At 45.7% G+C, this 56,159-nt stretch overlaps 2 pseudogenes across 2 annotated transcripts in view; both read right to left on the bottom strand.

Annotated features, from left to right (window-relative positions):
• Positions 1–2,407, bottom strand: part of LOC309799267 (dipeptidase 2-like) — a 2,858-nt pseudogene extending 451 nt beyond the window's left edge. Inside the window, exons 1-7 of the transcript in view lie at positions 2,283–2,407; positions 1,995–2,178; positions 1,542–1,668; positions 1,109–1,238; positions 744–885; positions 373–442; positions 76–252 (exon numbers count right to left, since the gene is read on the bottom strand). The product of the transcript in view is annotated as a dipeptidase 2-like (transcript). The remainder of the gene's footprint in view (positions 1–75; positions 253–372; positions 443–743; positions 886–1,108; positions 1,239–1,541; positions 1,669–1,994; positions 2,179–2,282) is intronic.
• A 21,901-nt stretch (positions 2,408–24,308) lies between these two features.
• Positions 24,309–53,902, bottom strand: LOC309801573 (U3 small nucleolar RNA-associated protein 25 homolog; annotated as a pseudogene). Its single transcript has 12 exons — positions 53,667–53,902; positions 52,505–52,544; positions 51,569–51,800; positions 49,204–49,374; positions 46,749–46,837; positions 44,687–45,097; positions 42,501–42,720; positions 34,579–34,781; positions 33,235–33,417; positions 32,986–33,098; positions 32,017–32,262; positions 24,309–25,809 (listed from the first exon to the last, which is right to left on the bottom strand). The product of its transcript is annotated as a U3 small nucleolar RNA-associated protein 25 homolog (transcript).
• Positions 53,903–56,159: the final 2,257 nt, after the last annotated feature.

Raw genomic sequence — 56,159 nt, 5'->3', positions numbered from 1 at the left:
GAGAAGAGGCTCAGGTTCAAGGGCTCCTGGTTTGAATCTCTTGCTTTAGGTTTGAGGGCCAGGGCAGTCTCTCACCAGAAGCTGCAGGATATCATCAGGAACATTGCGAGTGTTCTTGCACATACCCCGGGCAGCTGAGTGGGAGAAGATGACAGGTGCCTGTGACACTTGGAGGGCTCGCCGTGCCGCAGCATCCGAGACATGGGCCAAGTCCACCATCATGCCCAGGCGGTTCATTTCTGCCACCACCTTCTGCAGGGACAGGATGGGGAGAGGGCATGAGGGCTGCATTTATCTTGTGTGTATTTATCTGTAGGGAACAGGCAGGGCTGTACATTCATGTGGGGCAGGGTATGGAAGCCGGGTCCTTACCTCGCCAAAGCTGGTGAGCCGACTGACATTGCTGTAGAAGGGGTGGATACCCTTTGCTGAGCTCTGTGCTCTGCAGGATGGCCAGGAGGCAGTCTGACTGGTGGCCATGACTTGGCTACAAGAGCGTAGAAAGAGGTTGTGTCGAACCGTCTACACCTGCAACTCCCTGATGCAAGAGGAGGGACCCAAACTGGGCTGTGCCTGGCAGTAGGAGGGCCCTTCTGGGGATTCAGTCTTGTTCTGCAAACCTCCATTCCCCTCCCAACCCCAGGTTCAGGGCTGGATCCCAGGGATAAACTTGCTTTGGGCCCCAGCGTGATCTTGGGCAGATCCCTGCCTCACTGGGCCCTTACCATCTGCACTGTGCTCACCAGGGCGTGTTGCAGGTGTGGGTGAGTGTCACGTAGCGCACACCCAGCGCATAGAAGGTACGCAAGATGGAGAGGCTCCTGTCCAGTGAGTGGCCGCCCTCCACACCAATGAGGCTAGCCAACTTCCGGGTATTGTTGAGAGCTGGGGGCAGGTAGGTCAGATGATCATTTTCAGAGGCAGGGGTAGCTAACTGAAGTCCCTAACACCTACCACGACCAGTCTCTTTACCATTTTGTTTTGTTTTTTTGGCCGTGCCACGCAGCATGAGGGCTCTTAGTTCCCCCACCGGGGATCCAACCCGAGGCCCCTGCAGTGGAAGCGTGGAGTCTTCACCTCTGGACTACCAGGGAAGTCCCCCGGCTACCTTTAACTGAGGTCACAAGCTCCAGCTCAGAATAGGAGGCACACATGGGGCAGATGAGGTGAACTTGCTCCAGGGTGAGGCGCACAGCATCGCGTTCGTGGGTCCGGCATGGGACGCAGGCTCACCAGAACTGAGGGAAGGCAAGGGCTTAGTTTGGGCTTTGGAGCTCCTTGGGCTTCTCATAGCCTCCTCAGCTGGCACAACACTCAGTGTGCCCAGAAGTCCCATGTAATGCGTTGCTTTTTCTGTGGTACTTGGATGCCCGTCAGGTTGGCTCACTGTGACCCCTGTTCCCCCAGCATCCATGGCATGGCACTTTCTAGGTCACTATGGTAACTTAGTTCCAATGTGACTAACCTGTGGTCTCTGAGGCCCCCAAACTGCCCCACATTCCCCAGCAGCCATGGTGGCACCTTGTGTGTCCCTTTGGTACCTGGGCACCCACGAGATCATTTTTCAGCCTGTCCACGCTGGTCTGGCCATGGCTGAAATTGCGCAGATTAACATCCTGTAGCCTGTGGTGGTAAAACAGCCTCAGGACCAGGGGCATGTCGTTGTGGCTGGAGGGAGGTCAAGGCAAATAGGTGGGCTCCTTAGGTCTTGGGATGAGGCAGGACACATTGCCTGGCCTGGGCCAGCCTGTGGGTCCTCCACATCCCACTGTCACACAGACTATACTAGGAGCAGCTGAGGCCTGGGCTGAGGGGTTCCCACCAGGGAGGGGATGACAGAGAAGGGGAAGGGCATCCATAGATGATGGAGAGGACATCCAGGGGTGGTGTGAGGGAGCCTCCGCACTAGCTCTGCATGCTCCGGACCTCTTGCCCTGCCCGGGGCCAGGCTAGGCCCCCAGCGGCCCCCAGCAGCCGGCACACACTGCAGCCACCCGTCCACGAGCGGGAAGTCCCGCATCAGGGCCCGCGTGCGCTCCCGCGGACTTGGGGTTCTGGAGGTGCCCGGCGTGGTCTTCACGGGTAACCGGCCGCAGCAGCAGACCCAGCGGGAGCAGCAGACACAGCAGAGGCCGCTGGCTGAGTGCGCGGGGACCATCGAGGCGGGCAGAGGCGGGTCTGCGAGGGGCGGGCAGTGGGGTTCTGCCTGTCGACACAGGGCACCCAGCGGCGCGGCCTCGCGAGGGGGGCGGTTTGAGGGAGGGGATACAGAGTCACAGGACCCTCGCAGAGAGCCGCGATCCGGAAAGCCCAGCAGCCACAGGGCAGCAGTGCCCTCCCGCCCCCTGCTCACAGGCAGCTCCTGCGGGCTAAGCTGGCCTCTGCGGAGAGCGCACTCGCCTCCCATCGCGGGTTCCCTCCACCCCTGCCCCTCTTCCCACTCCCACTGCTCCGAGGGGGCGCCCTAGGTTGCTCTCCCCGGCCTGTAACCTTCCTGTCCAAGCTGGGGTGCTTCTCTCAGAGGGCCACCTTCAGCCCGAGGCCTCCCAGGAGCACACCTCATCCCCATCTGCCTGCAGCCCGCCCCGCCCACCCTGAGGGCTGCGTGCCAGTGCCTCTGTGGCCACAAGTGCTCTGGGCTCCCGGTTTCCCGGGACTGGGCCATGAGGGCTTGTGTGGGGGAAGAGATAGTTTCTGGAAATGGGGGGGGGGTAACCATGTGAGCTCTGGTTTCAGGAAGGGGTCCTCTGCCCCCGACCTTCTCTCTCCACCTACTTGACTCCCCAACCTGCATGACCATTCTCTGGGGACTTCAACTAGCGCCTGGGAACTATCAGGAACCTCCTCCACTTCTGTCAGCCAGCCTCAGGAAAGAGCGCCCTCAGGAGTCGCTACACCTCCCCAGGGCCTGAATAGAGGGACTTTGGGGATGTGAACTGAACGACCTTCTGGGGAGAGTCAGCGACCCTTTTACTCAACAGAGCAGGAAGCCAGTCAGCAGGCTATTTGAGTGGAAGGAAATGAAGTGATTTCCATGGCAGCAGAGTCCCCACCGCAGCAATCTTCCTCCCAGAGCTGCTGGCTGACCTTCTGGCCAGGATCCCTCCTACCTCAGCGTGGAAGGCCCGGCCTCGTGGAGAAGTATAGGTTCTGAGGAAAGACCTGGCACCTGGGTTCTGCTGCTACACTTGCCTTATCTCGTGGCCCTTGTGGCTCTAGCTTTCCCAGAAACCTCAAGGGCTTAAGTGCCTGTGCTTACTCAGAGGCTGCACGCCATTCCCCATTGCCAGCCTCAGGCCCTCCCCCTAGCTGCCTCCTCTAGAGACCCCCTCTCCTCAACACACACACACACACACACACAACACTCTCTCTCTCTCTCTCTCTCTCTCTCTCTCTCTCTCTCTGGGGATGTGCCTTCTCACAGAAGCTCAACCACAGAGATGCTTTAGGGACTGTGCCCAAACTCCTTCATCCCCAGCCTCTCAAGTTTTTGCTGTGATCCCTGGCACCCCCTGGAGCTGTTCCACCTTTGGAACCTTTCCCAGGTGGCAGGAGTGCCTAGCACAGGGCTAGTGACCTAAGTCTGAGCACTGGCGACCCTAGAAATGTGTTACACACAAACATTTTATTGAGCAGTAAGGGACCCCACTGGGGACAGAAAGGGCTGGCAGTAAAGGAGCATGTGAACCTCGGGGCAGGGTGCATGCTGCTTGACTCTCCATCCTGTTCTTGCTTCAGGGAGCAGGTCCACCATGCTCCAATCGCCGGTTTTTGGGTCTGGAGCAGCCCAGCTCTTCGTCCGAACTTTCTGAAGAGTGCTTTCGTTTGGGCGCACGTCTGGGGACTGGCTTCACTGCTTCCACCTTTGCTGGTGGGGCCAAAGGAACATCCCCGTAGGCCCGGTAGCCACCAACCAGGCAGTATGTCTCCCCATGCCAGCCCAACTGCGTTTCTCCACACCCTCGGTAGAGGACATGGTAATGCCCGGGTGTGGGAGGACAAACGGGAGCCACTGCTGCTGCAAAGAAAATCAGAACTGATCAGTCACTTGTGCTGTGCACAGTCTCCTGCCACAATTTCCCCCTCTCATGTCTCTCCCAGTTTCTGGCTGAAGACCTTTAATCTACTTGACATCCAAAACACAGCCTTGGCCCATCACCTCTATGAGTCCCTAGAGAAGGGACACTGGCTGCAAAAGCAATCCCTAGCGCCTACGGCTGCAGCAGATGAGGAAGTCTCTTCACCGTTTCCAGGGAAAACAGTAGAACCCGAAAGAAATTGCACTCATGATCCTCTCCATCTCTCCCTTCCACAACAGAGAAAACATTTCTTGCAGTCTGTCACTTCTGAGGCTTTAATGGAAATGTCTTTCAAGTTTTGGAAAGAAATAATCTAATACAAATTTGTTAAGAACCCCTCTCACCTTGGCAACCCCTCTTGGGCCCCAGTTATACCGCCTGTTTCAACCACACTGAACTCTAGCCCTCTGGTACTTTTATCTAGATTAGAACAAGGCTAAATACTGAGGCAGAGTGATCAGGAGACTCAGAACCGGGGTCTGGGTACCAAGTCTAGGCTCACATCAACGCAGCCTCCTGGGACACCATCTCCTCAGCCCTCCCGTCTCATTAGCACTTCATCACCCCCCCCCCTTCATTCTTCCGGTCTTCCCATCAATATGGCACCACCCTGTCCCCGAGTACTCAGCAACTCAGTATGGGATGTGTCTGAGAGGACCGATAGAGATGTCTGCATGACAGCACAGAGGTGCCTGGGTTTGAAGGTGTGCTTCTAATTGTGGCCCTGTTCCTCAAACTGCTCCATTTACCGTTTGCCAACAAAAATGCACTTGTCTTTTGCTAAGAGGCCATTCAGGAAAGGGTCTGAATGGAAGCATCCTGTAGCCCAAAGGGGAAGGCTACATTATAAAGCTTAGAACCGTCCTGCACACTTGTCCAGGGATGACCTTTCACTTGTCCTCAGCAGTGAGCCCTGTGGGTCCCTGAAGGTGTCCCAGGTCACTGGTATTACTTACATGTGGGAGTGTGCTCAGTTGTACATAGTTGGCAGGCCCCACAAAAACATGTGCCAGCCAGGTGAGGTGGATTGTATCCCATACCTCCTGTGGAGGTGGCCGGTCTGGGTGTACCTGCTGCACTGCCCAGCCAGGGAACAGAGCACAGGGTTGAGTATATATAGCCTATGAAGTCAGACATTGTCTCTGATAGTCAGAGAAACTTCCCTACCAGTCCTCCACCAGATACGAATCTGTTTGGTTGTCAGTTACCATGGAATCTGTTACCGTGGAATCTGTGAGAAGGCCTGTGAGGGCATCACTACCCAGTGAGGTCATATATGGAACCTGTGACTTGAGGGGCAGGCTTCAGGAGGAGGGGCAGTTTTTTGGAGGAGAACAGGGTAGAGGCAGAGGTACTCTGCCTGGCCCCTCACAGCTGGGCCTCCCCACCAATGCCGTAGTCTAGTAGACACCCCAGGTGGGGCGTGCTGGTGGTCTGGCACAGCCCCAGGGGCCACAGGAGGGCAAGAGAGACCCACATTCTGTGATTGGCTTGAGAGGCAAGATTAAGGTAAGAGACAGCTAGGTTGTATGGCACTTAGCCTAAGAGGCAGAGATTTGTGTGGACAGGGGAATCAGGGAAGGCTCCTTTGCAGTGGGCCTGAAGGACAAGTGAGATTTGGACCCATGGGGAAGAGAGGGAAGACATTCCAGTTTGGAAGAATAAAAGCAAAGACACACTCTTCTCGACCTTGTCCTGCCCCCAATATAAATTCATCGCACCCTGAAATTTTTACAACTGAGGACTTAAAGAAACCAAGAGGTTAAGGGGCCTTCGCAGTGGTACACAGGTAGTGGAGAGGTGTTCTGCTCAATGGTTAGGTTCATGTCGGGGCTCCGGGTTTACAGCTGATAGGAATATGAGGACAAGCTCCTGCCATTTCAAACATTTCCAAGTGATACTGAGAGAGATGTTAAAGGTGCAAAATGCGGGTGCTGAATGACCTCACAAAGTGGGAATGGTGGGCCCATTTGAACATGAAATTGAAAACAAATTCATGACAAAAGGACATAATACAAAATGACAACATAATCACTCCAGGCCCCTCTCCCCTAGAAGTAAAAGTCATTAGAATCCTCTGTCTCTCCACCATGAAAGGATGAGATAAAGACTCAGCAGCAGCCCCCGTGAGAAACATGGTCAACAGTGTGAAGAGGTGTTACTCAGACGATTTGGTCCGCCTCAGAGAAGGAAAGAGACAACTCTGCCCTTAGCCTGATCAGGCCCACAGGAAGCAAGCACATTTGGGGCAGCCTCTGATAGTGTGGCAATGAGAGAGAACCTTCTTTAGGAGGGGGACTCCCTGTTGCCCGACCCCCACCCTGAAAAAGCAAAGATGGGACATTCGTTTAATGGGGCTGTTGCAGAGGCGTTGTTCCCAGGAGGTAGAGACTGCTTCGACTACCATTTTAGAGGTTGGGCCACCGTGGTTGAGAAGCACAGCACCTTCTCTTCCTAAACTGCTTGAATCAGCGGGTACACGTTAGGACAGACGAAGTCAGGCCTCATTGGAGCGGACTGCCTTTGGGAGTGGTAGAATGTAAACTGTGAAAGGGAATGCTCTGGAGGAGGTTTGTCATGGCAGGTGGGCCAGCATGAGACCATTCAGATTCTCCACGGCTCCAGAGATTACTTGACTGGGAGCATCCCTGTGATGTGGCGGGGGGACTCCTACCTTAACAGGACCTGGCTGGGCATCTGGGGAAGGCGGAATAAACGGTTTATTAACTTACGAGAGCGAGAGACTCACAAAAGCACCGAGAAAGACTTGTACCTGGATTCTTGAGCCAACCCTAAGAAAACTTATCTAGATCTGGAGTAGGGCTCGGGAGGCTGCACTTTTAAGCTTCCTGGGCAGTCCCACCACAGTGGTCCATGGATAGAGTGACCAAATTATTGTGAGTTCTTGGTTGCTTTGGGGAGTCAAAGTGGGCAATATTAAAAACTGCAGCAGGCATACGTATAAACAGGGAATATTCAAGGCAAACAGAGGTGTATAGTTATTCTGTGCATGAATCAGGTTTGGGAAAAGCTAGCCTGGTGGTTAAAGAACACAACCCTTATGACAGACAGACCAGATTCTGTCCTACTTACTTGTGTGATTTTTGACCAAGTTCTTTTATCCTTCTGACTGTTTCTTCATATGGAAAAGAGCGATGGCTGTACATTTAGCACAATATTCTCTTTTGGCAAAAGTTGCTCTGGGTCCATTTGTGTTCTCCGCAACTGAATCCTTTCCAGTGTGCAAGCATTTTTAAGTTGTTTGGTGAAGTATTACATTGGACTTTCAACTGTTCATTACTTTGGGCAAAGCTTATGTAGTGCTGCAGAGACTAGAACCCATGCAGAGGTAGTGAGAGGATGTTATAAGCTTATTCTGCCGGTTGATACAAAAGTTTAACCTTTTCTCCTCTTCCTCCACCTGCCGCCAAGACATGAGAAAGAAGGCAGAGCCTGGAAATGCACACCAGGCAATACTTCTGTGTCAGTTTGCCTTTTATTCCTCTGCCAGTACTTCCCAGAGAGATTTCACCAAAAGTGCCTAAGCTTGCCATGGCCATTGTTGTGAAGGAAGTTTCTCTCTATTGCTAGTCACATCCCCTTTTCCTTCTCCTGGGGACTTAATGGATGTTTGGGGGCAGGAACTAAAATTTAAACTAAAAGGTAAAAAACAAAAAAACAAAAAACAAAACAAAAGAAAAAACAAGTGTTCTTTTTGTAACATCTTTATTGGAGTATAATGGCTTTACAATGGTGTGTTAGTTTCTGCTTTATACCAAAGTGAATCAGTTATACATAAGTTCCTATATCTTTCCCTCTTGCATCTCCCTCACTCCCACCCTCCCTATCCCACCCCTCTAGGTGGTCACAAAGCACCGAGCTGATCTCTCTGTGCTATGCGGCTGCTTCCCACTAGCTATCCATTTTACGTTTGGTAGTGTATATATGTCCATGCCACTCTCTCACTTTGTCATGGCTTACCCTTCGCCCTCCCCATATCCCCAAGTCCATTCTCTAGTAGGTCTGTGTCTTTATTCCTGTCTTACCCCTAGGTTCTTCATGACATTTTTTTTCTTAAATTCCATATATATATATATGTGTTAGCATACGGTATTTGTCTTTGTCTTTCTGACTTCCTTCACTCTGTATGACAGACTCTAGGTCCATCCGCCTCATTACAAATAGCTCAATTTCGTTTCTTTTTATGGCTGAGTAATATTCCACTGAATATGTGTGTCACATCTTCTTTATCCATTCATCTGACGATGGACACTGAGGTTGTTTCCATCTCCTGGCTATTGTAAATAGAGCTGCAATGAACATTTTGGTACATGACTCCTTTTGAATTCTGGTTTTCTCAGGGTATAGGCCCAGTAGTGGGATTGCTGGGTCATATGGTAGTTCTATTTGTAGTTTTTTTAAGGAACCTCCATACTGCTCTCCCTAGTGGCTGTACCAATTTCCACTCCCACCAACAGTGTAGGAGCGTTCCGTTTTCTCCACATCCTCTCCAGCATTTATTGTTTGTAGATTTTTTGATGATGGCCATTCTGACCGGTGTGAGGTGATACCTCCTTGTAGTGTTGATTTGCATTTCTCTCATAATTCGTGATGTTGAGCATCTTTTCACGTGTTTGTTGGCCATCTTTGGAGAAATGTCTGTTTAGGTCTTCCGTCCATTGTTTCATTGGGTTGTTTTTTTTGATATTGATCTGCATGAGTTGCTTATATAGTTTACAAATTTATTTATGTTTATATTTTTTGGAGATGAATCCCTTGTCAGTTGCTTCGTTTGCAACTATTTTCTCCCATTCTGAGGGTTGTCAGAGTCCAGAGTCTTGAGTGTTCCCCCAGTATCCAACTTGGACAAGTGTACAAATAGTGGTGGTCTAAATGATGTAGAGAGATGAATAGTGGAAGTAAGTATTGAAGGTAAAATTAATCGTTCAGTAACATCACATAATTAATTTTAAGTGTCCATGTTATACTTGGGCAGAGTTGTTCAGTTGGCAATTAGTTAAGTTTGTAAGAGACTCAGGAGAGAGAGATGTAAGTTTTAGGTCAAGATCTGTGATATATATGGTGGCTGGAATCACAAGAGTAGATGAGACCATCTATCAAGGGCAGAAGAGAGCTTCTGAGAAATACACATCTCTTGGCAGAGGGCAGAGTGAGAGTGCCCAGTGAAAGAGATAAGGATGTCCAGAGGCAGGAGGAAGAAGTAGCAGGTTAAGATGCTACTGTTGTGAAGGTGAAAGATTTTTCTGAGATGCCAAGTTTGATCAACAAAATCAACTATTGCTGAAAGGTGACAGAATGACCAAACAATATTCACTCAGTTTAATCACAAACTAAATGTTGGTGAATGCAATTCCAGTGCAGATAAGTAAGAAGAAAAGAGCAAAATTGTGTGAGTCACGAGGTACATAAAGATAAGAAAATACAGACAATGAGAATAAATACAAGTTTTGATAAACTGCACTGTGAAATTAGGAAGAGAGAAAAGGTAACTAGAGAATTACTTGGCATCAAGCAAGAGTAATTTTTAATGGGAGGGAGGCAGCTTTTTAATGGGAGGGGGCCAAAATACAATCGCTAAAGAGGAAAACCTTAACAATACCAATGAGGTGGGAAAATGAATGGAAGATACTGAGGAAGTGAGACTAGGTATTTATACACTATGTCGAAAAGCTCTTCTTGGACGTAAAGAGAAGAAGGTAGTTTGGGGTGTTTTTGCTTTATAGTCTGTGTTTTCTCTGTGAAATAAAAGTTTGATGGGAGGTGATGTCACCTCGAGATAGCACTCATCAAATATCCTATGTGCTTATCTACATTTTTCATCCTCCTTTGTAGTTCAACTGTTTTCCTTTGATTCGTTGTGGCCAGTGGCAAAGAAGCAGAATCAAGTGTATCACTTCTGGGCTGAGGTCATTAGGAGCCAGTGTCCCTCTTGTCTGGTCCTCTGCTATTGTGACATGGGAGGTCAAATAGTCCAGATGAGGTGGCTGCAAGATGGATCAGGACCATGTGATCTGTAAGGGCTTTACTCAGTAGAGAAATAACGTACTCGTATTTTCCACTGAGATTCCTGTGTTCAATAGATCTGCCTATGAGAGCTCAGAGAGCATAGCGAAGGCTGAAATGACAAAGAGGGAGAGATGTTGGTAACAGATGGAAGGCGCCTGGCAGATAATATATTAAATGGTAAACAAAGCTGCTGGAGTAAGAGAGAGAGTATATAAGAGATGAGAAGAAGGCCAACTGTATGTAGTATCTGACGCTAAGGAGTGAGGAGAGTAACAACTGAAAACTAAAAATAAAAAGAATGATCAGAAAGAAGCTAGGTGGTAGGCCAACAGAAATCATAAGATTGCTATAAAACATAAAGGAAGGTAGTTTTAAAAGAAGCACCATCTAATGGAGTCAGTTGTTTCCCAAAGGCAAAATGCTATGGGAACTGAAAATAAAGCATCTGATTGGATGGCTAAACTTTTATGAACAAAAGTGGAACCACTTCAGGAAAGTCATGGGAGAAGACGCTGTGTTACAGTGGGGAGAGTAATCAATATATTGTGAGGAAAGGTGCCTTCATTTGCAAGAAATGCCAATTAAGAAGTGAAGACAGCATTTAAAGGGAAGGGATAATGTAAGAAAATTAAAAAAAAAATTTAAGGAAACTTGAATAACTCGTAGACAAAGAGGGAGGTATTAGTGAAAGACTGAAAATCAGAGAAAGCTATCTTAAGTTGTTGTTATGGACTGAATTGTGTCCCCCGAAAAATTATATGTTGAAGCCCCTCCTAAGTTGACTGTAGAAGATAGGAGATAGGTCCTTTAGGGAGGTAACTGAAGTTAACTGAAGTCATAAGGGTGAGGTAATAATCTGACAGGGACTGATGGTGTCCTTATAAGAAGGGGAATAGATTCCAGAGATCTCTCTCCCTCTGCTCGTAGAGGAAAGGCCGTGTGAGGACACTGCAAGAAGACAGCCATCAGCAAGCCAGGAAGATTGTTCTCACCAGAAACCAATTCTTATGGTATTCAATACCTTAATCTTGGACTTCCACCCTCCAGAACTGTGAGAAAATAAATTTCTGCTGTGGAAGTCGTTCAGTCTATAGTATTTCACTATAACAGCCCAACCAGACTAATACAGACCTTTATGTACACTGCAATATACAGAAGCTAAACAATGATTGTGAGCCTGAGATTACATCTTGAACAGAAGTGTAATGACGCTTGTGGTACTCACAACTTCACGAATTTTGTCAGAAAGATGTGAAAAAAAGTCAGTCAACCAACGGTTCTGATAGTGGATATTTTCTCTATGTGTTTGACATAAAGCAGTGTCTGACAGCCTCCCTGATACCCATCCGTATCGCAGTTTTGATTCTGTGGCTCCAGTTCCACATGGCACCAAGGTGCTGTGTACTGTCCATTCTTGGGTTTTTGGGTGCTGTACCTATTGCCAATAGGTGGGTCAAACCACTGGGGCTCTTCTGAAGTCCTCCCTAAATTTGGACCAGCTTCAGCTCCAAATCCGAGTTTTCAGAGAGCCCAGGGTGAGGCTCTCCTGCCACAGTAGACACGTTGGCTAACAGGTTGCACTGCAGCACCCACTCGGACAAGGGCACCATCACGATGCCACCGTTCTTCTTCTGCAGGGGTGGACCCGTAGACAGTCAGCTTGGCCCCCAGCACAGCCAGCTGCCTGTTCAGTCTCTCGGCCCCTGTGAGGAAGGTGTTCAGCCCTGGCTTTGAGGTCAGAGTCGTCTCCTCTCTGGGTTTGTGTGAATGGAGGAGCCGCAGCCCTGGTCTGGGTGGTGTGTTGGCCCTGGGTTTCCGGGTTTGGAGGAGTATCTTACCACCTAGACCACCACCTAGGGCTGAAGAGCTCAGGGGCTGTGGACCGTGGGTTTTGGGGGCAGAAGATATTTAACCTGGCGTTTGAGGAAATGGAGGGAGAAGAGGCTCAGGTTCAAGGGCTCCTGGTTTGAATCTCTTGCTTTAGGTTTGAGGGCCAGGGCAGTCTCTCACCAGAAGCTGCAGGATATCATCAGGAACATTGCGAGTGTTTTTGCCCATACCCCGGGCAGCTGAGTGGGAGAAGATGACAGGTGCCTGTGACACTTGGAGGGCTCGCCGTGCCGCAGCATCCGAGACATGGGCCAAGTCCACCATCATGCCCAGGCGGTTCATTTCTGCCACCACCTTCTTCAGGGACAGGATGGGGAGAGGGCATGAAGGCTGCATTTATCTTGTGTGTATTTATCTGTAGGGAATAGGCAGGGCTGTACATTCATGTGGGGCAGGGTATGGAAGCCGGGTCCTTACCTCCCCAAAGCCGGTGAGCCGACTGACATTGCTGTAGAAGGGGTGGATACCCTTTGCTGAGCTCTGTGCTCTGCAGGATGGCCAGGAGACAGTCTGACTGGTGGCCATGACTTGGCCACAGGAGCGTAGAAAAAGTTCTGTCGAACCGTTTACACCTGCAACCGTGTACACCTACCACCCGCCCTGGTGGCCGGCAGGCCCGGGGAAGCGGACCTGGCCCCCGCTTCCGCTCCCGACCTCGGCCGTTACGAAATGGCGGAGTCGGTGCTTTATCCTGATGGAGCTGTGGAGAGCCACACCGGCCGACAGGTGGCGGCGCCGGGGCTGGGCGTCGGTGGGGGCGGCCAGGTGCAGGTCGAGGGCTCGCGGGCCGCACGGACGGCACCCGGGCCCGCGGCGGAGTCTGGGTCCGGGCCAGCCACCCCGGGAGCGTCCGGGGGTGCGTCCGCCTTGCAGGGCCGCCTTCTTGCCGCATTGAGCGCCCCCTCTGGCGCGCTGTGGTAGGAGGGGCCGGAGGGGGTGGGGCCTGCAGCGTTGCCCGTCGGGGGCCGGAACTGGCGGCCACCGCTGCGGGCGACTAAAGGAGAAGGCGGAGCCGCAGCAGGACGCAAAAAACCTACAGCACCCGGTATTCCCATGTGGTCTCCCAAGTACTAACCGGGCCCGACCCTGCTTAGCTTCCGAGATCAGACGAGATCGGGCGCGTTCAGGGTGGTATGGCCGTAGACGGGGGCGGGGGCCGCGGGCTGCCTCTTGAGGCCCAGCTTCGCTTTCGCTTGCGCCTTACCGCCAGCCCCGCGGCCAGCCCGCCCCGGCAGAGCCCCGCCGCCCGCCCAGGCAGGGGAACGGAGGCCTCGTGTACCAGGGCATGGCGGAGGGGGCGGCGACCTCCCAGCCCAGGGCGGGCGGGACCCAGCAATCCCTTCAGCGCTTGGCGCCCCGCCCCAAATCCCGAACGTCGCTCACAGGGAAGCGGCCCCGGAGGCTTCAGGGCCCGGGGCCCGCAGTCCCTTGGCCATCCAACCCTGCCCGCCCACGGGGCGCTAGGCACAGCCCAGCCGCAGACTGGGCCGGCCCTCCTGCCTGACAGCCGTTGGCCCGAAGCCACTGGGAGTCACCTTTGAGTCGGCACGGCCCTTCAGCCCCAGCAAGCCCACTCTTGCCCCCACGGCACCCGCCGAGCACAGGACCCCGCGCCCTGGTGGCCGGCAGGCCCGGGGAAGCGGCCCCGGCCCCCGCTCCCGCTCCCGCCCCCGGCCGTGGCGAAACGGCGGATGGGGCGCTTTATCCGGAGGGAGCTGTGGAGAGGCACACTGGCGGACAGGTGGCGGCGCCGGGGCTGGGCGCGGTGGGGGCGGCCAGGTGCAGGTCGAGGGGCTCGCGGGCCGCACGGACGGCACCCGGGCCCGCGGCGGAGTCTGGGTCCGGGCCAGCCACCCCGGGAGCATCTGGGGTGCGACCGCCTTGCAGGGCCGCCTTCTGGCCGCATGGAGCGCCCCCTCTGTCGGAGCCGCATCGGGAGGCAAAATGCCTACAGCACCCGGTATTCCCAGGCGGTCTCCCATCCAAGTACTAACCAGGCCCGACCCTACTTAGCTTCCGAGATCAGACGAGATCGGGCGCGTTCAGGGCGGTATGGCCGTAGACGGCAGCAGGGGCCGCGGGCTGCCTCCTGAGGGCCAGCTTCGCTGGCGCTTGCGCTGTTCTGCCAGCCCGGCGGCCAGCCCTCTCCGTCAGGGCCCTACCGCCCGCCCAGGCTGGCGACAGGAGTGCTCGGGGACCCGGGGGTGGCGGAATGGTGGCCGACCTCGCAGCCCAGGGCGGGAGGCACCCTCCAGGCCCGTTGGCGATTGGCGCCCCGCCCCCGATCCCGCTTGACGCTCACAGGGACGCCGCCCCGGAGGCTTCAGGGTCCGGGGCCCGCGGTCCCTTGGCCATCCCCCCCTGCCCGCCCACGGGCCTCTAGGCGCAGCCCAGCCGCAGTCCTGGCCGGCCCTCCTGCCTGACAGCCGTTGGCCCGAAGCCACTGGGAGCCACCTTTGAGTCGGCACGGCCCCTCAGCCCCAGCAAGGCCACCCTTGCCCCCACAGCACCCGCCGAGCACAGGACCCCGCGCCCTGGTGGCCGGCAGGCCCAGGGAAGCGGCCCCGGCCCCCGCTCCCGCTCCCGCCCCCGGCCGTGGCGAAACGGCGGATGGAGGCCTTTATCCGGAGAGAGCTGTGGAGAGGCACACCGGAGGACAGGTGGCGGCGCCGGGGCTGGGCGTCGGTGGGGGCGGCCAGGTGCAGGTCGAGGGGCTCGCGGGCCGCACGGACGGCACCCGGGCCCGCGGCGGAGTCTGGGTCCGGGCCAGCCACCCCGGGAGCATCTGGGGTGCGGCCGCCTTGTAGGGCCGCCTTCTTGCCGCATGGAGCGCCCCCTCTGGCGCGCTGTGGTGGGAGGGGCCGGAGGAGGTGGGGCCTGCAGCTGTGCCCGGCGGGGGGTGGAGCTGGCGGCCACCGCCACGGGGCGTCTAAAGGAGAAGGCGGAGCCGCAGCGGGAGGCAAAAAGCCTACAGCACCCAGTATTCCCAGGCGGTCTCCCATCCAAGTACTAACCGGGCCCGACCCTGCTTAGCTTCCGAGATCAGAGGAGATCGGGCGTGTTCAGGGTGGTATGGCCGTAGATGGGGGCAGGGGATCATTTGAAGGGGGTCTTGAAAGGTAAGAGTTCCACAGTGGCGACAGGGCATTCTGTGCAGAGGAAACAAGATAGCCAAAGATCTCTATCCATTGACCTTGCTCTATTTTCTTCCAGCATTTAGCACCATCTGAAATTATATTTTTATCTAGCTTCTCGTTGTTTATTTTCTGTCTCCCCCATGCACTCTAATTCTCCAAGTGCAGGAAGCAGGTCTATCCTATGTGCCCAAAAGAATTCCTGGCACATGGTGGGTGCACAGTACATATTTGTAGCATGGATGAATCAGTAGGCAGTCCAAGCAAAAGGGAGAGAACGGGATTTGATGAGATCTATAAGTACTTATGTGGTTTCATTTCAACTTCACAATTCTACTTCCTAAGAAAGATGTCATTATCTCCGTCTTACAAATAAGGAAACTGAGGTAAGACAAAGGCAAGCAACTTGACAAAGGTCACACACCCAGTAAAAGGTAAAGCTGGCATTGAAGCCTAAGCTAGCAGGTTCCAAAGTCTGGACTGTACCACAGGAAGAGGCTAACAAAGGCCTGAACTAAGTAAAGCCGTGGGAAGGGAGTCAGAGAGAAGAGTTCATGCTTAAGAGTTGCTGGGCTTAATAAAATGGACCAGACGTGGCCACAGACTGAAAGAATCCCCTGCAGATTCATCTCCATCTGAGCCGCTCGTCCTGACCTCCTTCTCAATCTCATGGGGATGACAGAAAAAACATGCAGCATTGGCCACTAACTAGCTGTTTAACTTTGGAAGCCTTAGATATCTAATTTCTCCAAGCATGTTTCCCCCACATGAAAAAAATGGTGACAGATACTAGGTTTACGGTGGTTATGAGATGATGCAGATGAAGCACCCAGGACAGTTCCTGGCCCATAGTAGGTGTTCAATAAATATTAACTTACTTCTCTTTCCCCATGGCCTCCTGCTATCTTTTGGTCTGGGAAATACTATTCCCAAGAGGAGGACCAAAGAGGGAGGAAGTGTTAGGAGGGCATCTGCTCTGGGGCAGGTATGGAAATGGATAGTCTCAAGAAGGTAGTGAGTGACAAGCCAGGCCTGGAAGAGGTGGGTGGATAAGAGGCTAGGAAAGTACCCAGCAGTTTTCTCTATGAGGAAAACTCTGACCCCCCCCCATAATGAAGGTTCAGACAAGCAACCAGAATTCCAAGTCATGTGCCCAATCTTTTCTCTGCACAAAAGGTGTAGCCAGAGCTTGGTGAAGGGGAAGCAGGGGACCATTTGACTTGGGCCTCATACGTACAAATTTGGTTGGATTCCCAAAGGAAGTTATTCATCAAGTTATTATAATTTGGGGTGTTTAAAATGTTAATTTTTAACAGTTATCTGTGAGTTTAATTATGGATTGCACCTAGTAGTGATTTTCCATTTCTTAAAACGTAATGTACACTGCTCTATACAAACTGTTTCCTGAAATAAACATGTTATTTGTGGACTCATTTTTAAAAGGGGTTAACTTATAAACAATTAAATTATACCACAAGTTTTTGTAACTGTCTTTGAATTTTCACATTTCCTATGTGTTGGAATTGTTTCAAAAAGAAGAAGAAGAAAAAAAAGAGGCTTGGATTTCTGGGTCTCTTCAGCTCAAGAGGGCACAGGGCAGTGGCAGCCCAGAGGCAGCCAGAGGGGAGGTGAAGAGCCTGTTACTGAACTTGTTTACAGCACCACCTGGTGTTTATAACTCATTAAAATGTCACACTTCCTTGTCCTTAAGCCCTGGAATTTGCTGAGTAAAATCCCCACAGCTATTTTCTGAAGCCGTCTCTCTCAAAATTTCTTTTTCACTCACTTATAGGCAAGAATAACCCAAAACAGAAGTTGATGCCCCACGACTTTCCTTTGTTTTCTTTTAGCTTTGTGCTGTGGGACGGAAGGTCTGTATGTAATACTAGTTCAGACTGACTGAGCAGTGACTATGTGCCAAGCAGTTCTAAGTACCCTGCATGGATTAAGTAACTTAATTATTATAACAACTCTAGAGACAGGTATTACTATTACCATAAGCCCATTTTGCAGATGTGGCTACTGAGACACAGAGAGTTTAAGGAATTTCATAAAAATCACTAGAAAGTAGCAAAGCAAAGATTTGAACCCAGACAGCCTTGCTTCAGTGTCCATGATTTTAAACACTGTTATGCTGCTTTTCCGTGTAGGTGCATGTTTCAAGAAAAGGTATCTTCTTAATTTTTATTTGGCCTGATATTAAGAATTTAATTTCCCCGGGTAAAGCTCGATGGACCAAGGATAAACAGAGCAGCAAACAAGTTAAAAATATGCCTTCAATAATCATCTGCTATATGAGGCATTAAGCTTCTCAGAAGCCTAGACCGCCCTTTAGAATGTCATACAATCCAGAAGGATGGCATACAAAACAACTTAGTGTTTGTTTATAACAACGCTACCACCACCAAGAAAGCATTATAATCCTCTGTCTTTTTAAGAGTTCAACAATTTCAGATTTCTCCTTTTAAAGGGGTAGTAATAATAATAGCTACAATCGAGTGCTTTTTGTTTTTGTTTTAGAGAAGCATCAACTAGTGAAAAACAATGTGGGTTTGGGGGAATCATACTACCTGGGTTCAGATCCTGTTATTTTTTTAATGAATTTTTATTGGCATATAGTTGCTTTACAATGTTGTGTTAGTATCTGCTGTACAGCAAAGTGAATCAGCTATACATGTACATATATCTCCTTTTTTGGATTTTCTTCCCATTTAGGTCACCACACAGCAATGAGGGGAGTTCCTTGTGCTATACAGTATGTTCTCATTAGTTATCTATTTTATACATAGTATTAATAGTGTATATATGTCCAATGGAATATTACTCAGCCATAAAAAGAAACGAAATTGAGTTATTTGTAGTGAGGTGGATGGACCTAGAGACTGTCATACGGAGTGAAGTAAGTCAGAAAGAGAAAAACAAATACCGTATGCTAATGCATATATATGGAATCTAGAAAAAAAAATTTTAATGGTTCTGAAGAACCTAGGGGCAGGACAGGAATAAAGACACAGGCGTAGAGAATGGACTTGAGGACATGGGGAGGGGGAAGGGTAAGTTGGGATGAAGTGAGAGAGTGGCATGGACGTATATACACTACCAAGTGTAAAACAGATAGCTAGTGGGAAGCAGCCGCATAGCACAGGGACATCAGCTCAGTGCTTTGAGACCACCTAGAGGGGTGGGACAGGGAGGGTGGGAGGGAGACGCAAGAGGGAGGAGCTATGGGGATATATGTATACGTATAGCTGATTCACTTTGTTATACAGCAGAAACCAACACACCATTGTAAAGCAATTATACTCCAATAAAGGTGTTAAAAAAAGTATTAAAAAAGTAGTGTATATATGTCAATCCCAATCTCCCAATTCATCCCACCACCACCCCTTCTCCCTTGGAACCATACATTTGTTCTCTACATCTGTGTCTCTATTTCTGCTTTGCACATAAGAACATCTATATACCATTTTTCTAGATTCCACATATGTTAATATATATTTGTTTTTCTCTTTCTGACTTACTTCACTCTGTATGATAGTCCTGTTTTTATTTTTAACATCTTTATTGGAGTACAATTGCTTTACAATGTTGTGTTAGTTTCTGCTATATGACAAAGTGAATTAGCTATACATATACATATATCCCCATATCCCCTCCCTCTTGCTTCTCCCTCCCACCCCTCTAGGTGGTCACAACGCACTGAGCTGATCTCCCTCTCAGAGACAACCTATAGGCGACTCAGGGGTCAAGCAGCAGATTGGACCACAAGACCTCTAAGTTGCTACCAAACTGGGGATCTGGACCCATTTCCTAGTTTTGCTTTGAAATACACCTAAAGAAATGAAAAACAGGTGGTCGCCAACTTTCAGAGAATTGAAGTCTGTTTTCTTGCCAGTTATTTTTCTGCCACCATCAGTTTCCATAAACCCTGTGAGGAGACATATGTCCTCCCTCATTCTTATAGATCCAGTTGGATTGGAGATGACGGAAGTGATGGCACAAAGCCAGACACGTCTTAGCGCTCACTCCGCACTGTCACCAAATGGCCAGGCGTCAACCTTGAAGCACAATCTCTATGCTGGTTCCTGCAGAGACAAGAAGAAAGAAGAAAGAATAGGCAGAGCCTTTGGACTTCAGGACTTGTGATCCCATTTTTGTCCTCTGTAGCCAGTTAGGACTCAGCAATACAGCCTGAGGCCAACAATACTGCCTGGCCTCAGTGGCTGAAACAAATGAGGGATTTAGGTTTTCACAGAAAAGTGTGAAGAGAGACCATGCAGAGCTGGGATGCAGCTTCAGGATATGACCTGGAGCCAGGGTCCTTCTGCCCTTTGGCTCCACCATCTTCTGTGCACAGAGTTCTGTCCTTTAGAGCTTCAACCATCACTTCTGTGTTGCAGGCAGGAAAAAGGGAAGAACAAGAGGAAAAAGTGGTGTTCCTACCAGTTTCAAAGAGCTCTCCTAAGAGTCTGCCCCAAGGTTAGTGCTCTTTTCCCTGGCCACACCCTACCGCAAGGGGGACTGGGCACTTTGTCACCCAATAAAATCCAGGGTCCTCTTACTAGGGAAGTAGGAGGCGAGTACAGGGCAAACAACAGCAGTCTCTTCTACTTTCTCTCATGTCCCTCTGTCAGGATAGTGGAGATTGTACCCCGCTTTCTAAAGATGAGAAAGCTGAGAGGTGGCCAGGAGGACCTGCACAGAGCCACAGTGGGTTGGTGGTAATGTTGGTGTCAGCACCCAGCTCAGGGCCGGTTTTGAAAAATGATGAACATAAAAGGCAGAAATCCATGGACATCTGTGGGCAAACAGCAGCTGTGAGCCCAGGGCCATCTCTGTGGGGAGTCAAACTGACAGATGAGAGGGGCTGCAGGGTGCAGTGAGAATGAGGGCTGCAGGACACAGGGCTCCATGTCATTCCCTGGGTTGGCAAGAGCTAGACAGCTTTGGCCTTGGCTCAGTTGGGAGAACAGATGGGCAGGAATTTGGCACAGCTTCCAAATCAGCCAAGCAGCAAAGACTGCCTTCTTTCCCCTTGTCAGCTGAGGCTACAGCTCCCACCAGTCCCAGCCAGCTGCAGAGGCCCAAGCCTGAAGACCATGACAACTTGGCCCGGACTGTGCCATGCCCCACCCACTGTGGGAGCCAGGAGGACAAGCAAGTGCAGGTGTTCCGCCCAGCAGTGAGGGTGACACCTAGGTGGAGCTGCCCACCAGGTTCAGATTTCTCTGTGCAGGCCGAGCAAGCCTTGTAGCAATCCAATCTCAGCCCTGACTCCTTTGGCGCATAGGACTCTTAACTATTGAGACAGCCAGCCCGTTTGATTGAGGTCCAGACCTCTGTTCTTTCTCATGCTCTCACCTCCCACAGGAATGATGGCAACGTGGCCAGAGGTGAAAGGCAAATCCAGGAATTATACTGAAATGCAAGCAATGCAGAGAGAACTCCTTCCCACATCTGAAGAAAGGAGGGTCCTCAGAAACAAGGCAATCGATGAGGGGATAGGAACGCGTGTTCAGCTCAGAAACAGGACATAAAATACATAGAATTTTATTGCAGCTCTGGCTAGAGCATGTGGTATAAGAGGAAGAAATACAGGTCTTTAGAAAGAAATGCACTTTGTGCTGTCAGCTAGACGTGGTAGATTCACGTGGGAGGGATGGCTAGGCCCCAAGGAAAGGAGAGGGAGCTGTCTTCTTTCTCCCTCCAAAGACTACATGAATTTTGGATTATCTGTGTATCTACTCCCAATTCACTGACTCTGGTATTAAAAGCAGACTGAAATTTGTTTAGAATTGTTTAGCTAGAAAAGCCAGAAAAGCTTTTTGTGAATGGTGCAAGGATGACTACCATGATTCCTTTAAAGAGAGAAGCTGGGAAAGAGATGGGAAGGAGAGGCCGGGCCAGCTGTGAGGGCCCCACCCCCAGGAGGATGCTCCCTGAAAGCAGCAGTCTGTGCAGTGCCCACCACACCCCTCCTCCGTGAGGCTCTGGTGCCCTGCAGCCACCTGCAGGTTACACGATGAGGCTCTTCCAATGATTATAAAGAACCCCCAACCCTGCTCCCTTACCCCAGGACTTCTATAATCTTGAGACCCTAGACTCATCAAAGCTACACTCTGCAGCCTGAAGATCTGTTCACGCAGCCAAGGGAAGGCTGGGCAGAAGGCAGCCAGCAGGCTCTCACACCACCTGCCTCCCCTCCTTCCTCAGTGGCTCCCACGAGGGCACAATCAGGGCTGGGAGGCTTCATGAGCCCCCCTTGGCCCTCTGGGATGTGAGGAGTCAGCAGGGATTCATACCCATCCTGCCGGGACCATCTGCACTCAATTATAAGCCTTTTGGAAGCCAGCAGAGGGCTGTTAAGCTGCCGCTGGTTCTCTATGATTAGCTAGTTCTTGTCTTTTGAATACTGCATATGGTGCAGCCAGCTGCAGAAAGCATTCATGACTCAAAGCTTTTTTCCCCTCAAAGAGAAAAGTGCTAAGTTGTTATTACTGTGGGAAGGAAAAAAAAAGTTTAAAACTCTTACTTTCTGGTTAAGTTCCTCTTCCTACCTTAAAATTCTACCTCTTCCCAGGATTGGGACCATTCCTTTGTCTATTTTCTACCAGCACTATATAGGTACTTGCTTGCTGAAGATGAGCCTTGCTAAGAAATATCAAGATTGTGTATAATTCCAGCTCAGGTGTTATTATCCGTGGTCCAATAGACCCTCTTCTCTCCCTTATTTTGTGTGAGAGACCTGACGTTAAGGCATGCTTTTGATGAAACCACTCCAAAAAGTCAACTCTTTGCAATCAACTCAGGAGCCAGGGCCACTGCTGAGGCTTACCTTCTTTCCCAGGTGCTGAGCCAGGAACAGAAGCAATACTGCTTGTTTCGCACTTGAAACCCTCAGTGTTCTCTGTAGGCGAGAAGCAGTTAGCTGGCTACAAGCTAGCATTAAAATCAGTAGGGATGCTTAAAAAAACATGTATTTCTGGGGCTATACATAGACTTGAAATCCAGGCTCACATGTGAGTGGAGGTCCAGAGAAGATGGAGATTTGAGAGTCTTGTGAATAGTGATAATGAAAGCCATGAATTAGCTACAATTCACAGGGAAAAGAATATGGAAATAGAAGATGGGGGTAATCAGAGTCCCTTCTTCCTCCTATCTCTGAACTAGGCAAATAACTCGTTTCTTTTCTCATAATACACAGGCTCTATGGTAAACACAGCACAAATATGCCAATAACCACAGGGCACTCTATGGATAAGACAATTCTTTGTAGAGTGGATACATGTATATGTATAACTGATTTGCTTTGCTGTACACCTGAAACTAATGCAACATTGTAAATCAACTATACTCCATTTTTTTATTATTTTTTTTATTTTGGCATAGACAGCACACATTGTTTTTTTTTTTTTTTCCTTGCGGTACGTGGGCCTCTCACTGTTGTGGCCTCTCCCGTTGCGGAGCACAGGCTCCGGACGCGCAGGCTCAGCGGCCATGGCTCACGGGCCCAGCCGCTCCGCGGCATATGGGATCCTCCCGGACCGGGGCACGAACCCGTATCCCCTGCATCGGCAGGCGGACTCAACCACTGCGCCACCAGGGAGGCCCCAACTATACTCCATTTTAAAAATATATATTTAAGAACATGTTCTTTGTACCGTGAGTTTGGCTGGCTTAAGCCTATAAATTTGCAAAACTTTAGGAACCCATCTATATATGGAATGAATAGTTCTACTCTCCATGTTGAGAGACAAATAAAAATGCCTATTTAAATATCTAGCAGGAAAAGTACCCCAAAAGTGATTTCACTTTTTTTTTTTTTTTGATGAGCAATTTTAAGCATGTCCAAGAGGAAGAAAATCTGTACCAATATGGGTTGTTCCACTGAGCCTAATGGGAGCCACATGTCTCACTATCTGAGAAGGGAGTTACAAGTTTGGAAAGGGAGAAAACAAAAGGAACCCTGTGTTGTCAGTCTGAAATTGGAGGTAAGGTGTAAATTCATGGTTTTCAATATATGGATACAGAAATAAATTTAGATGTCATGGGCACATAGGTATGTGTATACATATACACGCATGCAGATATTCCCAAACTCTGACCACTGAGATGGCCTGGGACCAGTGGCTCCACAACAGTACTGGGTACACTTAGCACTCAAATCTTCGCTTCAAGATAATTTTCCACTAAAGAAAGCAGGGCTGGAATAGGGAAAGTACAAGACAAACTTGGAATGTCTTATAGTGTCAGAAAATAAAGAAATGCCCAAGTTAAAGGGGGATGTGTCAAGAAGACACAGGAGTCAGCTGGAAGGTGTTCCTGCTGGCCACATCTGAGACCATTTAAGCATCTAAAGGAGTAACGATAATAACCAATTACAACCCATTGAATAAAAACTGAAGAATCCATACTTGTAATATTAATATAAATTAATAAAGGGGGAATGAGTGATTCTATAGTGGAAAAGTCTGGCAAGCACCACCTTAAACAAGTGGTCAGTTAGTGTCATAATGATGGGACAGGTGGAAATCATGCACCGCTTGAAGAGATACAGCAAGGAAGACGCACCATTGCTTCTATGCTGCTCCTGCCAAAGATGCATAAACTAAACCTAACCTAACCTAATCTGACAGGAAACACCATCCAAAGTAACTGGCCTGCAATCTTCTGAAGTGTCAACGTCCATTACTCAGCCATAAAAAGAAATGAAATTGAATTATTTATAGTGAGGTGGATGGACATAGAGACTGTCATACAGAGTGAAGTAAGTCAGAAAGAGAAAAACAAATACCGTATGCTAATGCATATATATGGAATCTGAAAAAAAAAAAGTTCTGAAGAACCTAGGGGCAGGTTAGGTGGACGGAGACATAGAGAACGGACTTGAGGACACGGGGAGGGGGAAGGATAAGCTGGGATGAAGTGAGAGAGTGCCATGGATTTATAATACACTACCAAGTGTAAAATAGCTAGTGGGAAGCAGCCACATAGCACAGGGAGATCAGCTCAGTGCTTTGTGACCACCTAGAGGGGTGGGATAGGGAAGGTGGGAGGGAGATGCAAGAGGGAGGAGATATGGGGATATATGTATAGCTGATTCACTTTGTTATAAAGCAGAAACACACCATTGTAAAGCAATTATACTCCAATAAAGATGTTTAAAATTTTTTTTTAATTTAAGAATTAAAAAAATAAAGTGTCAAGGTCAAGAAAGCCAAGAAAAAGCTGAGGTACCATTCAGAATAAAGGCCACTACAGAGACATGACAACTCAAAGCAGTATGTAACTCTGAACTGCATCCTTTTGCTATAAAGGTTATTATTGGGACATTTGGCAAATCTGAATGGGGCCCAAGGATTAGTGGCAATTTCCTGATTTGACGGTTGTTTTGAGGTTACATAGAAAAATGTCCTTGTTTACATGAAATACATACTAAATTCAGGAGTGATTTTTAGGAGTGACAGGCCCAGCAACTTGGCAATTTAATTTCAGATGATTCAGGTTCTGAATTGGTAATTTTTCTGAGAATAGTTCAATTTTTTTTTTTTTTTTTTGGCCACGCTGTGCAGCTTGCAGGATCTTTGTTCCCTGACCAGGAACTGAAACTGGGCCTCGGCAGTGAAAGCGCCGAGCCCAAACCACTGGACCGCCAGGGAACTCCCTAAAAATGTTTTTAAAAGTGTAACTTCTTTTCATGTTATATGACTTAAAAAATGACTATAGCAATGAAGACAGTGATGTTGACGATGAATTTGCGACATCAAGAATTTCATAAAATTATTTCTTGAAATAAGGTAGAAATTAATGTTATTTTATATAATGTGATTTTTAAGTATATATTTTCATTAAAACATTCAGGAGTTAAAAAAAGATCAGTGAACGAATGTGCTCTTCTAGGCTGAATTAAAATAGAATATTTAAGGTTTAAAAAAGTTTGGCTGGGGAAAAATAACAGGTTTGCAAAACCTTTGCGATCCAAAACTAAGATGATATTCAACAGCAAGAAGTATTCCAATTTCTCATAACCAGTTCTCACAAGCAAAGAAATGCATGCCTCACTTTAAGAAGGTGTCAAATAGAAACAGGCAAATCTGAAAGAATTTACCAAGTGTAATAAATTAGAGGTGAAATCACAACAAAAGAATTTATGGCGTACAAAAAAATTCACAAGTAGAAGATTCCTTCTATCAACTTCTCAGAGTTCCATGAGCTCTCCCCTGACCTCTGAAAGATGGGTTTTACCAAAATCTGGTTTACACGGAACTTTTCAGGTATATATGGTCTGAAAAGAAAGAGGTATCTGCTAAGAACCTGCCTGGTGCTCCTTCCTTGTTGCAGCCCTTCTTTGTGTAAGTGATCAGAATCAGGTCCAAGAGACACAGAATCAAGCATGACATATCACACCAAACACCATTTCCTGTCCAACCAATTCTCATCTCTCTCCAGCAATGAAGAGGTGGACGTTCTTCTTGGACTGCAGCATCTGTGCAGCCCGCTCCACCCCGACCACAGCAGACAGCCTCTGGGCATCGTACTTGGAGTAGAGGACAGTGCAGGTCCAGGCAGCTTCCTCTCCTCTGGTGGTGGCTTGCAGCATGTTACAAACTTCACTGTAGAAGTGGGGATATGTTGGCAGTTCATAGAAAATCAGGTCCCTGATGCCTTTTATTGTGTATCTGTTAGAAGGAGAAAGAGAGGCTATGTCTACATGAGAAATTTTATGGAAAAGCCACCAAGGAGTTTTACAGGGGCATAGTCACTCTCGCTATTTCATGCAAGGAGAAAGACCATGGCACAAATAACACACAGACCAAAAGTTACTCTAATTTGAGCTGGAGGGGCTCATTTTTTGTGACAGTGTATTTGAATTCCTAATGTTTGGCTTAAGATAATGATAAAATGAATTTGCACTTCTTGAGCCTAATCTGAGCAGACTGAGGTAGGGTGGGGAAGAATAGTAGACAAGGATTAGAAATCTGTCGCAGAAAATTTGAAAAGCAGGCATTTCCAATTTAACATTATCCTTATTATAATCAGGCAAAACAGTGTTCTGTAATGGAGATGAGGTCAGACCAGACCCAGTACATAAAATAAACAGCATAAACTGTAAATGCACTCCCATTAGTCTTTTCTTGTCATTCTGTAGACATGTTAACTCCATGGCAGATGTCCCAAGTTCACCCATTTACAAAATCCTGCCCGAGGACCCATTAGGCATTATGGGAAGGCAATTAATTTCAACAGCTTCCTTGCTTCTTTCCCTGCTGCACAGGGCTGCATGGTGTGGGGGGGTGCAGACCCTAGGGACTTACCTTACGGTTCAGGTTGAGATCAATCATTCCCTCTTGGGCTCCATGACCAAAGATTTTATACGTTGACAAGGTTCTGATTTTTCCTGTTAGACTCTCATACAGGGCTGATGTCAGACTCCCTCGGGAATTTTATTTTATTCATGGACGGTTAAGTTTTCCTTGTCTTTTTATCCCTTGGCTCATCCTGATCTCTCTGGAGACCCTCCTCTCCCAAAATATAACTGCAGTCCATTACTTGGATCAGCTTTCCACATCCTCTTTCCATAAAGGAATTTTAATGGCTAAAGATGTTGAAAAAAAACAGTTCTGCCTCAGTAGTTATCAAAACAAACAAAAACAAACACAGAGTTCCATTTCTGCTTAGTATGTAGAAAACTCAAGAGAATACTGCTCCCATGCTAACAAGAAAAAGATAATCTACAACAGTGTTCCTTTTCCTGAGCCTAGACAGCTGATGTCACAGGGCAACCAAGTGAACTGATTCAACGGTGCCCTGGTGTGTGTTTAACAACTGATTCTCAGTGGGGGAGGATAGGTGCTGATTTGAAGCATTTGCCAATTTCTGTGGTGTAAATACTCCATTTCAAGCTACCAGTGTCATGTTGCTGAACTTGGAACTGGCAAGAGATGTGCAACCATACCTTAAGAGCTGGTATGAGCCAGCTTCAGCCCATCACTGACTGAATTCCAAAGAGTGACAAGATGGTCTGAAGAAAGGCAGGACATATGAACCACTTCACCTTTGGCAGAGCACAGTGGGGAAGAGGGCAGCTGCTAAGAAAGTGGGTAGGAAGAAAAAAGCTACACTTTTAACAAGTTCTTAAAGGGCAATTATGGGCTTGCATGACAGTTCAGAATCCCTGGGATTCCCAGACACTCCTTTACTTCACGGGCTTTTCCAAAGGTCTCCACTGGGAGCCCTGGAAAGACTGGAGGCAAGGCAGAAGACCTGAGAGACCCCGATGGTGGTGCAGACATGAAAACTCACTCTCTTCCCAGAGCCATGTTGTATATGAAGCTAAAGCCTGAAGCCAGTGAGGGGGCAAAGGTCAACTGCCAGGGTGGAGTCAGAAGCAGCAAAACTGTGTGCCCTAAGGGAGGAGCATTAACCCCTCACCCCATCCCTCCCCACCACAGGACTTACATCCAGTAAAAAGAGCAGTCTGGGGAAAGGGGAAAGGGCATGAAGACTGGGGAAAGGGCATGAAGCCTGTTCAGCCCAAGATCCTGCACTGATGTAAGCAGATGTTTGCCACCACTGCAGAGATGCAGGGAACTCTTTCCCACCAAGACCCCTCGTAGAACAAGGCAGAGGCTGGCCACCATGGAGGGTGGTGCAGGAGCCCTGAGAAAGCGCCAGCTCCAAAGCCCAGGATGGACAGAACCTGCCTGCATCTGAGCTGGACCAGGAGGAGAACAACTGCCCCACTTCAAGCCTTAGGGGAGGAGCGAGCAGGAGCAGCCTGCTGCTGGGGGAGGGGCCGGAGCGTGGGAGAGGCTCTCCCTCGGCACAGGGGTGCAGGGCATGGTGAAAGCTGAGAGGGGAGCAGGACACTGAGACAAGGCCCTCCAGCACTGGGCCCCACAGTGGGCCACTGTCTGCTGGAGGAACTGGCAGTTTGTGGTAAACAGAAGGCAACTATGGTAACAACCAAATCCTAACTAGATTCACAACTGCCACACTAGTGGCCTGACAGAAGAGGCGTCCAGGCCAACTACTTACTCAGGCACTACATTCAACTGACAATTACAAAAAACACAGAAAAGCAAGAAAAAGACATTAAAACCATGAGGTATCATTTTGATTATCAAGTCACTGGAAAAAAGAATTTACAGAAATATTTACAGAATTTACAGAAATAGGCTAATGGAGTATAAATTATTGTGAGTGTGTATTTCACCGGGGAGGGGAGAAGATGGGAGTGGCAACACACAGCAAATTTTAGACTGGGTACAGCTTTTGAACAAATAAGTTTTCCTTTCCAAATTTATCCTAAGGAAATGCCTAGGCAACTATGCCATCAACTACGCGTATGGATGCTCTTGGCATTATTGTATATAATAACAGAAAACAACAAATCAATATGCCCATTAAAAGGAAACTGGGTTAATTATATACCCATACAATGTAACACTATGCAACCATTAAAAAGGATGCTATACACACCTTAAAGATTACTTATAATTACACAGAAAAGGTATTTTTACAATGTAAAGATTTAGCAGACCTACCTTGACCAAGTGATTACATTTAGTATCACCAAAAATGGGATAAACTGACACCCTGGGCCTCTTGAGGAGATGCAGGGGGAAGTACACAATATCCTCTATGTAGAATTCTTACTAAAATAATGTTTAAATCTTTGGTCCCCGAACTCTGATGCTCACTGGATCACCTATTTGTTTTTTAAAAGTACCTGTAATTGGTCCCCATCCCCAAACACCATGATTTAATTGATACTGGGGTATGACCAGGGCATTCAGATTTTTAAAAGCTCCCCAAGGGGATTCTAATATGTGGCAAAGTTTGGGAACACTGATCTAAATAATAAGAAAACAGCCAAATCCAGATGTGGGACATTCTACAGGAAACTGGACTGGACTCTTCAAAAAATATCAGTATCACAGCAAGAAACAAAGGCAGAGAATTATTCTAGATCAGGGTTTCTTAACCCTGGCACTACTGCCATTTTAAGCCAGGTAATTCTTTGTTGTAAGGGCTGTCCTGTGCACTGTAGGACGTCTAGCAGCACCCAGGCCTTGACCCGCTTGAACCACTAGACCACTAGAATAACCCTCCAACTGTACCAACCAAAAATGTCTCCAGATAGTTCCAAATGTCCCTTGGGGAGCAAAACTGCTCCTGCTTGAGAACTGCTAAAATAGACTAAAGAAACATGTCACGCAAATGCAATGTAGGATTCTTAACTAAATCCTGGATTGGGGTCGGGGGGGTGGTGAGAAACAGCTGTAATAGTCATTTTGGGAACAACTAGGAAAATGTGCATACAGACTAAATATTAGATGGTATTACTGCAGTAATGTCAAGTGGTATGTTAATGGTGTTGTGGTTAGATAAAAGAATGTTTTTAAGCTCTACAGGCTGAAAGATTTAGGAGTTAAGTGTCATGAAGCCTCCCATAATTTACTCTCAAATGGTTCAGGAAGAAAAAATAAGAGATGTGAGTGGAAAGAGAGAAGGAGAGACAGAGAATGTGGGTGCATGAGAATGTGGCAAAATGCTAACAGCTAGTGAAGCCTAAGTGGAAGGAGTTAGAGATGTTCACTGGGATAGTCTTACAATGTCTTTTGAAATGAAATTTTCCCAAATAAAAAGTTGGAGCAGGGGCAGGATATAGTAGAACTATATATATATTAACTTAAAAATACATCCATAACATACAAATATATATCAAAATGCTAACTTATTTAAGCTTTTTTTCAATAAGCACATAAAACATTCAAGATAAAAGAAAAAAAATCCAAATGTGTACACTGTGATCCCAACTTTGGTGTCCTTTTTAAAATGCCTGTGTCTGTGTGTGTGTGCACGTGCACATGTTTTTTACATCAAAGAGACACGAAAGAAATACACCAAAATGGGTATTTATATCAGTAAGATTATAGGTGATCCCATTTTTTTAACCTAGATTTTCTAGGTTCTCTACAATAATTGTGTAATACTCTTATATAATGAGAGTATTTTTAAAGCAAAATAAAACAACAAAACCAATTCCAATAGGTATTACATTTAAAACCCAAGAAAATCTCTCTTAGTACCAATTCGTGCACAGTAGAGACTAGGCATCTCCTGGAAATAAGAGCACGTGACCAGAACCTCTTCAGAGGGGCAGTTAGTAACAATTCCCATGACCTTCTGCACCTCTTCCCCTGCCTTCCTCCTCTCCTGTATGTGCTTTGGGTCTTCGGTGACCCCTACAAATATGGCGTAACACTGTGACAGGACCTAAAACTAAGGACATTCCCGATGTCTATGTTACCTGACAACTGTTAAAGATAAATGAGGCAACCACAACTGACTTGCAAGGCTGGCTCCTGCATACAGTCTATAAAGATGAGGTCTGTTACTTCTATAACTGGGGTTCTCCCTGGGGCAGGGAGCACTCAGAAACACCCCACTAGCGTTTCCCACCTCCAGAAATCCTACCTCCAGAGTTTCTGATTGCCCCCTGCTTAAGAATCCTTCCTGTGCTAACCCACTGATAATGCTCAGAGAAAGAACTGTGAACTGTCCTCCCCTCAGGAGGGCCATCATGACCAAATGCCCATCCCATCCTAAGATTCTACTGGTTTCATCTCCCCAGAGAAAACAAATCCTCAGGTTGAAAGTTTTTTGCTAGCTCACAAATGAACTGCAGTATGTCTAACATGGCCTACTTCCATAGAGAATATAAATACAGAATTTTAAAGCTGGATACTAGAGTGTAAAATACATGTACTTTTCCCAAGGTCAAATGAAAAAATCAAATCACAAAGACACTGCAGATCAAAATACCCATCATCACCTTGGTGACCTCTCAAGCAAAAAAATCTATAGCTGGGAACCTTGAGATAATTGGCAGTTGCAGATTATCTCCATTCAACTTAAACACCCACTAACCTGGTCCAGGGTACAAAGCTAATGGCACGTGTTCGGTTTGTCTTTATAGTGACTTTGGGGACAAAACTGTTTGGTCAATAAATGAACAGTGTAAGACAGAAGACTGTCCTGCCTACTTAAGAGAAAGGGCTCCTTTGACATCATGCCCTCTCCTTGAAAAGTTGCTACTTGAGAGCAGTCTTCATCCCAGCTTAGTTCACACTTGCTACAGACAATCACGCTGGGAAGTTTTCCAATCCATCCACTTCATTTAAAGGACTTGCTTTGATGTATCAAGCTTTTGGAAAACTAAGGGTTCTTTAGACCTGCTGAGTGCAAACTCCCCCAAAATACCATTTCCAACATGAATGAAAACAACTCACTGGAACAAAGCAAATAATGATGCCAGCAAGAAGCAAACCCTGAAGCCCTTAAATATTCACCTCTAAGCCCCTCACCTTTTGCTTCTCATAAACTTCAAGGAGCCCCTTAGTCCTGGTTCTCCTTGGTGCAGAAGTGTGTGTGCACTGCCTCAGGACAAATGAGAGCTTTCTGAACACTGACCCTGCACTCAACTTCCATCTCCACAGACCACACAGTCCCCAGTGTTTCATCTGTGCTTCTACGACAGGTTCCTCCCCTTCCTGTATTCTGTTGAGAGCTGCTCAACTCTGTAATGTCTTTCTTGAGGGGTATACCCACAGCTACAGGAGGTACCCTAAGTATGGACCCACTCCAGATCTATATACAGGTTATGCTGTAGTCACTCATTCGTTTCTACCACCTTTTCCAACAATGCCCATTTTGAAAGAAAACCAACCAACCAATCAAGAAAAGTCTGTCCAGCCCCCCAAACTCTGGCTTGTCTGCAGGAGGTGAAGCAAGGGAGGACCTTATAACACAGCAAAGCCCACCACGCACTTGGAAGCAGGCCCTCCAGAGAGGACACTTGAAACCTGGTCCTACTTTACCTTTTGTAGAAATGGAAGCGCTCTGTGAGGAGCAGGAACTGCTTCTCTCCTTGAAGGAAGAAGTGTCTGGCCCTGGAGACACCAGACTTCTGGGTGTACTCGCAGATATGAGTGAAGTTCAGTTCCTCCTTCTTGAAGTAATTTCGGAGACGCACAAAGTCAAAGTAGGAGGGGACATAGATAAGCGTGTGAGACATGACTGCATCATGATACTGAGGCAAAATCTTGTTGATGAAAAAGTTAAACCTGATTTGGAAAGGCAAAGGGCAGAGTCAGTGGTCTAGAGGTGAGCCATAGTGTCACTGCCAACTGCATGACCCTGGGCAAGTCACAGTCTCCTTCTACCTCCCCTAAGAGGCCAATTTGGCCTACCTCATTGCAAAGAGATTATGTAAGGATAAAACTTGTTAAGCGCATCAAAAAGTAAGTGCCAACACTATTCATCATAAAGGATAGATGTGATGCTGGTATATCCCAGAGAATTATTCTAGGAAGTACGTAACTGTATCATTCATTCATTCAGTTGTCAATCAGTCAGTCAACAAATAATTACTGAACACCTACCATGTGTTAAGCACCATTCTGCTACCATGGGTCCCCTGACTAAACACAATGAGAAGACGGGGGGAAGTTACACAGAGAATTAGAAAAACAGTTCTTGCCCTGAAGGGCTTAGAATTAAGTTGTTGACATGAGGCATTAAAAAATTAATGTAATTTAAAAATGCCACAGTCTAGGGGAAAGTACCCTTGATTTACTAACCCTGACACTATCAGAACTAGGACAACCCACCATTTCTCTGGCCTTCAGTGTCCTCCTCTGTCAATGGCATGATTGGATTCAATTATCTCATTTCATTTTGTAAATGGTAACTAATAAAGCCAACATGGAATACAATTCTAAATTTGAATGCCCAAGTAAAATCCCTCTCTGTGACCCCCAGGGGTCCAATGGGACAGGGGAGGGTACCTGGCATCAATCACTGAAGCTAGGTTCTCAGGTTCCATCCTCTGGAAGACATGTGGGAGCTGCACCAGGACATGACTGATGCAGCCTGTCATCGGGACGTTCCTCACAGCCACCTGCCAGGAGTCAGTGAGAACATTAGGAAGTGAGCTATCCCCATTGTTGACCAAATGCTGTCCTCTCCTTCTGCCTCATGACCCAAACTATACACAATACTTCATGAAAATTCAGAGAAAGAAGGAGAGAACCCACCTGGCCTTGCACATTGACGCAGTACTTGTTGAACACAGAGTTGATCTGGGCATCCTGCAGGGCCCCAAACAGCAGCGTCTGACGATAGTACTTGGACCAATTATTGAGGTTCCACAGGCGCACTCGAGAAAAGTCCACCCCATGTGAGTCCAAGGGCAGCAGGTTCATGTGGTTCATCAAATGCTTTGAGCAGAAATAATACTCCATTAATACTTATTGAACACTTACCTGTTGGGCGTTGCTAACCTTTCTATAAGCCCATCATCTTATTTAACCCCATGAAGTAGATACTATCATCTCCCAAATTACAACAAGAAAACAGGCTCAGATGGGTGAGTGACTTGCCCATAGTCAAGCGAACAAGAAGAAAAGCTCAAACTGGCCACCTTGTGGATCTTTCAAAAAGGATCAAGATGCTACCTATACAGAATATTTCTTTTCAAGGAAATTCTGAAATGCCACTCTGGTGACTCTATAAGCAACTCAGTTCCAGACTTGGACGAGAAGAGAAATGACACGGAAAACAGAGCTGCTGTCCTTCCATGACTTGGTTCCCAAAACGTTAGAAAATTGCCTGAATGACTACATGTGCCTTTTGCTCAAAATAAAGATGACTCAACCATTGACATGCCTTTTCTATTTTAATCATATTTTTACCTTGTAATGTATATTGAAGGGTCACAAGTACTATAAGTTTATTCCCTACTTTATAAATAAGTACTCCCCTTTATCTGTCCCAAACTTACTCCAAGTCCTGGGGTTGTAGAAAAGGTAAATTCTCACATGCCTTATAAAAATAAACCTATAGTTCTGTGATGAGGATTGTTCCAAAGCACAATCCTAAACCCCAAAACATTGCAGCGTATGTTGAGAGGGAGAAAAAAAATGATAGTACAAATTACAGTAGGGGGACAAAAACATCTTACATTTCTCTGTAAAACATCACAAATTAAGAAATCATGAGCAATGTTTTCCCATCTCCACTGAAGACCAAACAAAAGAGAACGAGCATAAACAGGAGGAACTATTTTAGATAAAAACATTCCTGGTGAGGAGGGATTTCAACCAACCAACTAACCACACTAAACTGGTCTATTACTAGAAGCAACTTTTAAGGGGAAGAAATCTTTTCTGGAGATTTGAAAATGTTGACAAGAATTTTTATCTTTCTGGATACTTTACTGACCAACTTGTGGGTAGAAGAGGGGACAACATTTCCCATTTTCAAATTGGAAAATGTGGAATATTTCCATTTCCAAGCTGAGTTTTAATCTGGACTTTAATAACCATTTCAGACTCAAACCACTGAGCTTCTTGTCTCTAAATGTTAATGACCAGCATTACCAAGACATGCTCCCAGTTCTGCATCAGGTAAATGTCAGTTTGATCAATGATGAGAAGCTCAATAGAAGACAGAAAGTCAAAATCTCTCTTCTTCTCTCCTTCTCCACCAATGATGGTCCTCAAGCCCAGAGGGGAGGCAATGAGGATGTCTGACGAATAGAAGGGGGCATAAAGTCGGATGCTTCTCTGCAGTATTGCCACTCCTATACACAAAACAGCCAAGCACACATCAGTTCATGAGTCACCACCAAGCCATTAGCTTCCACCCTCTCAAACTGCAGCCTCCCCTTGTACCTTCCACATCTTCCCCTTTGCATGTAATTGTGCTCAAACTGCTTTAATTATTAAAATCATCATCGTCATCATCATCATCCCTCCTTTGCATCTACGGTCCCTTCTAGCTCCCACCCTCTTCTTTTCCTTCACTGGCAAACCTTCCAAAACATTATCTCTACTTTAAAATCTCCCACTCACTCCTTAATGCACTGCAATCTGCCTCTGAGTCTCAGGACACCACTGAAATGACTCTTGCCAAGGTCACCAACAGCTCTCAGTTACCAATTCAATGGCACTTTAGTGTTTCTTGTCACGAATGCATAAGCACACCCTCCTTGAAATGTTCTTTTCCTTACTGGTGGTTTCTATCACTTTAACACTTACTTCTCCTATTACTGACCTGGTCCTTATCTATTTTTCCATATTCAAAGAGCTCTTCAACAAATCCCTGGATTCACCCACAAGTTCTCTTTCACTCTACATAAAGCTTTGGATAAATATATTCACTAATTATGGCTTTAACATTATCATCACAAAAATTTATATTTCCTGCCCACATCTCTTTCCTAAGCAACAAGTAGCAGTCTGTAAAGAGCCCAGATCATATGTGAAGGAGATTCACTTGCTAATCTTAAAGCATCTACCAGAGGGGCAGAAGTTGGCTGGGACTCTCTCTGGGGACAGAATGCTGGCAGATGCCATTTTTACAAATTCCCTCTACCTTGATGGCACTGGTGGGTGCCACTTTTTTGCACTCTCACTCTAAGTTGCTAACAGTGGTGGTGGGTGAGTACCCCCTACCCCACGGCCCTGCACTGCTTGTGTGCAGCACTGACAAACATGGACAACGAGCAGCCACAACTACCCCATCTCATGCCACTCGCAGGACACGACCCGAGGCAACAATCGCACGTAGCCCACACAGGGGACACTCCTTGAGCACCAGGCTCAGGCAGATGGGGGTGGGACTGCATTTCTAGACTCCATGGGAGTGAAACAAACAGAGAGAGAGAGTTTATAAGACGACCAAGAACTAGGAAAAAGTTAAAAATACAGTTCATCTCCCACACAGGGCCACTCCTTCAAGACGGGGCAATAACTGTTTTGCATAATACACAGAAACAAACACGGAGAGTCAAGCAAAATGAGGAAGCAGAGGAACATGTTCCAAATGAAGGAACAAGATAAAACCCCAGAAAAAATATTTAATGAAACAGATGTAAGTGATTTATCTGATAAAGAATTCAAAGTCATAGTCCTAAAGATGCTCACCAAACTTGGGAGATGAATGAACGAACACAGAAACTCAAGAAAGAGACAAAATATAAGAAAGTTCTAAACAGAACTCACACAGCTGAAGATTATAATAATTGAACTGAAAAATACACTAGAGGGAATCAACAGCAGACTAGATGGTAGAAAAGAACAGATCAGTGACCTGGCAGACAAGGTAGTAGAAATCACCCCAACAGAGCAGCAAAGAGAAAAAATATTTTTAAAATATGAGGACAGTTTAAGGGAACTGTGGGACAACATCAAGTGTACTATCATCGGTGTTAAGGGGTCGCAGAAGAAGAGAGAGAAAGGGGCACTAACATCCACATTATAGGGGTCCCAGAAGGAGGACAGAGAAAGAAAGGGGCAGAAAAATTATCTGAAGAAATAATGGCTAAAAATGTCCCTAACCTGGTGAAGGAAACAGACATTCAGGTCCGGCAAGAACCAAGAGTCCCAAACAAAATGAACCCAAGGAGATTCATACCAAGACACATTATAATTAATATGTTAAAAGTCAAAGGTAAAGAGGGAATCTTAAGCAGCAAGAGAAAAACAACTAATTACAGACAAGGGAATCCCCATAAGAATATCAGCTGGGGTGGGATGGGGAGAGTGGGAGGGAGGGAGATGCATGAGGGAAGGGATGTGGGAACAGATGTATATGTATGACTGATTCACTTTGTTATAAAGCAGAAACTAATAAAAAAAAAAAGAATATCAGCTGATTTTTCATCAGAAACTTTGTGGTCCAGAAGGGGATGGCATGATATGTTCAAATATGCTGAAAGGAAAAAACTTCCAACAAAGAAGGAAGGAAATAATAGAAGTCAGATGAGAAATACTGAATAAATGAAATGGAGACAAAAAAAAAGATCAATGAAACTAAGAGCTGGTTCTGTGAAAAGATAAACAAAATTAACAAACCTTTAGTCAGACTCAATAAGAAAAAAAGAGAAGGGGCCCAAATAAAATCAGAAATGAAAGAGAAGTTATAACTGACCCTACAGAAATACAAAGTATCATAAGAGACTACTACGAACAATTATACACCAACAAGTCAGATAACCTAGAAGAAATACATAAATTCCTAGAAACACACAATCTTCTAAAACTGAATCATGAAGAAACAGAAAATGTGAATAGATCAATTACTAGTAATGTGATTGAATCAGTAATCAAAAAACTCCCCAAAAACAAAAGACCAGGACCAGAGAGCTTCATGGTAAATTCTACAAAATATTTAAAGAAGATTTAATACCTATCCTTCTCAAACATATTTCAAAAAACTGAAGAGGCGGAAACACTTCCAAACTCATTTTATGAGGCCAGCATAACCCTGATACTGAAACACCACAAAAAAAGAAATGTACAGGCTACTATGCCTGATAAACACAGATGCAAAAATCCTTGACAAATTATTAGCAAACTGAATCCAGCAATACATTAAAAGGACCATACACTATAATCAAGTAGAATTTATTCCAGGGATGCAAGGATGGGTTGACAAAGTGGGTATAGAGGGAATGTATCTCAACATAACAAAGGCATATACGATAAACCCACAGCTAACATCATATTCAGTGGTGAAAAGCTGAAAGCATTTCCTCTAAAATCAGGAACAAGACAAGGATGCACACTTCTGCCACTTTTATTCAACATAGTATTAGAAATCCTAGCCACAGCAACTAGGCAAGAAAAAGAAATAAAAGATACCCAAATTGGAAAGGAGGAAGTAAAACTGACTATTTGCAGATGACATGATACTTTATGGAGAAAACCCTAAAGACTCCACCAAAAAACTGTCAGAACTAATAAATAAATTTACTAATGTTGCAGGATACAAAATTAACAAAAATCTGTTGTATTTATATACATTAATAATGAACTATTAGAAAGAGAAATTAAGAAAACAATCCATTTACAATAGCATCAAAAACAATAAAATACCTAGAAAAAATCTAACCAAGAAGGTAAAAAACTTGTACTTGGAAAACTACAAGGTATTGATGAAAGAAATTAAAGATGACAGAAACATGAAAAAATACACCATGCTCATAGACTGGAAGACTTAGTACTGTTAAAATGTCCATACTGGACACCAAGGGGGGAAAGTGGGGGTGGGGGTGGGGGTGTGATGAATTGGGAGATTGGGACTAACATGTATATACTAATATGTATTAAATGGATAACTAATAAGAACCTGCTGTATAAAGAAATAAAATTCAAAAAAAAAGTCCAGACTACCCAAAGAAATCTACAGATTTAATGCAATCCTTATCAAAATACCCATGACATTTTTCATAAAACTAGAATAATCCTAAAATTCGTACAGAGTTGCAAAGGATCCTGAATAGCCAAACTGATTATGAGAAAGAAGAACAAAGCTGAAGGTATAACACTCCCTGATTTTAAACTACACTACAAGTCTACAGTAATCAAAATTGTACGGTAATAGCACAAAAACAGACACAGATCAACAGAACAGAGAGCCCAGAAATAAATCCGTATTTATATGGTCAATTAATCTATGACAAAAGAGACAAGAATATACAATGCAGAAAAGACAGTCTCATCAACAAATGGTGATGGGAAAACTAGACAGCTACATGCAAAAGAATGAAAGTGGACCACCAGCTTACACCATCTACAAAAATCAACTCAAAATGGATTAAAGACTTGAACATAAGACCTGAAAACCACAGAACTCCCAGAAGAAAACATAGGCAGTAACTTCCCTGACAACAGTCTTAGCAATATTTTTTTGGATCTGACTCCACAGGCAAGGGCAATGAAACCAAAAATAAACAAGTGGGACTACATCAAACTAAAAAGCTTGTGCACAGCAATGGAAACCATCAATGAACAAAAAGGCAATCTACTGAATGGGAGAGGATATTTGCAAATCTAGTAAGGGGTTAAGATCCAAAATATATAAAGAACTCATGTAACTCATTATCAAAAAACCCCAAACAGGGCTTCCCTGGTGGCGCAGTGGTTGAGAGTCCGCCTGCCGATGCAGGGGATATGGGTTCGTGCCCTGGTCCGGAAAGATCCCACGTGCCGCGGAGCGGCTAGGCCCGTGAGCCATGGCCGCTGAGCCTGCGCGTCCGGAGCCTGCGCTCTGCAATGGGAGAGGCCAAAACAGTGAGAGGCCCGCGTACTGCAAAAAAAAAAACCGCAAACCCCCCCCCCCAAACAATCCAATTAAAAAATAGCAGAGGGGGCTTCCCTGGTGGCGCAGTGGTTGAGAATCCACCTGCCGATGCAGGAGACACGGGGTCGTGCCCCGGTCCGGGGGGATCCCACATGCCGTGGAGTGGCTGGGCCCATGAGCCATGGCCGCTGAGCCTGCGCGTCCGGAGCCTGTGCTCCGCAACGGGAGAGGCCACAACAGTGAGAGGCCCGCGTACAGCAAAAAAAGAAAAAGAAAGCAGAGGACCTGAATAGACATTTTTCCAAAGAAGTCGTACTGATAGCCAACAGTCAAATGTAGAGATGCTCAACATCACTCATCATCAGGAAAATGCAAATCAAAATCACAATGAGAAATCAAAACTACAATGAGGTACCATCTCACACTGGTCAGAATGGCCATCATTAAAAAGTCTACAAATAACAAATGCTGGAGACGGTGTGGAGAGAAGGGAACCCTCCTACACTGTTGGTGGGAATGTAAGTTGGTGCAGTCACTATGGAAAACAGTATGGAGTTTCCTTGGAAAACTAAAAATATAATTACCATATGATCCAGCAATCCCACTCCTGGGCATATATCTGGACAAAACTATAATTCAAAAAGATACATGCACCCCTATGTTCATAGCAGCACTATTCACAATAGCCAAGACATGGAAACAACCTAAATGTCCATTGACAGATGAATGGATAAAGATGTGATACATATACACAATGGAATACTACTCAGTCATAAAAATGAACAAAATAATGCCATTTGGCAGCAACATGGATGCAACTACAGATTATCATACTAAGAGGAGTCTGTCAGAAAGAGAAAGACAAATACCATATGATATCACATATATATGAAATCTAAAATATGGCACAAATGAACCTATCTACAAAACAGAAACAGACTCACAGACCTGTGGTTGCCAAGGTCAGGGGTGGGGAAAGGGATGGACTGAGAGTCTGGGGTTAGTTGATGCAAACTATTACCTTTAGAATGGGTAAACAACAAGGTCCTACTGTATAGCACAGGGAACTATATCCAATCTCCTGGGATATGCCATAATGCAAAAGAATATAAAAAAGGATGTATATATGTGTATAACTGAGTCACTGCCGTACAGCAGAAATGAGCACAACATTGTAAATCAACTATACCTACTCCAATTAAAAAAAAAAGAAGAAGAAGAAGAATGTATCAGGTGGCTAGTAAGTGCTGTGATCAAAATGAAATAATATAAAATGATAGGCTGTGATTTTGGAGTTATAAATTCTTACAGCCACCATGTATAATAAGTTGCTATTAACCAAAGCACAGAGAGAAAAAAAACCACAATGAGATATCACCTCAAACCTGTCAGAATAGGTCTTATCCAAAAGACAAGAAATAACAAATGCTGGCAAAGATGTGGAGAAAAGGGAACCCTTGTGCATTGTTAGTGGAAATGTAAATTGGTGCAGCCACTATGGAAAACAGTATGGATGTTCTTCAAAAATTAAAAATAGAATCACCATACAATTGAGCAATTCAACTTCTGGGTGTTTATCCAAAGAAAAAAACCCACTAATTCAAAAAGATATATGCACTCCTACGTTCAATGCAACATTTATAATAGCCAAAATATGGAATATGGAAGCAGCCTAAGTGTCCACAAATGATGAATGGATAAAGATGTGGTGTGTACACACACACACACACACACACACAATGGAATATTACTCAGCCATAAATGAATGAAATCTTGCCATCTGCGACAACAAGGATAGACCTTGAGGGTGTCACAGTAAGTGAAATAAGTCAGACAAAGACAAATATCAATAGTATGTGATTTCACTTATATGTGGAATCTAAAAAACAAAAAAACAGATGGATAGATACAGAGAACAGACTGGTGGTTGCCAGCAGGGAGGGCGGGGTTGGAGGGTGGGCAAAATGGATGGGGGAGATCAGGAGGTATAAAACTTCCAGTTATAAAGTGAACAGGTCACAGGGATCCAATGTATGCCATGGGGAATATAGTCAATAATATTGCATTAACTTTGTATGGTGACAAACGGTAACTTTACTTATTGTTGTGATACGTTTGTAAGGTATATAGACATTGAATCACTATGTTGTACACCTGAAACTAATATGTCAATTATATATCAATTAAACAAGAGACTGATTTATCAGCTCCTTGTTGGCCACCTGCATATGTTTAAAACTAACCATAAGCTCTAATCCCCTTGCATGCACACTCCAGCCATCCTAAAGCCTCTGAATCTTAAGTCATGCCGGTTTACTCACCCTGATGCCTCCACACTTGCCGTTTCCTGTCTGAAACTTTTTCTTCCACTCTCATTGCTCCACTTTGTACCTGGCTAAATCTGACTCAGGTTTCAACTTAGTATGGATGGTACCTCCAACAGAAGGCCTTCCCTAACAGTCCTGAGCCCATTTTGAGTAAGGATATTTGCTTTAAATACTTTAACTAGAACACCCACTATCCTCTAACCGTAACACATCTCATCCCATACTGTCTGATTTGTCTTAAGGCTGGACTTGCTTAACAGTAACTTTTAATTCCATATCTCCAGCTTAACAGTGCCTGGCACATAGTAGATGCTTAATAAGTGGTAAATGGGCATATGTGACTAATAAATATTTTCCAGGAACTTTTTCAATGAACAAGCAACCAAGTACATGGGAGCTGAATGACAAACAAGCAAAAATGTGCAAAGCTGGGTGGGAGTCAGTAAGTCCAGAGTGGAGATAATTCAGGTGTGGGCACTCCACATGGCAGGCAGGAGGGAAGTCCATTACGTACAGATGCTCTAGTTTATTCATCTTCCCCAGACTGACCCACCCAGCCCCATCACCTCCAACTCCCCCAAGAAGCCCTGTAGCATTGACTGTGAGCTACCAGCTATAGGCATGCTGAGACATTTGTTATAAACATGCAGGTGCCTTTCATACATGCCTTCACAGACACTCCATCCCATTAGCCAAGTATGTACCCCATTAGCCAAGGCAAGACTCTCCCCTGGCAGACGAGTGGTCTCAAATGCATCCTGGTTCTGCTAGGAGGCTGAGACAGTGACCCTCTGAAAGAATGCCTAATTCCAGGCTTCTAGCTTCCAGCTATGTGCACCTCACACCTCAGGTCCCTCAGGGTCTCAGTTTTGACAAGGAGGAATTACCAGTCCTGAAGTGGTCATCGATGTTGCCGACAAATACAGCTTCATAATCCTCAGGCCTCTTCAGGTTGGGTGGTCTCTCCTTGGGATCTGAGCCATACTCTCCATTAAACCTCTTTTTGTTGCTTACAATTATTTTCTTCTTGCTGTCGCCCTCAAGAAGACTGATGAAGAGCTGTACCACCCGCAAAGCAGCTTCCCGGAATGGCACCACTATCAGCACCTGTGGAGGGAGTGATGGGCAGCCTTGGAGGGGCAAGGGGAAGGAAGGACAGCTCGAGGTGAGCCTGCTGGGGACCTAAGGAGCCCTCCGTTCCACAGCCCCTGGCCAAGGACCACATCCGTGTCACCCCCTTTACACAGGACCTGGCTCAGTACTGAAGGCTGAGCATCTTTCCGACCCACAGCACCATGTCCTATGGACTTCAATCTCATGGCTCCTTGGGGTGGGGGGCGCAATTCTTAAGCAGAATGTAGAAATTTTATTTTATTTTTTTTCTTGCGGTACGCGGGCCTCTCACTGTTGTGGCCTCTCCCATTGCGGAGCACAGGCTCCGGACGCGCAGGCTCAGCGGCCATGGCTCACGGTCCCAGCCACTCCGCGGCATGTGGGATCTTCCTGGACCGGGGCACGAACCCGTGTCCCCTGCATCAGCAGGCGGACTCTCAACCACTGCGCCACCAGGGAAGCCCAGAAATACTTTTTGAGGTAAGTCAATGCCGTTAACAGAGGTGTCCATTAGCGAAAACCCAAGGGCATAAACACACAAAGCTCTTTGAGGACAAGAAATGTTACTCATTTCTGTCTCCTACAGAACTTAGTTCAGTATTTTGATCCGTAAGACCCAAGGAATATGCTGAACAAATGAATTAGATGTATTAAGTAGAGAATAAAGTTAGTAAGGAAAGGACTAAAGCATCATTACTTTTCTAGTACATTTCCTAGTACATTTTTCAGAAATGATGATAAAGGATTTCTGAAATAAGATGATATTTCAATGGGAAATATAGGATTCAGTTTTCCAAACATTTCCAAAAGTGCTTAATTTTAACTGTTGAGGAAAAAAAACAGAAGATGCTTAACAAATGATTACCTTCTAACTACCCTTGTGTAAACAATACAATCAATGGATATAACCCCAGTCAGATCAGGCAATTCACCAAATTCTGAATGTGATTCATGGGTAATCTACCTCATATTCTATTTTGCAATTCTAAATGGAAACAGATAATCTTATTATCCTGATGTTCAAGATTCTGAGATAGTTTCTCAGAAGGGCAACCAGCACAGCCAGAGGGGTGTAGTGATTCAGTTTGGTACAGTGCAGGGATGATGGATCAGTTTTGAAGAGGGCCAAGTTACTGTCCCGGCTGTCACACTAAGTAAGTGTCTAGGCTTTGGTTTCCCCAACTATCAAACAAGAGGGTTGGACTAAGAAATCTCTAAGAGCCATATCAGTATCAAAATCCTAAAATCCTATTAAGCCCAATAAGAAGAATCTAAGATGAGGCTTCTTCAATATAGACACAGAGGCTAAGGGGTAAGGGGGTATGGGTGGCACAGTATCTAGCTCCAGCACATCATGAAAAATGTAGACAGAATTAAACGATGTAAGCTCCCAATCCACTGGAGCTTAGGCTTATGAGCCACATAAATGTAATCATCACTTTAAGCAGTAATAATGATACAATGCAAAAACAGGGATTTTGTTTTCCAAGGTTTACATATTTATGTGGCTTAGTGAAGAGAATCCTTGGTTCTAGTCCTGTCTCTGCTACTTTTTCCCTGGTTCTCTTTAGCAAGGTCCTCTACGAATCTGGGTCTCTGTCCACAGGGGTAATATGTAGGGATTGAATAAAAGGCTCCTTAAGGTCCCATCCAGCTCTGACAATCACAAAGAAGACATTTATAGTGGAGTGTTACTTATGTAAGATCAGGGTTTAGCTTTAAGGAAAGAATTATCATGGAGGTACCTCCTACTCCAGTTTCCAGTTAGATCTGCTGTTAGACAGTCCACTGAGCTGTCTGCAGCACTGCCGTGACATTACCTGGCCCATCTAATATGCTCATTCTTGGACTCATTCATTATTCCAGTCATTAAACCATCTGAGAACCTGCTAAGTGCCAGGACCCATATGTTAGAGCCTTACAGCCTCCTTGAGGGCAAAGTTCTGCTGCTGCCACTCACCTTGGGCCTCGTTAGCCCTTGGTCCCTGAAGTCATCATCATCACCCAACCCAAGTTTCTGGCTTCAGCATCTGCTGTTGTTGGCAAGCACCTGGGCATTGGCTTTGAGAACGTGATTTATCACATGCAGGCAGTACACGTGGCGGATCTCTTCCCCTTTCTTCAGGGCAGTCCTTTCTGGGTAGAACAGGTCCCGGTAAGAATTCATAATTAAGAAGAGCTCTTTCTGGAGGGGTGTGAAGGGGCTACTTGAATTTGGGGGACCAGAGAGGAACTGGCTGTTGGTCTTGATCCAGGTGGATTCCAGAGGCTTCTGGAGATGAAGTGACTTTAAGTCAATGTCCTTTGGGGGTTTAAAAGTTTCCAACTGTTGAAACCTGGATGAAAAGACAAGCTGGCCCAGGATGGGCCACTGTGGGAGAAATGATCAAGAACTAAGTTAGAAATGAATTATAGTACCTTACATTCATATAGTGCTTTATAATTTACCAAGGCCTTTCACAACTTACAGATCCTCTCACTTTATCCTCACAACAACCTTACAAGCTAAACACTATAATGCTCTTCTTGCAGTTTAGGAAATGCTGAGGTTCAGAGGTTGTAGGATTCAGACAAACAGAGGAGAACAGAGCTAAGGTAACCCTTTAGAAACCTTGTGAGCTCTTCACTAGATCAGTGGGCCACAAACTGTCCTGTGGACCACACTGTAGGAAGTCAAAATTTACTCTAGACAAAAGAAAAGGGGGCCCAACGGTCAAATAACTTCGGTAACCACCACAAAACCTAATCCCCCTCAGGGAGAGTCACATGCAGATTGGACACTAAAGGTCCTGCTGAGTCCTGTAACAAGGACTCCGTTCCACTTCGTTTGACCCAGAGTTTTCCAAATTTACTTGGACATGGAACAAGGTTTTTGTTGTTGTTTTGGATTTTTTTTTTTTGGAGACATATATTAGAATCGAAAAGAATAGTTATTTTGTGGAATACCAGTTTGGGAATTTTTGCACTGTAACAAAACTGCTGATCTTAGCAATAAAGAAAGGATGACCTCTGCAATAAAAAAGAATTAACTATTGATATATGCCAACAACTGGGATGAATCTCCAAGGAATTATGCTGCGTGAAAAAAAGCCAACCTGTATGATTTTATTTATATAACGCTTTTGAAATAACAAAATTATAGAAATGGAGAACAGATTAGTGGTTACCAAGGGTTAGGAATGGGGGAAGGGAGGTGGGTGTGGTTATAAAATGGCACCAGGGAAGAGGAGGGATCTTTATGGTGCTGGAAATGCTCTGTATGTTGACTGTGGTGGTGGCCAGGGCAACCTACACGTGATAAAACAGTATAGAACTAAATAACACAAAGGAGCAGGAGCAAAAGTGAGGAAATCTGAATAAGACAGGTAGGTTGTATCAGTGGAAATTTCCTACTTGTGATATTGTACTACAGTTTTGTAAGATGCTACCATTGGGGGAAACCGGGCAAAGGGCACATGGGATACCTTTGTATTATTTCTTACAACTGCATCTATAATTATTATCTCAATAAAAATTTCAATGAAACAAGGATGACCAATTCTTATGAATAGCATCAGTGGTGAAAAAAAAAATCACCGAAAAAAGAAGCAAAAACTGCTCCATACTGAATAATTTAGGTGTGAACTTATCTCAGATATTTCAAACAAATGAACAGCAGTAGCTACTGTTTGACTGAACACTTCGTACATGTCTTCCAGTAAACTAAATTACGTTATTTTGATGCAGGCATTACTGTCCCCCTCTAACAGATGAGAACAGTGAAGATTAAAAAGGTAGATTAACTTGCCTTAGGTCATGAGATAGCCCCTTGCAGACATTGGTCTAAACCCTGGTGTACCTGTCTCCAAAGCATTCTTATCTTATTGGTCCCCACCTTCCAGCTTCCCAGTGCCTTTTCTAGCTATGCCTGTGCCTTACTGGGCTCTTCCAGTCTTCCTCTATCTTGCTCCCTCTCAAGCCATCTGCCACGGGTGTGTATCATACATTCAGGGAGACCACTAAAACCCAAGACCACTGCTTACTTTTAGCTGGTGGGTAGTTTTGGGATTTGTGGCAACAGCCTGGATTTCTTTTTCTTTCAGTTCTTTGTTTACATGTTGTGCAAATGGATCTAATTCAGAAATAAAGAATATTAGAACACTTAGGGCAAATGACAGGGATTTTCCAGTCTTCCCCTGTGAATGACATCCTGTTTTCATGATGTTAACTCATCTTTTTCCCCATCAACTTTCCCCATCATTTATCCCAGTCCAGAGCTTAAAAGTTTCTGACAGGTTCATCTCCCTAAAGCATTTCTTTAATCACATTATTCCCCACCTCAAAAACCTTTGAAGAAACTTCCTGGACTGAAATTCAACATACACCTCTAACCTACCTCTCTAATGTAATTTTTGAATTACATGGCTCTCAAATTCTTCTGCCACTGTGGCTTTCCTTCCTTTAACTGAAAATTCTATCCTCTTGTTCACCGCATTTCTATATATCCAAATAGTATCCGTTGAATGTTACCCCCTGACTCACAATAAATAACTATTTCCCAAGAGCCTACTGTGTCAGGCACAGTTCTGGCTCCAAAGAAGCCATCTCTGGTCCCCTATAGACAGTCATCACTTTCTCTCAAGTGCCCCACCCTGCCCTCAGTTATCCACACCAACACATATATGTGCATGTCCTACCTCACCTAACTAGACTGCAGGATCCCTGAGGGCAGGTTCCATGTCTGATTTAACCTGCACTGGAAGACAAATATAAATGCTCAACACTCAACTGAGGTGAACAAATTATCAAAATGGCAGGGTCAGTGCTCTGCACTGGCCACGCAACCTTCTCTTCCAGCCCCACTCATGTAAGAAGCAAAGTTAAATGACCCATTCAAAGACCCAGGTAGTAAAACTTCAAATGCAGTGCACCTTATATTAAGACCTAAGATAAAGGTGAACAACAGGAAGTAAGAATTCTAGGTGATAATATATCAATATAGACCAAACAACCAGAGAAACTTTAGGATAGTCAAGCCTCCTAATGTTTCCTCCAGGGTTTGTTTTTTTTTTTTACTTTTTTTGAGTTCAGAATGCGGTTTTTGCCCAAATTCTACCTGCTACTTCTTCCTCTTGTCTAGAATAGCTAACAGAACCAAATGAGGATTAAAATTTCAACTTCAATGGCACCGCTGGTTGAAGAATGGCACTGGGACCAAAAAAGGCAGTCAGGACACAGAATGAGACCCACCTGACTTGCCCACCCAGGCACAGGCTAAGACACAGGACCTGAGAGACAGCAGAGCCCTGCCTCAGCCTACCACAGGCTTGTCTAAGTAACAGTCGTGGGGACAGAGGCATGGCCCAGTGTTCTGTATCTTGACTTTGGCGATGACAATATAGATATACACATTTGTCAAAACTTACCGAATTATATACTTAAAATGGGTACACCTTGTTGAATGTAATTCATACCTCAATAAAGTTGATTTTAAAGTTAAATTAAAAAGTCGCCTATGGGGACTTCCCCAGTGGCACAGTGGTTAAGAATCCGCCTGCCGGGCTTCCCTGGTGGCGCAGTGGTTGAGAGTCCGCCTGCCGATGCAGGGGACATGGGTTCGTGCCCCGGTCCGGGAAGATCCCACATGCCGCGGAGCGGCTGGGCCTATGAGCCATGGCCACTGAGCCTGCGTGTCCAGAGCCTGTGCTCCGCAACGGAAGAGGCCACAACAGTGGGAGGCCCACGTACCGCAAAAAAAAAAAAAAAAAAGAATCCGCCTGCCAATGCTGCGGAGCAACTAAGCCCATGCGCCACAACTACAGAGCCTGAGCTCTAGAGCCAGCAAGCCACAACTACTGAGCCCGTGTGTCACAACTGCTGAGCCTGCGTGTCACAACTGCTGAAGCCCGCGTGCCTAGAGCCTGCGCTCCACAACAAGAGAAGCCACCACCGTGAGAAGCCCACGCACTGCCACAAAGACCCAATGCAGCCAAAAATAAAGAGAGAGACTGGGGAGACAGGGTGGAGCTTTCTGGCTTCTGAGGTGCTTCCTGGTAATAAGGACCAATCAGATTAGCCACTGCCGGGTCTCACAAATCTGTAAAATTACTGCTTCAGTAAGGAAGAGCAAGTGAAGGATAGAGAGAAAAATGCAAAGTACTTTTCTCCTCTTTCTCTCCCTTCCCTGCTTGGGGAAAAAAATCAGAAGTGTTCCCCTGACCCCAGCTGTGGATCGTGAGCTTTGAGGAACTGGCCTTCCCTGCTATCATTGTTCAACTGTTTGTCCTCATGAACAGCCGCGCCCACTCGCAACACTGCCTAACCCTGAAAAACACAAAAGATCTTGGAGAAGCATTTCTTTCCAGCTCTACATCTAGCTGCTAAACTATCTGTTTCTATTACTGCTCATTCCAATAACAAGAGATTTAACAGGTATTAGACCACAACCACCCATACTAAGCACCAGCTGAATTCAAACAACATGAGCTGTGCTCTGACCTTGTGATGCTTTCAGAGAACAGTTGCCTCCTCTTTCCTCTTCGAGAAAGTTGGTTTCTAGGCTGAAGAGTGACTCATGTTTTGCATCTGTAAACTCCTCTGGGGATTCCTCTGCTGTGCCAGGTGGCCCGTGCCCATCTTTTCCCTTAGGGTCAGCAGGTAAGGCCGCATGTGCAGTTTTGATAAAACATTTTGTGAAATTATTTACTACTCATAAATATAATTACACTTCTGTTGACAAATGAAATCTAATTCCTTAGGCTATCATTTACTTTTAAGCAAATTCAGGTAGAAGACATAAGTTTCAAAACTGAGCTTGACTGCTGACCTAGTACATGTAAAGATGTTCAAATCAGCGTTGATATAACAAATAACTAGAAAAAATGATTTTATTTCTATCGAAGGGGTACTAATTAAATTACCACATATTATTTACAATGGAATACTATGTGATTAAGCTAATGTGAACCCACAGTTACACACGTTATATCATTAAAGAAAAAAGTAACTTACAGAAATGTATGAGGCCATTATGCACATACACACAAACATATATTCACTCATATATCCATAAAAAAGTAGTCTGGAAGGTTCTATAAAATGTTCAAGGTGTTCATCCCAGGGTGGAGGAGATATACATTAACTATATTACCCTCTTAAATTTTTACAGTAAATATATATTACTTTTTTTTTTTTTTTTGCGGTATGCGGGCCTCTCACTGTTGTGGCCTCTCCCGTTGCAGAGCACAGGCTCCGGATGCGCAGGCTCAGCGGCCATGGCTCACGGGCCCAGCCGCTCCGCGGCATATGGGATCCTCCCGGACCGGGGCACGAACCCGTATCCCCTGCATCGGCAGGCGGACTCTCAACCACTGCGCCACCAGGGAGGCCCATATATTACTTTTATAATTTAAAAAACCGAACTTTTCATTTTTAAAAACCTAAAACATGAAAGAAAACTGGAAAACCAACAAAATTTTAAAAGTCCCTAAGTCTGAGGCAACGATTTTTTTATCCGAGTACAAGTGATGAATGAAAATACTAAGAATGGTGTGTGACACCTAAAAGTATAGAAAAAAATACAGTAAGGCAAATAGGCATTAAGATAACAGAATATAAAAAGTTACCCAGATATATTCAGACAATGGACTACTATTCCAGTAATAAAAAGAAATGAATTACTAATATGAACTACACGGATGAGTCACAACAACATGAGGAGCCAAAGAAGCCACATGCAAAAGGGTACTTATTGTGTGCTTCCATTCATATGAATTTCTACAATAGGAAACACTAATACATAGTGAAAGAAAGCATGTCAGTGGTTGCCTGATGCCAGGCCTGGGAAACTGACTGTAAAAGGACAAGAAGGAACTTTTTGCAGGTATTGGAAGTGTTCTGTATCTTGACTTTGGTGATGACAATATAGACAGACACATCTGTCAAAACTCATCAAATTAAAATGAGTACACCTTGTTGAATGTAATTCATACTTCAATAAAGTTGATTTTAAAGTTAAATTAAAAAGTCACCTATGGAGACTTCCCTGGTGGCACAGTGGTTAAGAATTCGCCTGCTAATGCAGGGGACGTGGTTTCAAGCCCTAGTCTGGGAAGATCCCACATGCCGCAGAGCAACTAAGCCTGTGCGCCACAACTACAGAGCCTGTGCTCTAGAGCCCGTGAGCCACAACTACTGAGCCCGTGTGCCACAACTACTGAAGCCCACGTGCCTAGAGCCCATGCTCCACAACAAGAGAAGCCACCACAGTGAGAAGCCGGCGCACTGCAACAAAGACACAATGCAGCCAGAAATAAATTATAATTTTTAAAAAATAAGTCACCTAGATGTCTGAGTGAGACAGAGTTCCTTTAAGCTTTCAATCCCAGCTCTTCTCTGAAGCCTCCCCTCATTTACCCTGGCAGCATGTGACCACTTTGCATCTCTTTAACACCTTATATTTATCAGTTCCATTCAGATTTGATGCTTGAAAAGTTCTGTATATTTTATGTCTATCTTCCACTAAACTTGGTTCCTCTAAGGCAGGAACAATCATCTCTTTCATAAATTGAGACCATTACAAAAACAGAATTATGTTCCCTTTCCTCTCAATCAGGGGAATTTGAAGTAGGATTGATGAAATCCTGGAAATCATAAGCAAAAACGTCATTTCTGCATTTTTATGGCCAGAGGGTCCTGTGTTTTCATCAGATTCTTGAAGATATCACAGAGCCCAACAATGTTAAGAATCTCTGCTTTGAATCCATGTGCTTTCACCCAGCTCTATGGTACAAGGCACCCTGCCCCTGGGGCAATCTGTCTGTGGTCCCTGCAAAGATGATAAACCCACATCAAAGACACTTACTCTTCTGCATGTCAGTAGACTCTACTGCCATCTCTTCCTCCACAATGATGTCACTATCGCCGTCTTCAAGATTCATTTCTGTCTCATCTATAACACGGTCTTCTTCCTCTTCCTCCTCCTCATCTTCCTTGGAAACATCCTTTAACGTGGCAAGTAGTCTGTTGTAACCAGAAACTTGTTCTGGTTCACTCTATGCTCCACTTTCAGAACTTGAAGTATCTAAACTCTCTGACTAAAAGGAAAATGGGGATTTTAAAAACAAAAATTATATTGTTCTTGTTGCTACCCCACGACTATCATCAGGCTCACAGTGGAACCAAGTTCAGACTTTTCTAAATAAAAACTAGCTTTTCTGCAAATATGCAATCCTATCTATTCAACCAAACCTAGCACCAAATTTGTTTAAAACAGCTAATCTAGCTATGATTCTAGAAGCTCTTCCTCTTCTTTGAACTGCTAATGTTCCACATGGGAAGACAGCAAACTAAACACATGGAGCTTTAGGTTATAAGGCGATCTAACCTATGTGTCAGACACTTGGCACCTTTAAAGGAGCAACAGGAAAACTTACAACAAAAAAGTGTGCTTTATTTCTGAGTCTGTGGTAATGAAATAAGACCTTTGATGGTTTTGCACTCTATTTTATGTTAAGCAAACATGACATTCCCTCTTAGGATTCACCAAGAGCCCTCTGGTAAGCCTCCTTAACAGGTTCTAACAGGCTAATCTCTCAGGACAGTTTCATACTCTATACTATATTAGTTATCACAAGGGCATCTTAACAGACATCTGCACTTAAAACTAAGCAATATTACTAAAATATAGCTTACATCTAAAATCAGAAAGAATGGAAATGTAGCCAAACATTATTACCATATATAATCTTTAAAGTAACAGTCCAGAATCTACTATCATAAAGAAGGTATAAAGCATTACCAGTTGACAAGTCTGTGGTTTTGCTTCCTTTCTGGAAACCCTGAGAAGAAACAGGCAATGTTAAACTTTAACTACTAGTATGTAGCAATCAGGAAAAGCCTAATGATACAACTTTAAATGAACATGGCAGACTATACCGTTATAAATACATTATATCTATTGTCAAGTAAAAACTCCATATGCATTTGGACAGGTTTTGTAAGGACATGCCAAATAGATAATAATAGACGAATGAAAAGGTCTAACAAGACCACATGAGAAATACTACAGTCACACAGTAACAGGCTCTCATCCAAAAGATGGGAAATTTTGGCAAATAAAAGCCCTCGGGGTTCACCTTTTCTAGCAAATTTCTTAAGTAGACTATCCCTCTAACTGTTGATAAAGCAACCCAAAGGGGGTGGGATGAGCACTAAGATCATCACTGAGCGTCTGGATACTTATAGAGGAACCCACAACTACCCAAACATTAGTTTCCTCGTGGTCGTTGAATAGATAGGTGATGTCGAGGGTCCCAAGCAATTCTTTTTTTATTTTTTTTAACTTATTTAATTTATTTATTTTTGCCTGCTATGGGTCTTCGTTGCTGCGCCCGGGCTTTCTCTAGTTGCGGCGAGCGGTGGCTTCTCTTGTTACGGAGCAGGGGCTCTAGGCTCGCGGGCATCAGTAGTTGCACCACCCTGGCTCAGCTGTTGTGGTTCGCGGGCTCTAGAGTGCAGGCTCAATAGTTGTGGCGCACGGGCTTACTTGCACCGCGGCATGTGGGATCTTCCCGGACCAGGGCTCGAACCCCTGTCCCCTCCGTTGGCAGGCGGATTCTTAACCACTGCGCCACCAGGGAAGCCCCCAAGCAATTCTTTAAAAACATATCAAACGAAAACAAGCTTATAAAATCTCGGCCCAGTCGCCACACAGGAGGCGTGCCGTCTAGCATAAAACTACAGGCTCAACAAAGAGTAGGAAGACCGGTGAAGAACCCCATCTCAGGCGGGAAGCCGCCAGGACCCCCGGGCGAGCTAGGCCGGCGCCGGGGCAGCGTGAGACGCGGCGGGAGCTGCCCTGTCACTACCCCCGGGGCACCGGCGGACCAAACGCGGGGACACGCGGGCTCCCACCGGGAAAGGACGCCGGCAGCGCCGGTCCCAGCCTTGCCTCTCCATACGTGTCATAGAAGGGATGCTCCTCGCCGAAATCCCTTAGATGATGCTTCTGCTTTTTAGTTAGGGAGCTGAGCAGCTGGCTCTGGCTCCGGCTCCGGCTCCGGCTCCCGCGTTTGCCCATGAGGAAGACGGCAAGTCAGCCAACCTCCAAGAATCGCGTTTTTCACCCGGAAGTAGTCTCGTCAACCCACTCACGCGGGATTGCCAACGGCGCTTTACGGCGGAAGCAGGGTGCCATAAAGCAGACCCGCTTTACGTCGCGCTTGTATGACAGGCGTTAGAACTTCCTGTTTCCCATTCCGCCCCCTAGCGAGGCTCTTTGGAAGCACGTGCACGCCTGCGCAGCTTTTCTCTGAGCCCCGTAAGGCAGGCAGGCAGGCAGGGAGGCTTCGGGCTTCCCCAGGTGGGTAAATGGGTGGGTGTACTTTGTGCGTCTGTTTTGGCTGTGAGAATCAGCCTGCATAAACGTGTAGTAACTGAGATGGTTGAATGCAGTGCCTTTATATTATGCCATAATACAAATACCAACTAACATTTAAGGCTGCCGGTGCATCTCAGTTCATCCTCACAACAACAGTAAACAAATAGGCCTTGTTAATGAGCCTGATATTGGAGATGAGAAAGCTGATGCTTACAAAAGGTTACATACACACTAGCAAGAGAGGAGATGGAAACCTAATTCTCTCTGATGCGACCACAGGCTTTTCCCACTAGGATCTGCCACATGCGTGTGCTATGTGAAGAATGAGGACGCAAGGCTGAGATTCCCGCCCTTACCCTACCCCCTCATTTTCTGAAAGGATTGCAAGGGCCCTTGGTAACACATCTGTTCTGGCATTTTTCATGTTATAAAAGCAAAAACACATCCAGAGAGGTAAAGTGACTTTCCTAAATCACCCGGAGAGTCGATGTTAGAGAAAGCAGTAAAACTCAATCAAGTGTCTCAAAACTGAATTGGGGCAAACTGGGATGGAAAACTTTTAAAGGGTAAGTAACTTTTCTATATCTGGGTCGTGGTGGTGGTTACACCTTGTATACAATTACCAAAATTAATCAAACTGTACCTTTGAAATTGGTACATTTTAATGCAAGTAAATAATAATCTCAATAAACAAAGAGGTAAAAACAGCACAGCTGGACTTAATACTCTAGAGACAGGCAGAGTGTGCAGGGATACTTAAAAACCACAGGATAGGGCTTCCCTGGTGGCGCAGTGGTTGAGAGTCCGCCTGCCGATGCAGGGGACACGGGTTCGTGCCCCAGGTCTGGGAAGATCCCACATGCCGCGGAGCGGCTAAGCCCGTGAGCCATGGCCGCTGAGCCTGCGCGTCCGGAGCCTGGGCTCCGCAACGGGAGAGGCCACAACAGTGAGAGGCCCGGGTACCGAAAAAACAAAACAAAACAAAAACCACAGGATAAACATAGAGACACTTTGTTTCTAATAGTAACTTACAATGTCAATCATAAACCACAGAATTCACCTGAATATTTAAGGTAAAATAGGAGCCATCAAAGAGTGTTCACTGCCTCTGCTATTAGACGAGCGTCTGTGAGAGAATTGGACCTTTGTCCAATACCATGTCACACCTATACAAGTCGCACTACAACTATTCAAATCCTAGTTTTCTCCTTCTGGGGACCATCTACTCCTAATTAGATGCTGGGAGCTTAGGGTGGGGTAGGGAGGCAAGGGGAGGGAGGATCAAGAAAATATGCAAACAGCAGGTAGTGCCAGCAGACGGCCCAGCCAAGGAACCCAGAAACAAACACACATCTGTCTTCTGTCTCATTTCAACATAAAAAGTACAGTCACTTACCTAAACAAAAGGCTGTTTGCAAATGTCATCATACATACTAAGTCACTAACCACAGTATAACCTGGCTATGACAATAAAGTCATACAATGTTTTGTCTCCTCCCACCCTATTCCAAGTGCCCCAGCTTCACCCCCCCAGAGGCAACCAGTTTCTTGGTGTTCTTCCAGAGTTCTGCTATAAAAAGCTATACTCTTGAGCACTTGATGTGACTCTTTACTCTCTCCTGCTTTCCATGGCATTGTAGTCCTATGGACAGGTCTAGACTGTTCCCAGGTTCAGTCACAACTGTGCCCTTGCTCCACCCAAGTGGTCTCATCATTGGCTCACTGAGCCCGCTTCTGAAAATATTTATATTAGCCTTTGACAACATAAAAGGGGACGCTTTGTGAAATTTTAACCTGAGAGTTCGGAATTTAAACGTATTTTTCATGCCTCCAGTGAAAGTTCTCTTGGTAAAACCCACACAAAGAAGATGCATGTGCCAACTAGTGAAGGCCCTGGGAAAATCGTAATAAAGGAAAAATTTGTTCTTCCCTTTCTTCTTCTCACGCTCAGCCCTTCCTTTTCCCTCCTGCAGGGTTTTCTTTGCCCTTTGCCCTCAGGGACTCAGTATTTTCAGGGGTAAAAACAATCCAGGAAATAATCTTTTATACTAGTTTGTAAAGAGAGGCTGATGAA

This window comes from Mesoplodon mirus (genome assembly GCF_964341445.2).
Source record: "Mesoplodon mirus genome assembly, chromosome: 3".
Lineage (NCBI taxonomy): Eukaryota > Metazoa > Chordata > Mammalia > Artiodactyla > Ziphiidae > Mesoplodon > Mesoplodon mirus.
The sequence above is the reverse complement of the archived record's forward strand: the minus strand, read 5'-3'. Positions and strand labels throughout refer to the sequence as shown.